At 39.4% G+C, this 70,655-nt stretch overlaps 5 protein-coding genes and 2 long non-coding RNA genes across 15 annotated transcripts; 3 read left to right on the top strand and 4 right to left on the bottom strand.

Annotated features, from left to right (window-relative positions):
• Positions 1-2,176: 2,176 nt before the first annotated feature.
• Positions 2,177-2,921, bottom strand: LOC120287779. Its single transcript, XR_005546055.1, has 2 exons — positions 2,591-2,921; positions 2,177-2,494 (listed from the first exon to the last, which is right to left on the bottom strand). It is a non-coding gene; the product is annotated as an uncharacterized LOC120287779 (long non-coding RNA).
• Positions 2,922-39,126: 36,205 nt separating this feature from the next.
• LOC104415581 (40S ribosomal protein S21-2) lies at positions 39,127-40,880 on the top strand. 2 transcript variants are annotated; one of them, XM_010026915.3, is made up of 4 exons: positions 39,127-39,219; positions 39,707-39,800; positions 39,896-40,028; positions 40,532-40,880. In XM_010026915.3, exons 2-4 carry the CDS (start codon positions 39,751-39,753, stop codon positions 40,592-40,594), a joined length of 246 nt encoding a protein of 81 aa, XP_010025217.1. In that variant the 5' UTR covers positions 39,127-39,219; positions 39,707-39,750; the 3' UTR covers positions 40,595-40,880. The 2 variants fall into 2 exon arrangements, with proteins under 2 accessions (XP_010025217.1, XP_010025218.1); XM_010026916.3 differs by having other exon boundaries at positions 39,203-39,239.
• A 2,437-nt stretch (positions 40,881-43,317) lies between these two features.
• On the bottom strand, positions 43,318-45,706 carry LOC104415580 (heavy metal-associated isoprenylated plant protein 36). Of its 2 annotated transcripts, XM_039299206.1 has the most exons (4): positions 45,500-45,706; positions 45,314-45,389; positions 44,566-44,881; positions 43,318-44,526 (listed from the first exon to the last, which is right to left on the bottom strand). In XM_039299206.1, the coding sequence occupies exons 1-4, from the start codon at positions 45,569-45,571 to the stop codon at positions 43,743-43,745; spliced, it is 1,248 nt and encodes a 415-aa protein (XP_039155140.1). In that variant the 5' UTR covers positions 45,572-45,706; the 3' UTR covers positions 43,318-43,742. The 2 variants fall into 2 exon arrangements, with proteins under 2 accessions (XP_039155140.1, XP_010025216.2); XM_010026914.3 differs by having other exon boundaries at positions 43,318-44,881; positions 45,500-45,704.
• Positions 45,707-45,955: 249 nt separating this feature from the next.
• Positions 45,956-47,193, top strand: LOC104446521 (pre-mRNA-splicing factor cwc22-like). Its single transcript, XM_039301059.1, has 3 exons — positions 45,956-46,678; positions 46,825-46,948; positions 47,155-47,193. The coding sequence occupies exons 1-2, from the start codon at positions 45,978-45,980 to the stop codon at positions 46,850-46,852; spliced, it is 729 nt and encodes a 242-aa protein (XP_039156993.1). The 5' UTR covers positions 45,956-45,977; the 3' UTR covers positions 46,853-46,948; positions 47,155-47,193.
• Positions 47,192-48,731, top strand: LOC120287736. The gene is made up of 3 exons (XR_005546006.1): positions 47,192-47,315; positions 47,398-47,471; positions 47,959-48,731. It is a non-coding gene; the product is annotated as an uncharacterized LOC120287736 (long non-coding RNA).
• Positions 48,732-49,503: 772 nt separating this feature from the next.
• LOC104444631 (histidine kinase 3-like) lies at positions 49,504-54,277 on the bottom strand. Of its 7 annotated transcripts, none has more exons than XR_005546003.1 (10): positions 53,735-54,277; positions 53,404-53,533; positions 53,084-53,291; positions 52,902-52,966; positions 52,666-52,724; positions 52,417-52,562; positions 52,056-52,215; positions 50,890-51,805; positions 50,346-50,712; positions 49,504-50,170 (listed from the first exon to the last, which is right to left on the bottom strand). XR_005546003.1 is itself a non-coding variant. In XM_010058347.3 (3 exons), the coding sequence occupies exons 1-2, from the start codon at positions 51,366-51,368 to the stop codon at positions 50,688-50,690; spliced, it is 504 nt and encodes a 167-aa protein (XP_010056649.3). In that variant the 5' UTR covers positions 51,369-52,001; the 3' UTR covers positions 49,504-50,170; positions 50,346-50,687. The 7 variants fall into 7 exon arrangements, 1 of the variants encoding a protein (XP_010056649.3); XR_005546002.1 differs by having other exon boundaries at positions 50,346-50,763; positions 52,431-52,562; XR_005546004.1 differs by having other exon boundaries at positions 52,431-52,562; positions 52,902-52,985; positions 53,735-54,276.
• A 7,683-nt stretch (positions 54,278-61,960) lies between these two features.
• Positions 61,961-67,541, bottom strand: LOC104429946 (respiratory burst oxidase homolog protein B). The gene is given in 14 exon segments (XM_010042739.3): positions 61,961-62,268; positions 62,407-62,921; positions 63,064-63,137; positions 63,322-63,424; positions 63,536-63,651; positions 63,782-63,877; positions 63,978-64,093; positions 64,096-64,363; positions 64,505-64,939; positions 65,107-65,220; positions 65,331-65,379; positions 65,493-65,652; positions 65,873-66,441; positions 67,421-67,541. Coding segments are annotated over 13 exon segments (2,667 nt in total). The 5' UTR covers positions 66,384-66,441; positions 67,421-67,541; the 3' UTR covers positions 61,961-62,158.
• Positions 67,542-70,655: the final 3,114 nt, after the last annotated feature.

Raw genomic sequence — 70,655 nt, 5'->3', positions numbered from 1 at the left:
AATAATACTGGGCTATGCGATCCAGGATTCAGTGGTTAAGGTGGGGTGATAAAAACATGAAATTTTTTCATGCTACTACTCTTCAAAGAAGACAAAGAAATCGAATTAGCATGTTGCAAGATGTTCATCAGAATTGGATCCGCGACCCTCAGACTTTACAGGATATGGCTCTCAATTTCTTCTCAAGATTATATATTACAGTTGGATATAGGGATTTTGCACCCATCCTTGAACAATGTCCAAGGGCAGTTACCACAAAAATGAACAACCGGTTGCTGGAACTGGTTACATTAGAGGAGATTCGCCAGGCGACTTTTCAATTGGGACCTACTAAAGCTCCAGGCCTTGACGGTTTCACTGGCTTATTCTATCAAACTCATTGGGAGATCATTAAAGAATATCTTTTTATCCTTGTACATAACTTTTTTCGGTCAGGACTGATGGCTGGTAATTTGAACCAAACCTTTATAGTCTTGATTCCCAAGACACCTCACCCAAAGAGACTGGACCAATACAGACCAATAAGTCTCTGCAACTTTGCATATAAAGTGATATCAAAGGTAATCGCCAACCACCTAAAACCTTGGCTTCCAAATCTGTCTTCTATAGAATAGTTGGCTTTTGTTAGCAGATGATAGATTCAAGACAATATTTTAATCGTCCAAGAAGTGCTACATCAATTTAAGATTCGAAGGAAGACTAGAAAATTTGGCGCAATCCTCAAGACCGACATGCAGAAAGCATACGACAGAGTGGAATGGGATTTCCTTAATGATTATCTTCTCAAGATGGGCTTCCATCCCAAGGTGAGTGCAATGGGTAATGCAATGCATTATCACAACCACTTATAGTGTGAAATTCAATGGCGAACAGCTTCCTTTTTTCACCTCGACCCAAGGCCTCAAACAAAGTGACCCTTTATCTCCATACATCTTTATATTATTAGCAAATGTATTGTCCAGCCTCATCACTCAAGGAATTAGTATAGGACACATTAAAGGAATCAGACTAAATAGATGGTGTCTCACACTGTCCCATTTATTCTTCGTTGATGATGCATTATTCTTCCTAAAGGGGAATATTAAGGAATGTCAGAATCTCGAAAATATTTTAAATCAGTATTGTATGGCCACGAGACAGGCCTTGAATCGCAATAAATTTGGCCTAATTTTCAACAAGCACTGTCCTGTAAGGTTGCAGGAAAATATGTCGATGGAGCTCAGAATTCCTATGCTACAAAGGTATGGTAAATATTTGGGAATACCATCTGACTGGGGTCATTCCAAAAAAAGAGATGTTCTCGTGGATTTTAGGAAGAGTTCATGCTAAACTAGAGGGATGGAAATAAAAGCTACTTTCAAAAGGAGGTAAGGAAATTATCATCAAGTCAATGATTCAAGCACTTCCAACATATGCCATGTCGATCTTTAAGCTTCATTTGTCTCTTTGTAAAGCTATTGAAAAGAGTATAGCCAGATTCTGGTGGAGGAATGATCAGAATAGAGCAGCAAGTATACATTAGCAGAAATGGGATATCCTTCAAAGAAGCAAAGATAATGGAGGTTTAGGATTTCGCGACCTTATTCAATTCAACATAGCCATGCTTGGAAAACAAGGGTGGTGATTACTACAACAACCTCAGGCCTTATGGAGTCAACTTTTTAAGGGTCTGTACTATCACTCAAAAGAATTTCAATTTGCTAATCGTGGAACTCGGCCATCTTAGGGATGGCAGAGTATTCTTATGGGCAGAGAAACTATTCTACCACATGTTAGATGGTCAGTAGGTAATGGAGGCAGCATCAGAATTAGAGAGGATCGGTAGTTACCCAAAGGAATTCTTGGTGGACCTGCAACAATAGAGGAACCAAAACTTGTGGCCGATCTTATAGATCCTATCCACAACAATTGGAACACATCTCTGCTCCACAGTTTTCTGGATGAACAGGTCATAGTTGAGATTCTAACCATTCCAGTTAGACCTCGCTATACTAAAGACAAATTAATCTGGACAGCCACGAAAGATGGCCGACATTCAGTAAAGAGCAGTTATCATATATTAACAAATATCGCAGAATCACAAAGCATCGTCATCTCATGAGACTCCAAGAATTCTATGGCAAAGAATTTGGGGAATGAAAACAGCACCTAAAATCCGCATTTTTCTTTGGTCGGCTTGTCAAAATACTCTTCTCTCCAGAGCCAACTTGTTTCACAGACATATTATTGTAGATCCATTATGCAAGTTATGTAATCAGCAAACCCCAGAAACCTTAGAGCACCTATTTCTATCTTGTTCAAGCACTAGAAATATATGGACTCATTCGCAGATCAAGATTGATTTACAGCCTCACATGATACATCGATTAGATGATTATAGCAAACCACTCACCAACTCTAGAATTTCTAGCCAACGTTCTCTAGCAGATCTGGCGACAGCGCAATGCCTTCATCTTTCGCAATCAACCTCTGGACCCGACCCAAGCAGTGGAAGCTACAATTACACAAAATCATCTTCATCAGATATGTGATTCAACCTACTTCAGCAAATCAAGAACAACTCTGAACCCACAACAACTTTGGAGACCACCTGATTTGGGCACCTTAAAATGCAATATCGACACATCATATCAACCAACCAGCACAAAAGGATCGATGGCTGTGATCTGTCGAGACCATCAAGGACGTCTTACTGATGTATACTCCATAAGCTTTCCAGCTGCATATGCTTTGGTAGTGGAGATTCAAGCCCTGACCTTCACGCTCCAACATATATTGCGACAAGATCTCCATCAGGCACCGATTGTGATCGAATCTGACTGCAGCAACGTCGTCGACACCGTCATGGGAAGGAGATCACCGCCATGGGAACTCCGAGCTCTCTTCGCGGAGGCAGCCACAATGCTTCCTCTTTTCCCTAATCTGAGTGTGCAATTCTGTAGGCGAGAGGCCAACACAGTAGCCAACTGGGCCATAAAGGCCTAGCGATTACATAAGTCGGCCCATCATTGGAACATATCTCCACCTTATCTTTTTCTTGACCTCGTTTATGTGGACACCTTAGCGTCTGGTTGTAAGTTTCCGACTTAATGAATACAATATTTCCTTTCGAAAAAAAAAAATAGCTTGACTAGAATCACAGGTGCAAGTTTCTCTGGAAGTGGATTGTCTTTGATGAATTTTTCAAATTGTGTGAACTAGCATATTGATTTGGCACTTACTTAGCAATTTCTACCTACATTAGGAATAAAAAATTTTAAATTAGGATCAGAAGTTGAGTAAGGACTTTATAATTGTAAGATAAAATATGAGTACCAAACATGAACAATCATATAGGGACCATTTCGTAATATCTTTTGCATAATTATTTTTTTCATTCCACATTAATGCCACTTGTATACCTCTAGCGTTGAGTTCTCATATTTCGTTGATAATTGGCCAATCATTTAAATTTGTAAGGATCCGGGCCTTCCATTACGTAATATTGTCCGCTTTGAGCCTTCGACCCTCACAGCTTTAAAACGTGTTACACAGATTAGAGAACCCAAGTCTTATAAACTAGCCCAAGACTCCCCCCTAAGTGATGTGGGACAGGAGACGTGCCCCCCTGCACACGTCCGGGGACTGAGGCGCGGACGCACCGCCATCCCTCCTCCCCGCACACCGCCGCCTGAGCCGTCACACTCTCCCCCCTTGGGAGCACAGCACTCTCGCTGTGGCCCCACACGCCGTCGAGAGTTGGCTCTGACAAAATTTGTAAGGACCCAGGCTTTCAACTATGTAATATTGTCCGCTTTGGGACTTCAGCCCTCACGGCTTTAAAATACATTACATAGATTAGAGAACCCACGCCTTATAAACTAGCCCAGGACTCCCCCCTAAGCGATGTGGGATAGGAGACGCACCCCTCCCTACACACGTCCGGGGACTGAGGCACGGACGAACCACCATCCCTCCTCCCTGCACACCACCGCCTGGGCCGTCACACTCTCACCCCCTTAAGAGCACAGCGCTCTCGCTGTGGCCCCACATGCGGTCGGGAGTCGGCTCTGATACCATTTGTAAGGACCTAGGCCTTCCACTAACAATGAGTCCTCATAGTTTTGTTCCTCTCAATGCAGCCCATACTACCTTAAGAAAACGCGTATTGTGAGGGCCAAAGGCGCGGATGCACTGCCATCCCTCTCCCAAGCCAACATCTTGTCCTCTTTGGGCCCCACACTGGCACGAACGTACTGCCATCCCAGTCGGGTCACCCACAAGGTTTTGTTCTCAGCACAACAGAAGCATGTGTGTAACACGTTTTAAAGCCGTGAGGTCTGAAAGCCCAAAGCGAACAATATTACACAGTAGAAGGCGTAGGTCCTTACAAATTATGGACCCTATCTATCGCAAGATACAATATGATGACCAAAATTGAATAGTGAAATAGTACAAGGATTGTTTTTGTTATTTTTCCTTTTTATATTTTCAATACTTTTATCTAGATAAAGTATACTGGAGGTGCCAAAACTTGACACAAATAGATACTTTGGTGCCAAAAGTTTCAATAGGTATACTTAAGTATCACTTCTTCTTTTTTAAATTGAGACATTTATGTGCTAATTCTAGCAAAAGTAGTCTGAAATCTAGCATAGCATTATTCTCAAAATAAATTATTTTATGTGGCTCACCAGAGTTGCCTAGACAACATTGTTTTGTCAAAAATTGATCTTTAATGGAAATATTAATTAAAAAAAAACAGTTAGCGTTCAATGAGGGTTGTCAGCCCTTGCCCTACCTTCCTAGTGACGGCGGCGTGGCGGCGGCGAGGGCTTCCTTTGTGATGTCCCGAAATTTGACCCATATTTTGAAATATATGAAATAGTTATTTCATCGACGCGCTTATGGTTATTTTACTCTGAATTGATCACTCATGAGTTAACTAATCTATTAAGTGAGGCCGTAAAGGGTTATAAACGCAAAAGACTAAAGAATTTGATCAGAAATCGACCACTCAATCATAAGGATCGACAAGAGTCAATACTACACTACTATAAATCAATTAGCGAATGAATATAAGCCGATTCGATGGAAGTATGTAGTCGATTTGTGGGTGATTCCGCATGATTACGATATTCGTATTGAACAACAATAAACCGATTTTCTATTAATATTATATTCAGGATACGTAATTGAACCCTTGCAATTACATGACAACTGAGGGTTGTCTACAATTCGAAAATGCACAAACGTGGGTTGAAAATTATCGACCACAAGTCAAACGCGTGAGAACCCCTAAAAGCTACCAGATAGATTAGGTTGTACTAAAGTCGCGTTCGATCGATTTTTAACCACGAAATTTAATTGGATTTCAGGTATCGAACTTTCGAGGGTTTCACGATTTAATTATTGAACGTTGTCTCATCATTCGTCAAATTATCAACGAGTCCAAAATTTTTCAAAAAAATGAATTATCAGACAAAAAAAAAAAGGGAAAAGAAATTTGGATGAAGAAGCAAATTGGAATTTTGCTACCCAAAAAGGTTTATTTTTAAGAAATTAGAATTAATAAGATATTTGGGGGATAATAATAGGCTTAAAAGACTTTAGGGTTAAGGGGATTGAATGTGATGATGAGTTTCGGGATAATATCTTAGAATCCTTTTTGTTTTCTTTATTTTTCTTCTCTCTCCTTCTCTCTTCTTCCTTTCCCCCACGCCACTTTCTGTTCCCCCACCAGCAGAACAGCCCCTCCCTTTTCCTTTATTTCCACCTTCTCTTCTCTATTTCTCTCTTCCCACGCCTTTTCTTTTCCCCCACCAGTAGAACAGCCCCTTTTCCTTCCTTCTCTCCTGCCAACGTTCATCTCCACCATCACGCCAACCCCATCTTCCCTTCCTCTTTTTCTGGTTTTTTTACTTCATTTTGCTGTCTTCATCATCCCACCGCCACCATCGTCACATTGACCCCATCACCACCACCTTGGCCGCACCACCATCACCGCCGTAAAGCCGCCATCCACTCCCACCATCCTTGCCGCTGTTGCTTCACCATCACCACCACCGTCCATCCAAGTTAACCCCGAGGCCACCATCAAGCTGAACCACCCTAGGTGGCCATGGGCTTGAGGAGCCGCCACCACCACCATCAAGCCTCCGTTCGAGCCACGATATGCCGTCGCCAAAAACCCGTGAGTTAATTTCGTAATCGTGGATTAGGGCGTTAATTGAGTTGATGGGGTGGTTAATTTAATACTAATGGCGATTAGTGTTAGTTAATCTTAGTTTAAGGATAGTTTAGATTAAATTTAATTACAATTAGTGTAAATAATTTTGATTAGTTTAATTAATCGTGTTTAGATTAATTAATTGAGTTTAGCTTTATTAATCGTGATTTATTTAATTAATCACAATTAGCGTAATTAGTGATGCATTAATCGTTAAGTAGAATTTTATGCTCATTTTCTTGGATGAGATTGTGCATGATTTCGATTGTTTGCACTTGCAATGCCGTGTTATTGATTACTCTATGATAAGTTTCTCTTATTATTACAAAAGAAGGTTTTACGAGGCAATTAAATGGCAAAGTTTGAGGTGTCGGGTTTGAACGCCAAATTTTACGTGATAAATAAAACAATGGAGTTTTAAAATAGAAGTGTACAAAGTTTGATGGATTGATTTCAAATACGCGACCACGTACGAATATTTTACTAGGATTTTAAAATATGAAAAATTGCCCAAATTTATTATTTGAAAAGGAAATATTGTGTTCTTGGCTAATTAACAACAATAAAAGTTCTTAACCAAAAAAAAAAAAAAAAAAAAAAAAAAAAACAACAATAAAAGTTGGCTCGATTGATGGTGTGCTTGAGTGGTCATTTAATCGAACCCATCACCCAACGAGAGTTGGGGTGATATTCGATTTTATCGGATGCCCACGAGGGTCCGGATGCCAAGTCGCAGTTGAGGCCAGACTGAAGCTCCTTTATGGCATACCGTCTAGGCGGGGATTCTAGATGATGCCATGCCTGATGGGGCGGGACAATGCCCGATCATGCTGAAAGACCGCCTACTCTTGTGTTGGTCGTGGCCCGAGGGGTCGTAATAATTGGAACACGTGTGTTGGCAATGCACATGAGATTTTTAGTATGTGTTCTGATTGTTATTTATGCATGTTACACTATTATTGCCATGCGAGATGTGCTAATATGCAGGGGAGTGCTAAGGCGAGGTAAGTTTATGTGTGGTGCGTGTTTAGGTTGCCTTCGAGCCGAATTCGCGTCCTAATCAAGGCTTAGGGATTTAACTCGCTAAGATTTTATCTCACCCCGTTATTGTCAAACATTTTCAGGTTCGTAGTATGGAGTGTAGCCCCATACATTTTGGGGTCCCTTGGGACATGAACGTGGAGACTACTCTATATCCGATCCCTGGGACCAACCAAACTTGCGAGCTGGTGATCACAACAGTATGGGTAGACAAGGGGTTTGTACATGCAGTACCCCACAATTTCAAGGTGTGGTTTATTAGGGAGGCGAACGGTGATCGGATTGGTCCACTTCATGGTTTTGATGGACTACCCTTCGGAAATGTGGGAGGGCAAGTTTGTGACCCCATGGATATTAACATCCGTAATGGTGTCGTTGTGAATCCAGATTCCAATCTGAGTGGGCCCAAGGAGCCGTACCCCCCTGACTACATGCCCGACTTTGAGCCTGGATACTAGGGCAGTGTTTGGAACTTGTATAGCTAAAAGTTAACCCTGACCTTCTAACCACTTTTGCTTGTGGGTCACATAGGAGTTTCCTTTTTGGTTGTAGGCTTGTACATATGAAACTCCTTGGGTTAACCAGTTGATAAATAAATCGTTGTTTTTGGGAAATCGTTTGTTGTGTTTTACTATCCCTATTTTGTTGATTGACTGGGTGTTTAATTTAATTCGCTTCTACATGCGTTTAATCGAAAGATAAAAAGAATTAGTCGGCGACGCGTCCTAGGACGTCGCATTTTTAATCGACTGTCGAGGGAAGTGTGCATACTCAGGGTTCGGAGCATGACATCCTTAGCCCTCGCCGAACGCTTGGTGTTGGTTTTTTTTAAATGTAATTTAATATTTATATTAAAATTCAATTTTTGGGTTACAGCAGTGTCAAAATGACGTCGTTTTGCATCTATTTCATTGAAGAAATGCCACGTCAAATTTGGCTGGAGTTTCTCACCATTAGCCCTTAATGTTCCATTTTCTCTTTGATTTTGGCACTTAAGTATACATTTTGAAATTTTTGGTAATAAAGTGTTCCTCTGGGCCTAGTTTTGGTACTTAAGGTGTTCGCATTTCCTTTTATGTTTTCTTTTTCTCGATGATGATTATTTATTATATATTCAATGTAAAACATTAGTCTATTCATTAATAGTAAACTCACAAGTCAATTAGTTTTCCATTTCAATTCAGGATACTGAGACTACTTTGTAAAATATGAGTTGCACTGATGTGATGATTTGTAAGTAAATATTTCAATAAATCTCTCAAGGTATTTTTTTTTTTAATTGCCGGCACCCAAAAAAGTCATAACCCTAGGTTCAAATTTTGTCTTCCTATCTCAAAGATTAATTTTGCCAAACGAATTTTACCAAGGTATATATAAGTATGACATGTGCTCAGGGATGGTATACATGTCCCTGATTGCTCCTAACATTAAGCAATATCTCCTCCACAGAATCAAGATGTTGGTTAATTATTCTAGCAAATTGAGCCCTATGCTCTGCTCCGTATCTAGGAATTAAAACCAACAAACTACTTGTTAAACGGCAGTCTTTCGCAAAAGCTGAAATTATTAGGACAGGTGTCCATGGCTGAAATATTAACAACATTTTATCAAGTATTTCCAAAATCGAAATATATTTTGCATATAATTGAAACTCTTCAAGTACTACAGAATACAATGGTTTTCTAATTCGAGTCTAAAATGGACATCGCACGCATTTCTTAATTCTACTAACTACATATATTCACATGAACACGTAAAGAACTGCAACATTTGAATTCAAAAATAATTTTAGTGCGTGGTATGATACCGTACTTCTTGTGTAATATGGCTTTCTCGCCGGAGTATATGCTGTTTGTGCATTGCAGCAGGGATGAAGCTAGCTTGTCTTCACAGTGGGTAGATTAATATGACGATGTTAATTGATCGGAATTGAATTAATTCTATTTTATCAATTTCAGCTATAATAAATGAACGAAATTGTGACAAATTATGTCATCTTCTAAGCATGATTCAAATGCAAGACCCAAAAATAAAAAACATAAAATAAGTTATCGTGGATCAAGGATGGCAAAAAATAAATCTACGGTGCGGGCAAAGGTCAAATAACAAGAAAAACAAACTAATATTGCTTACGATAATACGTAACAACTAAGAGGAAAAAGGAAGTCAGCGTAGACAAAGTTTTGTCCACCCTGACGATTCCGAGCACTTGCAGGAGAGTGATCACCTACTAATCCACGATTAATTAGGTTAATGAAGATTCGTCTTTGGATACAATGTATTCTACAAATAATTTTATTGCAAGTCTAGACATAAGGAACTATAGTTTAATTCTCTTCCTAAAGATAGGATCCTATGAAGAGGTAACCCAATTGTAATTCTCTTCATTAGGATCCTACGTAGGGAATTACGCAACAATTGTAATTCTCTTCATTAGGATCCTATGTAGGGAATTACAATGTGAATTACAATGTGTAATTCTCTACATAGGATCCCTCTGCATAGGATGCTATCTTGAGGAAGAGAATTAAAAAATAGTTCCGTGTGCAAGCCCATACTTCTCCCCCCAGTGTAGTCATTCAAAAAACTCAGAGGAAGAGAGGGCAACCCCTCGGTCTACAAATATGTTTGCTCAACTCGCAGCCTCGCGGCAAATTTTATTTCAGACAAGGAAGGAAGAGAGTAATCACTCAAAATTCGAAGGTTAATGGCAAACAACAATCCAGCCAACGACGATAATAGCAGGTAAGCATTTACGGTGAATTGCAGCATCTCCTCGCTACTGTAGTCCAGCCCTCTTCAATACGTTGGAGGACAGCGAGTAAACTCATGCAGTTTTAAGTTCCTTCCCTAAAAATGAACTTCCTATCTCCGATCATTTCCCCATTATGTGTTCCATTACTTGAAAGTTGTTTTATTTGGAAGAAATATATACTCTACACAGATCAAGTGAACTCATCCTTTCCAATGATGCCTTGGGAAACCATCGACTAGTTTTTTTCTTTATTTTGTGAATTGACCCATGTGTTTTTCTTCTTTTTTTCTTTTTTTTTCTTTTTTGATAACTGAGGGACTACCAGAGATCACCCTTCGGGGATCACATGACCATGTGTTTATTCTTGATCCTCATTATTTGAGCATTTGTGAAAGACCGGTTGTCTAACAAGTAATTTGCTAATTTTAATTCCAAGATATGGAGCGGAGTATGTAGCTCAAATTGTTGCAGAATATAACCAACAGCTTGATTTCTTGATGGAGGCCTTGCTTCAACTCATCGAAGATGGGCAAGGCTCTTTAGGTCTGGCCAACGTTACCAGTGCATCTGTCATGATACTTATTTGTGCAGTAATCAAGATCGTTCGGCAAAAATTACTCTCCTACATGGGAAGGCAAGAAATTAACACAAGGTTCCAACTTGCATACGCTTTGATCGCTCTAGCTCTTGGATGTGTTGTGTGCAGTGTATTGATGTACATTCTACTCGATGAAATACCTTGGTTGGTTGAGGTTCCCTGGGTCCTACTATTAGTAATACTATTTGCATTCGTTATGAATTAAAGGATTGATTGGTGAATTGTGATAGTTTCCATGTATCTAATATAGTGATTTGTATTTTATATTTGGTTTTGCTTTGTAACCTTCCAATGCGGACATGAACTTCATGGTGTATTGTTACCTTGAACACTTTTTACATCACAAAGTATAATAAATTATGATGATGATGATGATGATTGCAATCCTTCTTGGTGCAATTTGAAATTGAGAAATGATGAAATTGGAGGAATAGGGCAATTTTAATTTTTGGCGTTAGGGAGGAAATAATTTAGAGTATATAAAAAAGAATCACATCATCCTCATTCACTATTCTTACGTTTTTGGTATAGTCATTGCAAGTTTAATATAATTTATAGACTATTCCTCATTAACGAATTTGGAAATCTCTATGCAACAAAATTTAATCTAAGGTAGTTAATTGGTGGCTTACAAGTTCTAAGTACAGTAAGATGGACAAGTACAAGCTTTGATTCATCACCTCCGATAAGATAATTAACCCTATTATCGAAGCTCCAATTTGATCACTACATTATGCCTTTTAAACTCATATACCAAAATTAAATTACTTGGTAATTTCATGCATACATTACTTGGTGACGTCACAAGGTACTCATGCCTGGTGCATGGCCAAATATCAACGACCATGTGTGCATAACTTCATCGGACGAATTAAGCTGATTGTTCTTTAAGTTCTTGAATCCACGCAGAAAGTGGCTTTTTTTCCTACTATAAATGAAAAAAATGCATGCTTGTGGAGAAAAAAATTAAATGCGGGGGAGTGTTAAACATAAAAGTATTCAAATGATTATAAGATTTAAATTTAATGTTAATTTTTAAGAAATTTAGACGTTAATATCTTTAACGTGCATTACATGAACATCTCATCGGACTTTTTTTTTATACATTAGAGATTAACAGGCACTCACTCTATGAAAAAATCGGTTAAATTCCTCTTTTCTAGCGTGTTCCAATGCAACAAGGAATTCGTGGCTGAACCTGGCCGCCGCATCGAGAATTGGATCTCTTAAAGGTCATAGGCTAATGTGAACTTAGAGGACTAAAATATCCGTTTGACTTAAACTATGAACTGACAAATATACAAAAAGATGAGCAATGACACTTTACATTCAAAGGAATCTGCATTGAATCTGTGCACCAATTACTCTAAACACATAAAATAGGTCTGGCTTAAAGGTAATCGGTTGACAGGTAGATCTTGACAACTTAAGTCGGTGAAAGGAAAGCTGGAGGTCAACATTCATCTATACTGATCGATGTTACTTCCTATTCATGTTTCAAAACAGCACAATAGTCAAGTGCTAAACATGAGCTTCGAACTTGGAATTCCTATGCTAATCCAGTAGATAAATGCGGCAAAGGAAAAGAAAGTCATGAATGGTGTGAGATATAGTCCTTTGATTGGGAAAATCTCATATAAGAACCCAAAGTAAGCCTATTTTCTCAAATAAGGATCCGAAGTAGCCGTTGTCCCAAATAAGGACTCGACGTGACTAGCAAGTCTCAAATAAAGACATGAACCAGCCGGCTGGCGATCGTGTGACATTTCCAGTGGTCAGAATATGGGCAATTTTGTCCACAAAAAATATAGATAAAAATTAGCAAACCCTAAAAACAAAAACCTCCCAAACTCTTCACGTTCTTTTGACCTAAAAAAAATTCTTCACATTCTCACGTTTTTCTTCTTCTGCTCTTCATCTTCTCCGTTCTTTGTCCTCTCTTGCTTGGAGCACTGAAATTTTCTGTTAATGGAAAACGAATTGAAACGCAACAAGAAACCCCTACCTTCATTTCTTCACTTCTTCTTCTTTTGTTTTCTGTCTTCGTTTCTTTCCAATGAATAAGACAAATGTCGAGTAAAGCCACATTTTCATTATTGAGACACTCATGTGTAACACGAGAGCCTCGATTCTTCATTATCTTTTCCTAGGTTCGCAATACACTTTGATTCACACTCCCGTTCAACTGAGGTTAGTTTCGTTCAAATTGGTGCAATTGATCATTCGTTTGTTCAAAGTGGTTGTAACTTGTCGAAGCAACATGTCAATAAGGCGCGGGCATGTGGTGGAATATCACACAGGTGGCAACAAGGATGGTAATGGTAGGACGAATTCTTTTGTTTTATGGAGTTCTTTTTGCTTGTTTTGTTAATGCCTCTTTTGTCCGAAAAAATGCATATGAGTTGTGTCCACTATGGATTTTTAATTAGATATTACTGTCGTTGGGATCATACATGTTGTGATTGTGGTCCCTGTTTTGCAATTTTTTAATACTCTCTTTTTGTTTTATTCTGATTTATATTTTGTCGTTGATGGTCAGAGCTCACAACCTGTCATGGAATTTAAAAGCCCACATAGATTCTCACAGGGAAAGTAGATAGACATTTAAAAAAAAAGAAGAAGCTATAATTACTCTAATATGGGTTCTCTGATGGAAAGTATTTAGAGGAGGAAATTTGGTGGAAGCACATTGAGACAAAATCAATTTGAGTCTATGTGCGCATGATTTTACAGTCAGGGCGTGGGGGCATCTTGTTTCCAATAATTTTTGTGTGCACTAGTTATTAGGAACTGGAGGTGTCTTGTTTTCTACAGTTTTTGTGCACTATAATGGACGTAACTTCTAAAGTAGCAATTTGTTAGATTACTTGTTAGAAGTTCTTCTTCCCAAGTTATTAATATGAAGACTATTTATAATCTTTGTCTCAAGACGCATCGTGGATCCTACTAGTTATCATTCCACAATTACTTAGTAAATTTGCAATTAAGTCTTCTTGATACAATTGTGTTTCAACCTTGTTTGTTGAACAAGAAAGAGAGAATCCAGAAAAAAGTTGAGTCGACCAAACTTAGTAGTCGTTTCCATAATTTTCAAGCCGATAACATATGAGCCTAAGAAATGCTATGAATGGGATCGGTTTTCTTTTGCTTATGGTATAAATCTCTAAGTTTGGTTCTCAGGCCACCATGGTTGGCTCGCCTAAGGAGAAAGTTATGGCAACATCGAAAACATTTTAACTCCATAATGCACAATATTTTGACAAATGGTATCCAACAAAAGTGTGGTATATAGTCACTAGTGTGCCTAGTTTTCTTTCATTAATCAAAGCATGGTACAATTTTATTGCAATTGTTTACTATTTTAGTTTTGTTTTTTCCCGGTGTACGTTTTGCATGGAAATATATTGACTTTATTTTTGCTTCATTTTGCACTAGTTGAGGAATCTGAAGAACTAAACTATTCAATGTATGATGGTGGGTATGATGGCGTTGCTAGAGAAGATGGGTTCGCCTTTGTTGATCTTGACGAGTTATACATAAGAAATGTAAGTTGTGCTAACAGTGATGGTTCAATGGAGAGGGATATGGAGGTTGGAGACATCAGTTAGTACGTAGATGTGTTAGCTAACAATGTAGATTTCTTGAATATGAATGGCGAAAATGAGTATATACATCCCGAGTTTAATGCTGAGGTTGATATGGAAAATCATGTCTTCAAATTAGGAATGTGCTTTAGTAATGCTAAGGAGTTTAGAAAAGCCGTTAGGAACCATGCCATAAGAAATGGGAGAAATGTGAGGTTTGTTAAGAATACACCTAATAAATTGATGGCAGTGTGTTCTGATAGTTGTGATTGGCTTATATATGCTTCCAAAGTGCAAAGGGAGCATACTTTACAAGTCAAAACCTTTAACCCCATACATACATGTAATAGAGCTCTACATGTTCCTCAAATAAGCACCAAATGTTTAGCAAACAAGTATTGTGATAGGTTGAGAAACAATCCTACATGGCCAGGTGCTTCAATGAAAAAAACAATAGAGTCTGAGAATATTTTAAAGTTGTCAAGGACAATGGTTTATAGAGCTAGGGCAACATCAATGAGTATGATCACTGGGAATGAGGAAGAGCAATTTCGGATGCTCGGGAGCTATTGTCAAGCACTTCTTAATGCCAACCCGGGATCCACGTGTATAATCAAAACCAAGCAATATCAAGACCAATGCAAGTTTAAGGCAGTCTATATTTGTCTAGATGCATTAAGAAGGGGCTTTGTAGAAGGATGTGGGCGATTTGTGGGTTTTGATGGTTGCCATTTGTCATCAGACGACAAGGGTATACTTCTAGCAGGAGTGGGCATAGATGGCAACAATCAAATGTATCTCTTTGCATGGGCAGTTGTCAAACAAGAAACATACAAGACATGGCATTGGTTTATAAGTTTGATTGCATAAGACTTGGGGATTACCGACCTTGAAAATTCAAAGTACTGGACTTTCTTGTGTGACAAACAAAAGGGATTGGTGCAAGCACTAGCAAATCTAATGAAAGAGTTGAAGGAAATTAATAAGAAAGCTTATGAATGGTTGTCTCAAAGGCCTCCGATGCAATGGAGCAAGTCCTATTTCAAGACAAGCTCAAAATGTGATATTTTCTTGAACAATTGGTGTGAAAGTTTCAACAAAAGCATCATTCACGCAAGGGACAAACCTATCATCACAATGCTTGAAGCTATAAGAGTGCAGCTCATGGAAAGAATTCATAAGCAAAGAGATGAGATGGATAAGTACACTGGTGTGATATGTCCTAATATCCAAAAGATATTAGATCTTCAAAAACAATTTTCAGAATCATGGATTCCTAGTTGGAATGGGGAGGATGAATTTGAATTGAGTGGCCCATGTGATGACAAGAGAGTTGTTAATATTAGACATAGATCTTGTAGTTATAGAAAATGGGACATTAGTGGAATCCCTTGTTGTCATGCTGTGGTAGCTCTTATATACATGAGAGAAGAGCCTGAAAATGGGGTTCACACAAGTCTTAGTAAGGGAACATTCATGCAAACTTATAATCATGTTGTGCATGTTGTAGATTCTATGGACACATTGCCTACTAGAGAACCATTACTCCCACCAGTGCCCAAGCAAGTTGGCAGAAAGAAGAAACAAAGAACTAAATCAATGAATGAAACAACTAATAAAAATTTGAAGACAAGAAAGAAGAAAGTCGTGCAAGAGCCCGGGGGAACAAAGTTGAAGAGACAAAGTACTACAATCACTTGTGGGAAATGTGGCAACATAGGCCATAACAGGTATCATTGCAATAATCCATCCATATTATCGATGGCAATGGCAACAACAACAATAGCATCAGCATCTTCAGCCCCTTTTAGCCCTATCAAAATCACAACCTGAGATAGTTGAATTTATTGCTTCAACTTTTGGTAACATCTCAAGCTCGTTGACATCTATAGGAAGGACAAAGATGCAGGTATCCATTTTCCCTTGACTTTGTCCTAGAAGTGTTCTTATTTGCACTTTACTTCTTTTGACTAATTAATTTATTTTTTGATTTAGTCGTAGGTAAAGAGGAGGATGTAAGGATCTCAACTTGAAAGTGGTGGAAGACGAGCAATTTTTTTTAGAGAAACACAAGACCAACAACACAATTTCTCTTCTTGTTAGTTGATGTGGATGAGTCTATTTTGGTCTATTAGGGAGCATTTTAAAGTATAAATATGTATATGTCTACTTCATTAGGAAGACTTCTTTTGTGGGATATTTCTTTTTTCCATCATACAGGCCGTGTTTCATGGTCTTCAAGGAGGACCACACATCTTGTAGTCCCGTTGTTGATGTATCTAAGTTTTATGTTCCTAATATCTATGATGTTTTTACCCTTTGCTGCATATCTATCAATTTGATAGAATTATGGAATCTGTTGATATCATTTGACTCCATTTAGTGTGCTGGAAGCACGACTTCCTTGTTGCTTGAACTTTGGCTAAACTAGGTTCCCAAGCTCAAATTGAAGTAATACCCCTGGCTATGTTTTTCCAAGTTAGAAATACCATTATGTTCTTAGAGAATTAGTCAAAGCTCATCAGTCCATGGATGCGAGTTTCTCTGCCCACTGAACTTGATCTATCAATGGCCATTTAGACATCACGTCCCAATGCCTTAGACAACATAATTTTGTACCATTTTCATTTTTTCGTACATCCCTTGCATCATGTATGAAATCAAAGCCTTGCATGATAATCATTTAATTGTAGAATATAGACTATGTCACTAGACTAGGCTGTTTCGAGGAATCTTTTGATATTAATGCTTCATCAACTTATTATATAATACTCATCACCATAGCAGAAATAAACTTCTTTGTCTATTGAAGCCCAAGGAAATGTAGGTGTATAACTTGAGTTTCTCAGTTAACATGTTCTCATGGTGCAATAAAGAAAGAGAGAATTTCAAATTTCCATCTTGACAATATCCTTTTTGGTTTCAGATAGGGAGATCACGATACAGACTTTCTTGACATCGAAATTTGTATCTATAGCAGCACTTCTACATCATAATTGATTTTGTACCACACTAATCCATGATTTGTCCCTCAGTTCTTGCACTTCATTGCTATTTTCTCGAACTCGATTGTAGGAAATTGCTTTGCATACTCCTTGACATCGTGGCGAAGTTTAGGACCCGATTGTAGCAATCTTTTATTGAAAGTGAGGGGAAGACTGCATTGTGGCTAGGAAGTCCTTCAACTTTGTTCCTGCTAGACAAAAAATTTTAACATCCAATAAAGAAAGCATGAACAAAAAAGAGGAAGCAGTAGAGAAAAAGCATTAAGCATGCTTGAATGCATGAGGTGATTTGAACCATCTATAATTGGTAGAGAAAAAAAAACGAATTTGGTAGAATTATTCACCTTTGGTTACAACCTTGATTTTCACTACCCAACTAACGACATCATCAAAGAACTCAGCTACTTCCACAAAGTCCTCTTCAACAAGAAAGGAACAAGATGGACAAATTCATAAGTAACCAACATAAAAACCCCGAACCTGAAAGCACAATCTAATCCTTAAGAAGCCTCTACCATTAGGAGCCATGGCAGATACATCTCCTATAACACAGCAATATGAATAGATTCCGTCACCTTTTCAACTATAGAACCATCAATTCCCTGCAAAGATTTGAAAGCAAAAAAGAGGGATAAATTGATTCCTAATTTTGATGGGTAAACGGTAGTACAATTAAAGTGCCTACATTGCCTACAAGTAAAAGGTAGATGAACTATAAGATTTGCAAAAGTTCTTCGAGGTATATCTAGCAGGCTCATAGAAAGAGAGAATGTGAAGTTTTTGCATTACATTTTTCTTCAAGTTCACTAAAACCGAATGATTTTCAGTCCCCCCATAAACAAGTTCAATAAAAAAAGGAAACAAAGGTAAGAAAGTAATAAAAGTATTCCACAAACATCTCAATCTCGAGCACAATTCGAATCCACTTCCACAGACCCAACCAAGAGACAGAGAACATCTCCATCTTGAGTACCCACATGTTGGGCACAATTCGAATCCACTTCCATGAACCCAACCATGAGACAGAGAACATCTCCATCTCAAGTACCCACATCTCGAGCACAATTCGAATCCACTTCCACGGGCCCAACTAAGAGGGAGGGAGGGAGGGAGGGAGGGAGGCACGTACCTTTGGAACTTAGGGAGCTAGGGATCTTGCTCCATTAATAGAGAATTTGGGTTTTCCAAATGAGAGGGGACAAAGAACGTAAAAGATGAAGAGTAGAAGAAGAAGAACGTGAAGAGTTTGGGGTTTTGTTTTTAGGGTTTCTTAATTTCTATCTATATTTTTGGGACAAAATTGCCCATATTCCGACCATCGGAAATGTCACACGCTCGTTGGCCGGCGAGTTCAGGTCTTTATTTGAAACTTGTTAGCCACTTCGAGTTCTTATTTGGAACAACGATCACTTTAAGTCCTCATTTGAGAAAGTAGGCTCACTTTGAGTCCTTATTTGAGATTTTCCCTCCTTTGATTCTGTATATTTCTCATGATCAAAATTTTGGTTGATTGTTATTGATATTGTAATATTCTATTACTATAAATAATTGTCATGTGAAGCCTATAAATAGTCTCATGTTCTATTCATCATAACATTTTGAAATTCGACAATTCTACTTTTCGCTTTATTTTTAAATTCAAGAATTAAATTGAACAACAAAAATTATCGAGACAAAATTGGATAACGAGTGAAATTTCAAAAAATTAGCGATTTCATTAACCAAAAAAAAAAAAAACAGTATGGTAGGGACAAGTTTCCTCGATGTCTTAACTCTTCTTGGCTCGGGAAAATTACCAAAAAAGTCCTAAACCTATTGCAATTGTGTCAATTCAGTCCTAAACTTTTTTTTTTTTTGCCAATTTAGTTCTAAACCTTTTGTTTTTGTTCCAAGTCAGTCCATCCGGCCATGCATAGTCGGAAAAATCTAATGTGGCATTCTAGTCGGCGCCGGTTGGCGTTGCCGAGCGCCGACATGGCACCGAAGAGCAAAACGTCGTCGTTTTGCTTTAAAAAAAATAAAAGCCAAAGAGAAAAGGCAGAAGAGAAAAGTCATGCGGCTGCTCCTTGCTTCTTTCCAAAATCATCTAAAAAACCCTAGTGAGATCTCCTTCGAAATTCTTGTAGATTTTGAGTTGATTTGATCTCATATTGCGATTTCCTCAATATCCTTCGTGAATCAAGCCCCTTTTTGGCCAACGCCATTGTTTGTCGCTTCTTGCTCGAATCGAGAAGACCTGAAGACCCAAATACCTGATTCAGCCACAACTTGACCCAATTCGTTCGTTGCTACAATTGAGAAGACGAGAGACCCGAAGACCCGAAGACTCAATTCGCCCACAACTTGACCCGATTCGTTCATCCACAGCAAACACAAGCAAGTGAGGTGGTCCCAATTTGATTGTGTTGTCGGCAAGTGGTGAGCTACATGGTGGGTGGTTGTGAAGTCAATCAAAATCTGTCAAAAGGTATATTGTCGTGGTCCTAAACTATGATTTGTCTCCAGTTTGTCTTTGTCGTGTTCCCAAATTATTTTGTCTCTATGATTGTCTTTGTTGTATTCCCAAATTATCTTATTTCTTCACATGCGTTGAACAAACCAACCGTTTGGTTTTAAACTGAAAGTAGATCAGTGATTCTAAGTAAATTAACTTCAAAGTTTAAGCATAGAAGTACACTCTTCAGCCGCCTAAACAATGAAACTATTGTCAAAAATCCCGAAAAGCTAAAAGACGATATCCATGGAAGTGATGGTAGGAAAGAATTGAGATAATATGAAGTAACATTCTAAAATTAAAGCCTTGTGAGCCATGCTGCTTGTAATACATTGACCTGTTATATCTATATACAAAGAACCTAGCATCATGGTCTTTTTCTCCTTCATTAGTTGCAAAAAAAACAAGATCACATCTACTATGGGAGAAAATTTTCTTTTATTAGCCCTAAGATTTTGGCATCGGCTTCAAGTAGCTATACAAACCAAATATCTTACTTGAAAGCAAACTAATTTTATGCCACTATTCACCTTGAATTCTCGTATCATAGGTACTAGATATTAATTGAACTAGTTAATTCCTGTAAATTAGAGAGAAATTTCACTTGTAATTATGAGATGGGAAGGATTTCACATTTATGCTCAAGTCAAACTCTTTATATTTATTTAGCACTTTTGGCCATTCATGTTAAAATCTCCATTATGTGGCTTCTTACAACATATATTGTGTTCTTTTGTATAGGGTTGAGATGAGCGACAAGTTGGCATGGGCTTGCCTTTTCCATGGTGGAAATTTTTAGCGTCACCCAATGCTTGAATATGTTGGGGGTAAGATTGATTTGGTAAAAATTGATATCAGTTCAAGGAGCTATGAAAGCTTCATTAGAGATATTGAGAATGGGGTAAATTGTAAATTTGAAAAACTTTACTTTAAGTTTCCTGGAAAGTCTCTAGAAGATGGGTTGAGATATATATGGAATGAGAGCAATGTCATTGATTTACTTTTCAGTTATTTGCATCGTGACTTAATTGAGATATATGGAGAAAATTTTGCAATCGATGAGGTAGTTGAGGGTGATGGTCAAGGGGTTGGTGTGGGTGTGGGTGAGGGTGAGGGTGAGAGTGCTAGTCCAAGTGAGGGTTTTGGTCACGGGGTGGTGAGGGTGAGTATGCTTGCCCAAGTGAGAGTATTGGTCAAGGGATTAGTGTGGGTGCTTGCAATGATATTGGTTTAGCAAATGAGGCAATTATTGAGCACGAGGATGACTTAGATCCTAATGACTTAGTTGATGAAGGTAATTTTATTGACATAGAGGGGGATATTCTGGATGACGACAATGATGATGAGACAAATTTTCTTGGCGATGTAAGATTTTGGACTGATAATGATGATATTGATAATGAAGAGCTTCTAGAAGCAAGGCATAATATAATTGAGTTTCGTGGGAGGGTTACAAAGAATCTGATTATAGGGGAACCATCCACAGCATTAGTATCATCTCAACCATTAGATGTGAATAGTAGAGTTGATGTTGAAGCTGGTTACGAGACGGAGTATTATGATATAGATGCCTATGACAGTTTGGGGTCTGATGTAGAGGGAGAAGATGATTTTACTAAAAAGAGAAGTAGGTTTCCAAGATATAATCATAATTGTGTTGTGCATGTGTTTACTGTGGCTATGACATTTGATAGTAGTAGCCAATTCAAAGATGCTTTGAAAAAGTACTCGTGACTGAACGTAGAGAGATAAAATTCATAAAGAATGATAAGAAAATTGTTAGAGCAAAATGTGTTAATGAGAGTTGTCCTTGGAAGATTTCTGGCTCTGTTGATGCTCGTTCCGGATCATTTCATATCAAGACCTTACATTCAGAGCATACTTGTAGCATTTGCTTCAAAAATAAGAGGGTGACAAGTTCTTGGTTGGCAAATCATTATCTTCCTACAATAAAAGTAATGCCAACTATTAAAACTATTGCTTTCAAGGAATTAATCAAGGAACAGTTGGGTTTAGATGTAAGCATAGCTCAATGTACGAAGGCTAAGTTGTTTGCTTATAAAGTGTTGATGGGAAACTATAAGAAAGAATATGCAAAACTGTGGAATTATGCAGAGGAGCTTAGGGAGAAAAATCCTGAGAGTACTATTACATTAAAGGTTGAAAAGCCAGATATGCACTCCAAGGCATTGTTTGAATGAATGTATATTTGCTTTGCTACTTGTCAGAAAGGGTTCCTTAGTGGATGTAGGCAAGTTGTGGGGTTAGATGGTTGTTTCTTGAAAGGAATTTGTCAATGTCAGATCTTATGTGCTATTGAAAGTGATGTAAATGATCAGATGTTCCCAATTGCTTGGGCGGTTGTCAAAGTTGAGAGTAGCGACACCTGGACGTGGTTCTTAAGAAATTTGATGTATGATATTAATATTTTTGACACATATGAACGAGGTTGGGTCATAATTAGCGACAAACAAAAGGTGAGTTCTTTAATTAATTTTTATTTGTTATACTTCTTACATAGCCACATTTATAAGATATGTTTTACATTATAATCATCTTTTGCAGGGCCTTATAGGAGTTGTGGCTGATTTACTCCCTGCAGCTAAGCATAGGATGTGTGCTAGACACATCTATGCTAATTGGGGCAAAAAATATAAGGGAATACAAATGCAAAGACTATTTTAGCAGTGTGCTAAGAGAAATACAAGGACGGAGTATGATGAACACTCTCAGGTATTGAAGAAAATTAGTCCTTGTGCATATCATGATCTAGTGCAAACAGAGCCAAAACACTAGTATAAGGCTTTCTTTAATACTGATGTGAAATGTGATATTGTTGACAATAACTTATGCGAAGCATTCAATGGAAAAATTATACATGCTAGGTGTAAGTCCATATATAGTATGTTGGAGGAAATGCATATAATGATAATGACAAGGATGCATAGACAGAGGGATGCATGTGCTAAGTGGAAAAGAAATTGTAGTCCAAGAATCATAAAAAAAAAAACTAGAAGAAAATAGAATTGGTGCAACATACTGTCAAGTGATATGGAATGGTGATGCTGGATATGAGGTAATGGATAAATGTGATAAATATGCAGTGGATGTATTCAAGAGAGATTGCTCTTGTAGAAAATGGCAACTTACTGACATCTCTTGTCCTCATGCAATTTTTGCTATAAATCATAGGCAAGAGGATGCATATAATTATATTGATGAATGTTATAAGAAGGCCAAGTTCTTAGCTGCATATGAAAACATGATGATGCCGATTCGAGAAGAGAGATTTTGGAAAAAGACTCATAGGGAGTCGTCTGAACCACTTCCATCCCGGATGAAGTGCGGTAGACGTAAACAGAAAAGATCAAGAGAAGAAGGTGAGGTGACAAGTGGAACTAAGATGTCAAGGATAGGAATGAAGATGATATGTCGAACTTGCTTGAAGATGGGACACAATAGTTCAACTTGTCCAATTAAAAAGATTAGGTCTACATCTTCCCAAACACAATTTTCAAGACAAAAAAATCCGGTTAGTACTTCTATTTCTATTATGTCATGTTTGTTTTGTCAATAATACTTTAAAAGAATATATTCTTTGTAGGTTCAGAGACGTACAAATAAAAATGCAAGTGGCAGTGCTGGTGGCTCTACAAGTATGGATCCTCCTACTAATGTCAAGAGCACAAGCGTTAGGAGTTATTCGAAGAGACAAAAGTGACAACATTTGGGAATATCTTTTGTGATAATGGGTTCAGTGAAGTGGTTTTGATCAATTTGTTCTTTTCATTGATGATGGCATCAATGAAGTAGGGTTGTGGATGTATCTTTTTTATTTGTCTTATATGGCCATTTGTATAACGGTTGGGATTACTGAGATGATGTGTTTTTGAACCATCTTATTATAGTAAAATGGGTTTATTCATCTATTTTTTACTTGAATAATCTATAGCTAGTGTTTGTTTGTGAAGTAATGACATTGTGCATGCTATCATTTGCTCTTTTATACTTAATGGATAAGTACTTTTCTAGGATGTGGCGCAATTGTGAGCGCCCCACATAAAAGTCCATTTCAATTTAAAAGAAAAAACGAAACCATTCTCCCGAGAAAACAAAAAACTTGTAGCTGAGCATAGACGAACTTATTTCCAAAAGTTATAAAGAAAAAAAAAACAGTTGGCCAAGTTTATTTAAAAAAGGGTTGTTGGGCAAGAAATAGAAAAAAAGAATAAAGAGTCGGGTTTGGATGCCAAATTTTATTTGCTTAATAAAACAATGAGGTTTTAAACTAGATGCGTGCAAAGTTTGATGGAATAATTTTGAATACGGGAGCACATACGAATTTATTTCCGAAAGCTTTAAAGAAAAAAAAAGTTGTCCAAGTTTATTTCAAAAAAAGTTGTTGGGCAAGAAATAAAAAAAAAATGAGGTGTCGGGTTTGGATGTCAAATTTTATTTTTCCAATAAGAAAATGAGGTTTTAAATTAGGTGCATGCAAAGTTTGATGGAATAATTTTGAGTACGGGAGCACATACGAATTTATTTCCGAGAGTTTTTAAGGAAAAAAAAAAAAAAACAGTTGGCCAAGTTTATTTCTAAAAGGGTTGTTGGGCAAGAAATAAAAAAAAAAAAAATGAAGTGTCGAGTTTGGATGCCAAATTTTATTTGCTCAATAAAATAATGAGGTTTTAAACTATGTGCGTGCAAAGTTTGATGGAATAATTTTGAGTACGGGAGCACGTACGAATTTATTTCCAAAAGCTTTAAAGAAAAAAAAAAGTTGGCCAAGTTTATTTCAAAAATGGTTGTTGGGCAAGGAAAAAAAAAAAGAGGTGTCGGGTTTGGATGCCAAATTTTATTTTCCTAATAAGACAATGGGGTTTTAAATTAGGTGCGTGCATAGTTTGATGAAATAATTTTGAGTACGGGAGCACGTACAAATTTATTTCTGAAAGCTTTAAAGAAAAAAAAAGTTGACTAAATTTATTTCAAAAATGGTTGTTGGGGAAAAAAAAAAAAATGTGGTGTCGGGTTTGGATGCAAGAATTTATTTTCTCAATAAGATAATGGGGTTTTAAACTAGGTGTGTGCAAAATTTGATGGAATAATTTTGAGTACGGGAGCACATACGAATTTATTTCCAAAAGCTTTAAAGAAAAAACAAAGTTGGCCAGGTTTATTTCAAAAAGGGTTGTTGGGCATGAAATTAAAAAAAAAAAAATAAGTGTCGGGTTTGGACGCAAAAATTTATTTTCTCAATAAGATAATTAGGTTTTAAACTAGGTGCGTGCAAAGTTTGATGGAATAATTTTGAGTACAGGAGCACATACGAATTTATTTCCGAAAACTTTAAAGAAAAAAAAAAGTTGGCCAAGTTTATTTCAAAAAAGGTTGTTGCACAAGAAATAAAAAAAAATGTGGTGTCGGGTTTGGATGCCAAATTTTATTTTCCCAATAAAATAATGAGGTTTTAAACTAGGTGTGTGCAAAGTTTGATGGAATAATTTTGAGTACGGAGCACATACGAATTTATTTCCAAAAGCTTTAAAGAAAAAAAAATAACATTTGGCCGAGTTTATTTTTAAAATGATTGTTAGGCAAGAAATAGCAAAAAAAAAATGAAGTTTCGGGTTTGGATGCCAAATTTTATTTGCTCAATAAAACAATAAGGTTTTAAACTAGGTACGTGTAGAGTTTGATGGAATAATTTTGAGTACAGGAGCACGTACGAATTTATTTCCGAAAGTTTTAAAGAAAAAAAAAAGTTGGCCAAATTTATTTCAAAAATGGTTGTTGGGCAATAAATAAATAAAAAATGAGGTGTCGGGTTTGGATGCCAAATTTTATTTTCGCAATAAGACAATAAGGTTTTAAACTAGGTGCGCACAAAGTTTGATGGAATAATTTTGAGTACGGAAGCACGTACAAATTTATTTCCGAAAGCTTTAAAGAAAAAAAAAACATTTGGCCAAGTTTATTTCTAAAATGATTGTTAGGCAAGAAATAGAAAAAAAAAATGAAGTTTCGGGTTTGGATGCCAAATTTTATTTGCTCAATAAAACAATGAGGTTTTAAACTAAGTGCGTGCAAAGTTTGATGGAATAATTTTGAGTACGGGCACGTACGAATTTATTTCCAAAAAGTTTTAAAGAAAAAAAAAGTTGGCCAAGTTTATTTCAAAAGGGTTGTTGGGCAATAAAAAAAAAAAAAATGAGGTGTCAGGTTTGGATGCCAAATTTTATTTTCGCAATAAGACAATGAGGTTTTAAACTAGGTGCGCGCAAAGTTTGATGGAATAATTTTGAGTACATGAGCACATACGAATTTATTTCCGAAAGCTTTAAAAAAAAAAAAAGTTTGCCACGTTTATTTCAAGAAGGGTTGTTGGGCAAGAAATTAAAAAAAATGATGGGTCAGGTTTAGATGCCAAATTTTATTTTCCCAATAAGACAATGAGGTTAAACTAGGTGCGTGCAAAGTTTGATGGAATAATTTTGAGTACGGGAGCACGTAGGAATTTATTTCCGAAAGCTTTAAAGAAAAAAAGTTGGCCAAGTTTATTTCAAAAGGGTTGTTAGGCAAGAAATAAAAAAAAAAATGAGGTGTCAGGTTTGAACGCAAAAATTTATTTTCTCAATAAGATAATGAGGTTTTAAACTAGGTGCGTGCAAAGTTTGATGGAATAATTTTGAGTACGGGAGCATATGAATTTATTTCTGAAAGTTTAAAGAAAAAAAAAATTGGCCAGGTTTATTTCAAAAGGGTTGTTGGACAAGAAATAAAAAAAAAATGAGATGTCAGGTTTTGACGCAAAAATTTATTTTCTCAATAAGATAATGAGGTTTTAAACTATGTGCGTGCAAAGTTTGATGGAATAATTTTGAGTACGAGAGCACATACGAATTTATTTCCTAAACCTTTAAAGAAAAAAAAAAAGTTGGCCAAGTTTATTTCAAAAAGAATTATTGGGCAAGAAATAAAAAAAAAATGAGGTATCGGGTTTGGATGCCAAATTTTATTTTCCCAATAAAACAAGGGTTAATACCTTGAAAAACCCCAAACTGGTACACTTGTGACAAATTTACCCCGATTATTATAAAACCATAAACTTGTACATTTATGACAAATTTACCCAAAACTAATTTCTTCAACTGCAAAAAACCCCAAAATGATAAATTTGTGACAAATATACCCTTTGCTAAATTGGATTAATACCACAAAAAAATCACAAAAATTGTAAACTGTGACAAACAGAGCATAAAATCCTAAATTGGTATACTGGTCAACTGTCACGTGTCATTTAAGTAAATAATTTTAAAATAAAATTTAATAAAAACTAACATAGGGTAAATTTGTCACAAGTATAATTGTTTGGGGTAAATTTGTCAAAAGTATACCAGTTTATGGTTATGAATGGACCTAGACTTAGAACCAGGGAAGAAGAGTGAGTTTTCTACAAGTATGCATCCCACATGGGCGAACAACCCCATTCAAGCCCTTGGGGACAGCCTTTTAGCAGAAAACCACTCGCCCTTTAGTTGAGCCTAGAGACACTCGAGAGATGCCGGGATGGAAACGTTCCTAACCTACCCAAGCTGCATTTCTTGAAGGATCCTACCAGGCTGGAGAAGAAGAGGGAGTTTAGAAGGCCATAGAGAGATTTTCACAAAGCACACACTTTACTTCAGGGGACTCTGCCCAAAACATTACACCCTCTATGCCTTATATAGGCAATAAGAGGTCACAAAGACACACAGGGACCAAGCTCACGGGTCCGGGTACAAACAGGGCACCGAAAGGGAATTATTCGCACACTATGAGCATTAGCTGTGCGTGAATGGTACATTCCTAGCCTAGTGCTACGGTAAAATTGAATAGTGATTTGCTTTACGTGAAATGTACGGACTCAACGGTCTCGTCCGTCACGAGCATTGTAGCTACACACTGAGTCATCCGAGCTGTCTTCTAGGAGATGTGCCTCATACTTCTGTTCGAGGGCTTCAAGGTCTTCTGGTGAGAGGATTTGGTTCAATCTTCGTGATGAGGATGCTTGTTCAAGAGCCCAATGTGATGTTTCTTCTTCAGCCCGGTTGTATTTTCATCTTCTTGCGGAGTCGGGAATTCTTGGCTGAGGCCAATTGGATGGCTCGCATAGAAAGATGTATCCATGCTTTGGAATTGTTCGTAGGGATCTGGGACGAGAGGTCCTCCAAAGCGTGCATAGGGGTCTGGGTGGGTGGACAATGTCATCTTCACTTGTCATTTCAGGCTCTTGGGACGATGAGGCTTGTCTGTATTGTCCGAGTGCTTCCTTAGCTTCTGGTGCTAGGTCATAATGATCCCACGTAGTGGTGCATTATTCCATATATCTTCGGGAATGGTCTTGTTTTCTGGCACGGGATTCTTTGGAGTTCTCGATATTCATTTTCACGAGTCGAACAGATCTAGGATAAGATCACGTAAATCCGAGCTTCTCGATTGTTCAAGTTAGGTTTATAGGATGTGGTTCCTATTTCTAGTGGTGCATCGAGAATACTACCATTATTTCTGCAAAAAATTCCAGGACGTCGAAAAAACAGGATGGTGTGGACTTCGGGGTTTGGCGTCGTCGATCTCGGTTCTCTTTCTAAGTCTTGTTTCCAACATGTAGGAGGATAGAACCAATTTAGAAATTCTAAAAGATTTCTATCACATTCCTTTTCAATGTTTCTTCCGAGCAAGAATATCCTTGTGAGGTTAGCAACGAATCTTCTGGTTGGGATTTCAAAAGATATTAGATACTTATTGGTTAAGTACCATAATAACGTTTTGAGTTGTTCAGGAAAATCATCTTCCTTCCAGATAAGAGGATGTATGAACGGATAATTCATATTTAACCCAAAAGGATAAAGAATCGAACCTCCATTGAATCTGAATAGGTCTGCGTGGCTTTGCCACATGAGGTTCTCCAGGTTCTCAGCGAGGCTGTCGTGCTGGATTTGCTGAATAATCTCCTGGGGATATTTCCAGCTTTGCGAATCTTTGATGTTCTCAATTTTGTATTTTACTCCATGGTTGAGCAAATGGAAAGCAGGCCGTTTGATATACATGTTGATCTCGGCTGGTGCCTTTAGCCTTGATAAAAGTCAGCAAGTACATTCTTCTTTCCAGGGAATATGCTTTGTTTCAAAGGAGTATTTTGAAAACCATTCAGCCCATCTAAGCGGTTGGGAATTTGGAATCTGTTTTTGTTTAAACTTGGTCATCGAGGGAAAGATGCCATGTCTAATTCCACCGGGAAGTGGTGGCCGATGAGATGAAACTCAAATTTTTTTATTCCATTTTTGACTGCTAGGATTTCTTTGAAAGTGGAATGGTAATGCATTTCAGCTTGAGAAAACTTCCCACTTTTATGGGCACATAGGAGTCTCTTACCATCAATTTCTTCAAAAAACAGACCTTGCCAGTATTCATCACTAGCGTCAATTTGAAGAATTCTCTTTCTGTTGATGGTATTTGTAATTGCGGGAGATTCTGCATAATCTCTTTGAGCTCAGCAACTGCTTTGGTCTGAGCCTTTCCCCAAGGTAGGGAATTTTTCTTCAGCATGGATTGCAAAGGAATCAGAAGCTTTGCAATATTTGGGACAAACACCCTGAGATAGTTAATTATCCCAAGGAATTCTTTGGACTGCTTTGTTGTGAAGTTATCCTGCGGAAACTTTAGTAATTCTTGGGCGATATGTGGCCCTGGGTAGTATGTTCCTTTGTTAAGGGGCATACCAAGAAATTCAATTTCTGTCTGGGCAATATTCATCTTTCTTTGCGAAAGCATAATACCATGCTTTTTTACGATTTCTCGCAAACTGCTCAAGGAGTTGATGCAGTGGTGGATTGCTCATCGGGGTAGAGCGCGGAATATCGTCAATATATACAGCTGCACTTGATAGAATTGGTTGGAAGATGCGGCACATGGCCTTTTGGAAAAGGGATGGTGCTACCTTTAGGCCAAAAGGAAGAACTTTCCATTGGAAGTGCTGGTTCGGAATACAGAATCCTGTTTTGGATCTATCTTCAGGATGGATGCCCAATTGCCAAAATCCGGCTTTGAGGTCGAATTTGGAATAGATGTGGGCCTTGGTTAGACCACTAAAGAGTGAATCTCTAGATGGTAAAGGGAACTTATCATCTTGGAGGAAAAGATTAAGAGGTTGATAATTGATCACTAATCTCATTTTTCCTCTGTTTTGCTCGGCTCGCTTATTGACATAAAAGGCTTCACAAGCCCATTGTGAGTCGGAAACTTCAATAAGGCATTGTTGCAAAAGTTCCGAGCATTCCCTTTGAGCTAAAATCAAATGGTCTGGTTTCATTCCCATGTGGCTCGCCTTGGTTGGATTTATGTCTTCATTTTTTTTTAAAGGAAGACGAACAAAGAACTCGGGGTTTTTCCATAAAGGATGAGAGCACTTTTGAGCAAATTCTGCATGGGATTAAACAAGATTCTAACAACTTCTGCATAATCGGATCTAGTAGACTCATTTCAATGGAAAACAGCCTACGAATATTAACAAACTCAGAGAATTAATCTTTATATCTAAGACCTTTTCCATGAATGATACGAAGTTGAGAGATTTGAGTCATGATGTCCCACCCAATTATCAGATCTTTATTGGGAAGGTTAGATCCAAAAATCTTTGCAGTTATGGAACACTGCGGGAAGAACTGGACAGTTATAGGAGTGGTTCTGACATTTGTGGAGAAAGTATCTCCTGAAGCAGAATTGAAGTATCGGATGTAAGGAGTCCAGAATTCTTCAGGTAGAACTTTTGTGTCTAGAATGGAACAACTTGCTCCTGTGTCAATAAGAGCAATGACGTTGATAGGTTTGGCAAACTTCGAGGTGAGGATTTTAACGGGAAATGGGGACGGTGAGTATGACTTGAGAATATGTCGGGATTTGGCTGCGAAGATGTGGGAGATATGTGAAAAATATCTTGATTCGAGCCGGACTCGTGTCACTAGAAGTTTGGTAAAAAGGAATAGCACAAAGAGTTTGTTCGGTTGGTTCATCATCGAGAGAATAAAGATTCAATATCATCATTTTCAAGTGAAAACCATGTTTCATTCTCTATTAGATGAATCTGACCTTTTTTCGCCTGAGGACAATTTTTGGCAAAATGTCCTTTCTTGTTGCAAATGTAGCAACGACTTGGCTTCTTATGGCTTGTGCTATCCTTTCTTTTGCGTAGGTATCTCCATTTCTTCTTTTTTCCGGAAATGCTTGGAGCCATGTTTGGATTTCTTAATTGAATATTTCTTGTAGTGCTTTTTCTTCCGGGAATACTGGCCACAAGTACCATCACAATCTTGTTTGGAGCATTTGATCTTTAGGTTCTGAGAGGAACAAGCTCCTTCAAGACGCCTGTCATCTGTGATGTATGTTCGGACCATCCGACGCTTTAAGCATAATTCTTCAAGACATAGATGGACTTCTTGCTGAATTTCTCCCAGAGGAACGTCCTGTATTCTTCTTTGTTTTCCAAAGAAAGATCTTTCAACCATCTGTGATAGCTCTTTGGGGATAGAAGTAAGGAAGACATGCTTTAAATTTGGATCTGCTCCAATTTGGTAAAAGAGCTGAAGCATTAATCGATAATGCTTATCAAGATGCTTTTTGAAGGGAGCAGCATCTTCTTCGAAAAATTCTCTTCTTTTCAACTCTTTGAGATCTCCTGGGGTTCCCACAAAGACATGATATAAATAAGTAAGGGCATGGCTGAAATTGGGTGACATTAGGAACGTGATTTGGTCTTGTTCCGTGAGTGACTGCCACCAGAATTTAAGGCTCCCTGTGAATCTTGTAACAAAGTTGTAAAGGACATCATTCATATCATGGTTGGTAATGGATTGTGTACTCAACCAAGTATGAAACTCTTCAAGTCTTTCTGGCCATTTGGATAAGGAATATCATCAATGGAGAAGAATTGTTTTGATGCCATAGACACATGCACGGTGGAATCGTTTCGGTGGGATTACTTGTCTGTCCAAATTACGGATCGGCATAGTTTGATTCCATTTCATAGTCATAGTCTGGAGGAGTGTCTGCCATAAATATTTGTGAGGTTGGTGGAACAATAGGGGAAGAATCAACTGTATGATATGGGAAGGATGAAAAAGAGGAAAGGGATGATGAGTCTGATGTAGTAGAAGAAGTTTGCTCAGCTAGTATAATCTGTTTTTCTGGGATAACAGGATCAGGCTCAGGCTGTTGGGTATTAGGATCAACTTCTTGCTTACCCAAATCCTTTAAAAAGGATTCTAGTGGATTTGATAACATCATCTGGTCTGGCTTCTCTCTTATAACAATTGAGCTTGATTCTGTTTTTTGTTTCCCTTTTCCCTTCTGCAGGGCTTTGAGACGATTTCGTATCTCTGCCATATCTGGTTCTCTTCTGGAGGTATCTTCTGGAATATTAGCAAAAACAGATACTTATGGTGCTGGAGGTACGTACCCAGTTCGAACAGGAGGTGCTAGTGGATCAAAAGGTCTAAACCTTCATTCTTCAAGAATCTGAATTTGCTTCTTGAGCTTCTCTATCTCTGGTTTTGGACTTTCAAGATAGTGGTACCCAAGATGTTGTCCTGATTCCAAGGCATGAAGCCTTTTCTGGAACTCAGAAAGTATCTTCTTGGTACTCTCATCATATCTTCGGAGATCTTGTTGCACATTTCCGATTTTGGAATCAATAGCCTTAAAGGCATTGTTTTGTGCTAACAGAGTCTCTGATTGCCCGGTTTAGAACGGCTTCAAGCGGGGGTTTTCTTTTGCCTCCCATGTTCATCTACATCGGTGGGGTAGGGATTTTGGGAACATGGCGGTATACGCCATGTGGGTCAATAAACTCTTACGAAGCGAGGAACGAGTTTAGAACTTTCCTTGACAAGAGGAGGAAAGTCGGTTTCTGGAACATAGCAATAGAAGAAGTAGATGGTGCTTCTTCTGGAACTTCGAGGGGGTAAGAGTGCTTCTTAGCCCACTTAAGGATTGGCTTATAAAATGGAGAGAGAACTTGTTTTTTCTGGGGAGGAGCTGGTGGTGGTGTTTTTGGTGGATCTGGTGAGGCCTGTGATGTAGTACTAGACTCTTGTGGTCGCGGTGGTGCATAAGAAACCATGAATTGGTATTTGTCACATTCACCAAGAGTATCAACGGAGGAATCTCCGTCCAAGTACCTTTGGAACATTTTGTCTTTTGGCCTTTTTCGTCGAGGTGAGGGTCTTGCAAAAGGATCTACCTCGTCGGGGGAATTTGTACAATAAGAGCATTGACAAAAAGGGTCCCAAAAACAATGACCATAATTGTCTTTATAGTAATGAACAGGATGTCCATTACCATCAAAATGTTTGACATGCTTCTTTGGATCTGGCTCGGAAATAGATTGAGGGACACATGGTTCAATCATAAAGAGGGTTTGGAAGATAGAAGGACTTTCTTCCTTTTCCTTGCCAAATTTGATGGAAACAGTTCCATCTTTTTTCCTTACGAACTCTGAGTCCGTAGACTGGAAAGGTTTGTTGTGCTGATGTAGCTTTTCGTAGTTGGTAATCCAAGTCTCTGGAAGGAGCTTGGCCAACATATCCTTTGGAATCTGTCTAGGAACATGGATACGGGGCCTTTCATTACGCATGGAGATGAACAAGGCATCTTCATTACCATTGTTGAAGTTGAGGTCAAGTGCATGGTTTTGCACTCGATAAACCATCTGGTAATGTAGTGTCGCAGCTACAGAGTCAGCGGTTTGGGGGCTCCAAAAGTTGGACTTGGACTTTCATAAAAGAAAGTAACTGAGGATCCGAAAGAGCGATGTTGAAGTTGGGATATAGTGTGACAAAGACTGTTCCTGCATTCAAGGTAGTTTGAACAATACCAATGCAAGCATGCTGGTATTGTAGAAACCTGGTGTCTAGCAAAGCTATTCTTGCCACAACTGGCAAACCCTTTCGACCGTGGAAGGTCAGAGCAAGACGAACAGCTCCATAATGGACATGAATGTATCCTTGTTGAGCCCATTGTCAGGAAATTCTGGAGGGATCACGGAGAGTAACAAAATATTCATTTTCGGTAAACGAATAGGATCTTTGGTCGAATTTGGAGGACTGAACGTACTCCTTTACTTGCTTTGGGGTTTGGTGAATAAGTTGGCGGATGGAGCGAATAGGTGAAAATGATGAGGTTGGTTTTGCGAAAGCAGAATAAGGGTTCATGAGAGGGAGGTGGGTTTCAGAAATCTTGGTTTCATCACTAAGAGAGACTTCATAAAGATAGTCTATCTTAGAAGCATTAGAGATACGAAACTCAGGAGGGGTTGAGGATGAAGACGAAGGTGTAAGGGATCTTGGTGCTTCGAGGATTTCGGTTACAGACATGATGAGAGGAGATCTTCTCAGCACTGGATTCACCTGTCAAGCGCATGGAATGGATAACATTAAAAACGAAACCATGGCTCTGATACCATGAATGGACCTAGACTTAGAACCAGGGAAGGAGAGTGAGTTTTCTACAATAGTTTTTGGTAAATTTGTCACAAGTGTACCAGTTTGGGGTTTTTCAGGGTATTAACCCATAAAACAATGAGGTTTTAAACTAAGTGCGTGTAAAGTTTGATGGAATAATTTTGAGTACATGAGCACATACAAATTTATTTCCGAAAGCTTTAAAGAAAAAAAAAAGAATAAGAAAAACAAGACTACAAGTGAAAAGGTATTGAATATGCCTCTGTAAGCTCTGGTCAACAACTTATTATGCATTCACTCGCAAATCACAAGATCATTTGCTACAAATACAAAGCATGAATTGCAATAAATAAACATAATAACAAATTGGGTGTGGCAGATCTAATGGCGATAGATACAACCCTAACTATGCTCCAAGAGAAAACCATAATGTATATGTGCTTCCTCACTTGCTCAATAACTGGCTCCTTCAATGGACAATGTGTCTCATTACAATTCCAAATCTAATTCTCCATCTAGAACCGAGTGGAAGTTACTCTAAGGGTAGGCAAAACTCTCACAAAGGAGTCTACTAAAGAACTGTCCTTTTCATGCTTGACTCGGTGATCTTACATCAACAAGGCTAAGGTAAATTAATCCACTATCACCTGTTTCTTGGTGCAATTTGCGTACGTACCATCTTTGGGTGCAATGACGATACCCAACAGAGTGACGAAATTCTCGAATCTCTTTAGAACCACTTCATTTTGCCTACAACAAACGTTCATCCTCCTCATAAATCAAATACGGTGCCTTGCCTACCTCTCTCGACAGCAACTTCACAGCCCCCTTCAAAACATGATGCTCCCAGCCTTGAACATCTATTTTGACGAGAATAACCGGTTCTGACTCTGGTATCACTTCGTCTAGTGGGATGGACCTTACTTGAAGTTCTATTTCTTCATTGGACTTGAATGCCAACTTGGCACCGGCTGATGAGACAGCACTTTGTTGTCGAGCCGGCCAACCAATGAAAACATCGGTCGGCGTGGACATGATCGGCACAACAAAAAGCATAGTCAGATACCAACAATAAAAAAATAATTGTGCTCTCAATCTTCTTATAAGAATGACTGCATCAGTATCGGAATTCAAAACATGATCAGATCATATGACATCTGGGATTAGAAGGAGCTAATGCAGATTGAATTCAAAACATGATCAGATCATATGACTTATGTGCTCATGGATGATATATACAAAATCCCTCCAAGTATAATATAAAATCCACAACATAGGCAGACCAAAATTGTTGCAATTGCAATGAGATTTAGGTAATCCAAACGAGCTTTGGAAAATCTGAACGAGAAGTATATTAGGAACTCCATATACCTAACAAACTTTGTCAATCGAACCAAAGGCAGCAACTCGAAGTAATATATTCTTCCCAAATGAGCCAAAAGCAGCAACTCAAAGCAATATATTCTTCCCAAATGAGCCAAAAGAAGCAACAATACCAAAAATTCTAGGCGAGACAGAGACATTCTACGCGAGACCATCTACAAACTCATGTCAGCAATTTGCCCAGCCATCCAGTTCAACAACCACAAATGTCAACGAAATTTAAAATAAAATTCAAGTGAAATCAAGACAACATAAATATAAAGCATTGCAATTTCAAGAAGACAATCAAGGCGTTCAGTGAGCGTCAAGCAAGCAGGCAAATCTAAGCAAGCGTCGAATGTAGGCGTCGGCGAGCATCGAACGAAGATGTTGGGTGAGTCGAGCGTCGACGGAGGCATTGGGCTGACACACACATCGGATGGAGACGTCAAGCAAGCGTCGGCCAAAAGGATTGGATAGAGGCTTGAACAGAGGCGTTGGGCAAGCGTTAGGCGAAGGGTTGGACGGAGGCGTCGAGCGGGCGTTGGGCGAGCGGAGGCCAAAGGGTTTCGACGGAGGTGTTGAACGGAGGCATCCACCAAGAATCAATGTCGAGGCACCATGAATCAAGGGAAGATCCTCTCAATTTAGGGTTCCACGCTTGATTTTGGGAAAGAACCCACCAACCCCACGCCCTTTTCTCTTCACACCCTTTTCTCTTCTGCCTTTTCTCTTTGGCTTTTTTTTTTTTAAAGCAAAACGACGACGTTTTGCTCTCTAGTGCCATGCCGGCGTTGGCAACGCCGACCCGGTGTTGACTAGAATTCCACATCAGATTTTTCCGACTATGCATGGCCGGATGGACTGAACTGGAACAAAAACAAAAGGTTTAGGACTAAAATGGCCAAAAAAAAAGTTTATGACTGAATTGGCACAATTCGAATCCACTTCCACGAACCCAACCATGAGACAGAGAACATCTCCATCTCAAGTACCCACATCTCGAGCACAATTCGAATCCACTTCCACGGGCCCAACTAAGAGAGAGAGAGAGAGAAAGGGAGGGAGGGAGGGAGGGCACGTACCTTTGGAACTTAGGGAGCTAGGGATCTTGCTCCATTAATAGAGAATTTGGGTTTTCCAAATGAGAGGGGACAAAGAACGTAAAAGATGAAGAGTAGAAGAAGAAGAACGTGAAGAGTTTGGGGGTTTTGTTTTTAGGGTTTCTTAATTTCTATCTATATTTTTTTGGGACAAAATTGCCCATATTCCGACCATCGGAAATGTCACACGCTCGTTGGCCGACGAGTTCATGTCTTTATTTGAAACTTGTTAGCCACTTCGAGTCCTTATTTGGAACAACGATCACTTTAAGTCCTCATTTAAGAAAGTAGGCTCACTTTGAGTCCTTATTTGAGATTTTCCCTCCTTTGATTCTGTATATTTCTCATGATCAAAATTTTGGTTGATTGTTATTGATATTGTAATATTCTATTACTATAAATAATTGTCATGTGAAGCCTATAAATAGTCTCATGTTCTATTCATCATAACATTTTGAAATTCGACAATTCTACTTTTCGATTTATTTTTAAATTCAAGAATTAAATTGAACAACAAAAATTATCGAGACAAAATTGGATAACGAGTGAAATTTCAAAAAATTAGCGATTTCATTAACCAAAAAAAACAGTATGGTAGGGACAAGTTTCCTCGATGTCTTAACTCTTCTTGGCTCATTTAAGGAGTCGCTTTGATTCTCCAGCATCCACTTTCATCACGGAGACTCGCTTACCCCTAAAAACCATGGGGAAAAAAGAAGAAAGAAGAAGAGGAGGAGGAGAAAAACAATGAGTAGGATTGCTTATTTCCAAGTTGAATATTTGATTGGCATCGTGTTTAGAGGGGTCAGGATGCTTCCTAACTTACAAAAAAACGATAAACAAGATATGTTTCGAGGGGTCAAAGTACTGTCCACACTGACGATTCCGGGGCACAATCGGATGGCTCTTTATGACACTTATTTGTTAAATCCTCTTAGACTATTTGACTAATTCTCTTCCTAAGGAGATGGGGGACTGTCCCCAAGAGATGATCTCCCGTTGGTCTCCAAATATGTTCTGCTCAACTCGCAGCCTCACAGCAAGTTTTACTTCAGACAAGGAAGGAAGAGAGTAATCAGTAGGTCGATGGCAACAATCCAAAGGTAAGTACAGACGGAACGCCTCTTCACTTGTTGATTTCAATCCTGAAAAAGAAACTTCATATCTCTGATCATTTAACCTATGTGTTCCATTACCGAACGCTATTTTGTCGGAAACAATTAGTACTCTACATAGATAAGGTGAACTCGTCCTTCCCAATGTTGCATTCAGAAATCATCGTCCGGCATTTTGTTTACTTTGTTAATTGATCTATGTGTTTATTCATGATCGTCGTTCTTTGAGCTTTTGTGAAAGGTTGGTTGTCTAACAATACTTTGTTGATTTTAATTTCAAGAAATGGAGCAGAGCACATGGCTAAAACTTCTGTGGAATATAATCAATAGCCTAGTGGAGGCCTTCTTCAACTCATCAGGAAAAGGCATGGCTATTCCAAGTCTAGTCAATATTGCCGGTCCACCTATCATTATGCTTATTTGTCCAGCAATCAATATTGATATGATTTAAAACAAACTCAACAATCTCTATGCAACAAAATTCAAACTGAAGTAGCTAATTGAACAACTCACAAGTTTTGAGTAACTTGTTCAACCAAACTATACACATATATCGAGCAAGACAAGTACAAGCTTGATTCACCATGCCTGCCTGCCCGATAAGATAATCGACCGCATTAACAAAGGTCCAATTTAATCACTATCATTATGCTTTTGAGACTAGTTTACCAAAATTACTTGGTTACTTCATTCATACATTACTTGATATTGTCACAAGTTACCCATGCCTGGTGCATGATCAAACAACGACAACCAAGTCTCCATGATAAGCATTTTACTACACCAAATGATGGTATCAGAGAATCAAACCGATCAAGACTTAGATTTTTAAATTCACGCAAAAAAAAAAATCGTTACCATAAAAGGAGTACACACATGCATATGGAATTTTTTTTTTTTGAATGTATAGTACAGTTAATTAGAAAAAAAAATTAATCTAGCAAAAAAAAAAATTAAATGATCGTAAAAATCAAATTCAATGTTAGTAGGATACTTAACGCATTATATTTTAAATATTTTTGCGTTCCAAATTTGACCATTTTGTCGTGCTATGTCACTATGATATATTTGAAAAAGAAAAAAGATATAAGCTTTACATGAAGTGTTCTATAAAATTTTGAAATCCTCATTGGATTTATTTTCTGTACGGTAGAGATTAAGTGGCACCCAATCCATGGAAAATCAATTAAATTCGTTTCATAGCTTGGGCCACTGATATATTTATTTTAACATGGGTTGAATAATTCTCAATGTTCCCGTCCAGCAGCGATTTCGGGCCTGGACCGGCCCGCAATGCTGCGGATCGGATCCGTTTCGGGTCGGGTCATAATGCGACCCTCGAGGACTAGGGTTTAAGCTCTGACCCGTATAAAATCCCCAACTCGCGTTCCACCTTGTCGCTTCTCTCACCGCCCGCCGCTGCCGCCGCTGCTTTCGATCCTCCTCGGCCTGAATTCCGGTAATTCTGCATCCCTCCGCGTACGTAGTTTACCTCGAGATCGGCGATGCTTTTGTGTGGCTTTTCCTTTTGCTCGCGACCGATTCGACGATCGATTTTGTAGAAAGATTGCTGCTTTTGATTCGTATTCCCTGTGCCTTGAACTCTGAATTGATCGTTGCTTTGAGAAAATTTTGGAAAAATGGAGGCCAAATTGCAGGGCTCAAGACTTCAGTTGATTGGGCTGGTTCTTGCCGAATTGCTGGTGACAGTGATTAAGAGTTAGCTTGAACCCGTTTTTTGTTTCTTTAGGAATTTTTGCTTTGATTCGTGTTTTGGCTTTGAAATGTTGTAATTTGAGTCTCCGGGTGACCCTTGTTTAGAAATTCTCCATATGGGGTATGTGTTAGCCTTTCATTTTGGCATTCGAAGCATTAGCCTTGGAAACTTCAATGTTTCGCAAGATGGAGTTTGCAATCGATGTTGGTTTTTTGACTTGTCTAATTAGGTGATTGAGCAAAGGATTTAAGGGTATCGAAACAGTCATTCAAGATGCAGAACGAGGAGGGTCAAAATATGGATCTTTACATCCCCAGGAAGTGGTATACCATCAGTCCCTTTCTAAATTTGCAACGGCCATCTACTTTTTTTGTTGAATTTTTCATTGACGCCTTTCCTTTTAACACCTCCATCGCAGCTCTGCCACAAATAGGCTCATTACATCTAAGGATCATGCCTCCGTGCAGATCAACGTGGGGCACTTGGGCCCTGATGGAGTCTACACCAACCAATTCACCACATTCGCCCTCTGCGGTTTCACCCGAGCACAGGTATGTCTTGCCACTCTGCTGTTAGAGCTACTCTCTGTTTGTTATTGTTAACTGTACTTTGTTTTCAATTCTTCTTCGTGCCAGCAGTAAGCAAGGCACTGACAGTTTTTATGCTGCTGTTGATTTGTATCTTCTTGACATTGTTCTTGCGTATTGGTTTTGCAATCAAAATGTTGAGATTGTTTGGTTCTTGTCTTTATAAAATGTTTTATAATTTTCCCTCTTTCTTGGTCTTGAAGAGGATATAACTAGTAGAAATCCAAATTTGTTGCACTTTAGTAATTGGAGCTTCAGTTTCTTATATCCAAGTGGATATCCCAGCTGAGCCTATAGTACCTAATAAAAATATTAACTCTTGATCAATTCTTGCTCGATCTCTATGACAGGCTTTTATGTGCACCACACTGCACTTTGTTCTTGTAATGAATTTCTCCATTTTTTGAAATCTAGGCTTGTTAATTGGTCTTGTCCTCATTCTCATGTGCACACCATCTATTTTGCAGGGTGATGCTGATGGTGCCATTGATAGGCTCTGGCAAAAGAAGAGGGCTGAAATTCGACAATAAACCATTATGTAGTTGGTTGTTGAATTGGCTGGCTCTTTTTGCCATGAAATATTGCAGTTGAAAGTACATTTGTTTTGTAGTGGCTTTAATTTAGGTGAATTTACATTTGCTCTTATTAAGCTGTTTTCTTTTGCGTATTTACAGTTGGATGAACTTCGTTAGTAGTTTTGTGGAAGTGTTTTGCAATTTGGATTGCTAATGATTTCTTTTAAGGAAGAACCATGACTCGAGGTACTTGAACTCAAGTGTTTGGCCTTTTTGCATCACGGTAACCTTCTTCCTTGCAGTTGGTATCTATCTTGCTTGTAAGTAGTTGCTGATTGGAGCTATTTTAATGATCATCGGCCTAGCAGACTTGCCACAAAGAGATGGTACAATCAATATTCATCATGCTCATTTGGCATCTCCATGAAGGCGATTACATTATTTTGCCTTTTCTGTTGACCACAGAAGTTGCTTCTATCGTTTTTTTTTATTCCTTCTTGCTTAGCATATTCGCATTGAAGTTGATGCTCTGCATACATACATACATCTCCATGGATCGAATCTTCTGTCCTCATGATGATGTGAAAGCGTTAATTGTGTCTTAGGATTTCAAATGTAAATGAGGACCTTTTCTTGAACCACGGCAAATGTTCAAAGATTAGTTTAGGACTTACAGAGTATGGTAAAGGGTTCGAATCGAACCGTGCCAATTTATTTTCCCCTCTTGATTTTAGACCTTCGCTTGAGTAGACTTTAAATGGCTGTCAAAAAAAAAACCATTTGTTACTGTGAAAATTTACATAAAAGCACGAATTTGCATGGACTTGAGCAATACTTAATATCATCCTCCATCCTCTGTTGTTCTTCTACGGCTGCTGAAAAGGTCTCAAAGTGTCACCCACGATGCTTGTCCATGAAGATGGAAGGAATCAGATGCTTATCATTCTTATTTTCTCTAGAAAGATGCCCATCATTCATAAAAAGAGGGAATAAGCACTTTGTACCACAAAATCATTGTTTTGGATTGCCTTTCACTGAAAAGAAAACTTAGGCTCATGTCTTCTTCTTCACATCCTCCGGTAAAGAAGTGTTTCCAATCCCTGATATCCGCTCCTCCTCAAAACTACTGGCTGTCTTATCACAAATTATCATCTAGATCTCAGTTTTTTACATTTATGATTTATATATTTCAGAAAAATTGAATGATTTATAAAATATTTTTCTAAAAAATGAATGATTGTATCACTTATAAAAATGAAAGAACAAAATCGTTTTCATTGTCCATAAAAAAATTTAAATATAAATTATTGTCGATAACAAAAAAAAAACTTTTAATTAGCTAATTATTTGAAGCGGCATTGGTGATTATATTTAGAAAGATAATATTAAATCAATCATTTTTCGAGAAACAAATAAAACTTCAGAAATCTTGCAAATGCATAAAAATTTGCCAATGTCACGATGTGTGTTCACATATTATGCATCAGCTTTTGATAGTCAGCTTTTGATAGTGGCAATGACGAGAGAGAGTGGACCAAAAGAAAAATTTTACGGCCATAGATTCAGCATGTGTGATTGCTCGCAAAAGATTATGTTTGTACATATTTATATGGCCAGATCATGCTAGAACAAGAATCTAGGCAGATGCCTTTAAGATATGAAACAGGAGCACCCGGAATGTCAATTGACAAGCCTTTCTTCCAGTGGATTTCAGAATAAGCCTCCACCCAAAAAGGGCTTTTCTAAACAATTTGAAAAGACGGTGGCTAAAGGCAAAGCCATCCGTGACCAATGAGCATTTATCCAAGTTCCTGATCTAATTCATGATCAAGTTATTCGTCAAGGACGAACCGCATAATCACACTGCACCCTTTGAAATTTGGTGATGGCATCTGAAATATCTTCAATATATAATGACAAGTCCGTACCGCTCAAAGATCGCTTGCATCAGGTCAAATGAAGCTTGTGATCGACATTAATAGATTTTAACAACAGCTTGCGATTCGAATGAAAAAGAGAAATTTGGGAAAATCTAAAGTGGAAAGTGGGTGGACCCCGAATCCAAGCGCGACTGAACGATACGAACATATTCTGTAACAATAATGATGACGTGCAGGCAATGCAATGCAATGAATTCTCTGAAATTATCTGCTTTGTACATCGAAGGACGAGAAACAAAAGAGGGGGGACAAAAGCAAAAATCCTTAAAAGGAGAGAACCCCGTTCCGCACGATTAAAGAAATCACCCCAAGTTTTTAACTTTGCTCAAGCATGAATTCATCATTACCCCCACGTTTTCTTCCTTCTTGGTAAGCATGACCACCTTCTTTTTAGCTTTAGTTCTAAAATGATCTGCTGAGTAATCATAGCCTCCAAGAATCATCAACAAAAAGACAGTTTCATACATTAGAATTGAGGCAAGGACAAGTCAGGACTTTACAGGTTTTCGTGCTCCAAATGTCTCATGGACTTCCCTATTTGGAGATCAGTCAAATGGGTTCTTTACACATCAGAAAAGTAGAAATTGGGTTGCCTTCAAAAGTGAGAGAGAAAGGGTCCCTAAATCTCATCTAAGATGGTTCTTTCTCGACCACGACATTGGTCAAAAGGGTATATTATTAGACTAGGGCTCTTTAGTCATTAATTTGCAGCCATCCAAAAATCTCATGACTAGGACCCTCCTAGCACTCCATGCAATGCCCGAACATCAATTTCAAAGGAAAAAAAAAGAAAGAAAATTGCCAAATCTATCAATCTATTCCCAAAGCAGAAATGGGGGAGTGACAAGGATGGCCTAAAAAGAACTAAACATTGAAGAGGGCTAATAAATCCATCCAACCAACCAAACCTTGAAAGATCCAAAAGAACTAAAACGAATCTGAACTCTAAACTGTGGGCCCCTCGCCATAAGAAAGATTTACTCATTTCAACCCCAAAAGTTTTGAGTCCACTTCTACTTTCAACCCACTTACATACATGGTCCTTCCTCCCGTGCCTACAAGGCTACATGCATTGCAAAAGCAACACTCCATAAACTTATACATAGCAGCATAAGTTCTTGCTTGTCCAGATTACCCATCACCACATCATATATATATATATATATAAATATATATATATAGATACCTTTCAAATGATTCCACCTTTCACTAGATTATGGTGATCACATGACGGAGCAGGCATTGGGATTCTCGTCGCTGAACAGCTCGAAGGTATCGCACCGACGCCGAGAGGAGCACGGGTTGAGTTCGGCCGGCGCCCGCTCGACCTCCAGCCCTGGATCGTGCACATACTCGTAGGCGTACGATGGCTGCTGCTGGGCATAGTACGCCGCCTCGCAGCTGGCGGTCGTCGGATACGCCGTGTGGTAACTCACGGCGTGCACGGTAGGGGTGTAGTAGTGCTGCGGGTATTGGTAGCCGTGATGGTGTGGAGGGCTGTGATTTCCCGGATGGAACATGGGACCTGGACCCATTTGACCATGACCCGGTTGCCCATGACACGGTTGAACATGACCCTGTTGCCCATGACCCTGTTGCCCATGACCCGGTTGCCCATGACCCGGTTGCCCATGACCCGGTTGAACATGACCCGGTTGCCCATGACCCGGTTGAACATGACCCGGTTGCCCATGACCCATTTGACCTTGAACCATGTGACCTTGAACCTGAACTTGAACTTGGCCGTGCTTGGGCGATCCGGTGCCTGCGGCCGCACCGCCAGGATGTTGGCCACCCCCATTGGCAATGGGGTTATTACTGTGGCCTTTATTCCCTTTCTTTTTCTTCTTCTTCTTACCGCCGCCGCCGCCGCCGCCGCCCCCGCCCCCGCCGGTTGCCGCCGCCGCAACACCCTCGTGTGCAAGAGCTGGATTCTCGGCCGCCGCTGTCTGTGACTGGTTAGTGGTCGGAAAGTTCACCACCGCACGCCTCCCCTCAGGCATCATCTCCTGCACTTGGACGGCGACGCTATTCTTAAACGGTGTCCCCCCACCGTGGCCAGCACCACCGCCTTCACTGATCTTGCAGATTCCACCAGCATTTTCTTGGCCCTTTGTCAAGTGGCCTTCTCCTACTTCAACTCCACCGCCGGAACCATAACCATCGTGTTCAGCTTCTTCGATGATTTCCGGATCGCTCGGTTTCTCTTTGTTTTTTGACTTGCCGTGCCTTTTGCCTTTTGAAAACCACAACTCTGCATGCTTGCCCGCCTTTTCTAGTTTCTTGATCAAGGTGCCTGCATCGACGTTGCCGATCACGGTCACTTTGTGTTGCTTCAGGTCGACCTCTGTATAGTAAACGCCTGAAGAAACCAGTGGGAAGATGGGAAAGACAGCATTAAAGGAAGGATTTTGTAACAGAAAACGAAACGAAACTGCGCGAGGATGAGGAAGTGATGCAAATTAAGAGAAAAAGAGAGAACAAAGTAGAAGAGAGATAGGAGGAAAGTGAAGATACCAAGAGTCAGAGAACTAGGAAAAGGATGGATTTTTCAGGTGAGAGAACTGAAAATGGAAAAGCCAAGAGAAGTGAGAACTGGAGTAACGATCTCAAAAGAAAGCAGCAAGCCCCAAATCAGAAAAATAAGCGCAACTCCACCATTACCCTTTTGCCGAAACTAGCACAAGCCCAAAATTTGAAAACACGAGAACCAAAAAACCGCAACTTCGAAGGGTGAACGGAAAGTTACGAACTCATCTAAAGAACCCTTGAGGGTTTCTAGAAGAGCGGTCACCTTCAATGCACTGAAGGACCTTCTTGACTTTTCTCTTGCAGCCTTCGCAGTGGACGGAAACTCTCAAGACCAATGTCTGAACAAAACAAGAGAACAGCATTTCACGAAAACTCGCCAGAAACAGAAACAAGAAAAACTGCACAACAGAACAGAACCAGGAACAGACACGGAGACGCGAGAACAAACCTTGTACTGGAGAAGGGGCTCTGCAAGTCCTTCCACGTCTCTTATTTCGTGCCCGCACTCCGGGTTTGCCATGAAAAAGAAGGACGCAGAGAAGGGAAGAGCGGACGGTTTGCTCCGAGAGAAAGGCCGCACGGAGTGGAGGAGCGTGCGTGCGAGAACTTTAAGGAGCCATAAAGAGCGAGAGCGAGAGCGTGTGAAACGGGGTCTAATTAAGAGGGGTCTCGAGATTGGGGGTGACAAATGGCAACTGCAAATTGCTGATGGAGTGTGGCAGGAATTTAGAGAGAAGGGAACGCCTGTCCACCTGTCAAGCATTTATGCTGCCCTCTCTCTTTTTGGAGAAAATATTAGGTGCGCCGGGCGCTCCACGTCACCGTGCGCCCCGCCCAATCAGGATACGACATGTGTCGACACGTGGAGCCGGGTCCCACTTTTATTTTTAGTCAAATTTTTGCCTCGTCCTTCTCTCTCTTCATTAATGGCCGCGTCCTTCTCCCACCCTTTGCATTTGAAGTGCCCTTTCTCTTCTGTCTTCTCCCGCGCGAAGTCTCTCTCACAAAAATCTTTCTCCGCCTCCTTCGACACCGACGATCAGCACCGGCCGAGCGCCCTCCTCGTCCGGCGGTACTCGATCTCCGCCGCCGCCACCGCCGCCTCCTCGCCGCCCTCGCAGCTCCCGCTGGCCTCCAAGATCCAAAGCGGCTTCGAGCAGCGGATGTCGTTGTCGACCTCCGCCTCCTTCGACGCCAACGACCAGCACCGGCCGAGCGCCCCCTCATCCGGCGGTACTCGATCTCCGCCGCCGCCTCCTCGCCGCCCTTGCAGCTCTCGCTGGTCTCAAGGTCTAGAGCGGCTTCGAGCCGCGGAAGTCGTCGTCGACCTCCGCCTCCTTCGACGCCGACGACCAGCACCGGCCGAGGGCCCCCTCGTCCGGCGGTACTCGATCTCCGCCGCCGCCGCCTCCTCGCCGCCCTCGCAGCTCCCGCTGGCCTCCAAGGTCCAGAGCGGCTTCGAGCCGCGGAAGTCGTCGTCGACCTCCGCCTCCTTTGACGCCGACGACCAGCACCGGCAGAGCGCCCCCTCGTGCGGCGGTACTCGATCTCCGCCTCCGCCACCTCCTCGCCGCCCTCGCAACTCCCGCTGGCCTCCAAGGTCCAGCGGCTCGCGGACAATGTCCAGGTTTTTCCAAAACGCTCCGATCGTCTCGCGCTCTGTTTTGGCTCCCGATTGAGTTGGGGGATTTGCCTGTTTCGAATTTTTGCTTCTTGCTTCGGTCGATTCCCTCTCTGTTTCCGAGCTCTGAGAAGAGCAATTTCCGGATGCAGCTTGCGAGGCAGGATTACTTGGAGCTGAGACAAGAGGCGAGCGAACTGCAGGAGTATTCCAACGCGAAGCTCGATCGAGTCACGCACTACCTCGGCGTTCTCGCCGACAAGACGCGAAAACTAGGTGAGGCGGCGTGGCGTCTGTTGTGCGGGCGGTGCGGCGTCTGTTGTGCGTTTGACTATCTTTACCTGGGACTATTTTCTTTGGTTTTTGGTAGTTTGTGATGGACTCATGATCATCATCAACATAATTTCAGTTAAGTTTTGCTTACTAGGAGGTCTTTCCATATTACAGAAATGTCCCTAATTGCCTTCTTGTGCAATATGCAGAGTAATTATGATAGAAAAGCATCACCTTTTCTGGCGAAAAAGAATTACTTAGAATTTATACAAAGGAGAAAAGTTGGAGGGAGCGACTCTTGAAAAATGGCATTGTAAAATCATCTCCAATGCCACCACGGACACATCCTGAATGCGTGGGGACTGAGGAGGTACTCGACCTTTCATGTTTAACTCTTTCTTTCTAATGACTTTGTCAATATGATGCTAGTTGATGAATTGGTTTTTTTGTAGGATCCTAAGTGCATTATATGTCAGCAATATCAGTTGTATGTGATTGTAGGCCATCTGCTTTTGTTTGTCTTGAGGTATGTGGAAACTGTGTTCTGGTTTATTATCTTGTCAAATTAGTTGATTTGTAGTGCAAATACAAGCCTGGTACATGTGCCATGCAATGTCAAAAACATTTGCCCCTGAAGGGGATCTTGAACTCATGGAACTTGGATTATTCCACCTAGCCGGGCACAATGAGTGAAAGCATTCATGACAAGGGCCTCTGTCTTAATGAAATACATCCTTAAAGTCATAATGTTAAAAAGCGTATGATACGATTGAATTTGCAAGGAAAAATCTGTTTACTGGTTCTAATTTTGATTTGTCACATTATTGCTGGTGATATATACTTTCCTGTCTTTGATCCGACATGGCACCGTAAATAACATCTTCTTTGGTTGGGTTCATATTCAAAGAAATGGATCACCCAATCATATGAAGTGTTTCTTCTTCATCATCATTTTTGGGCTTAAAGCCAGAATTGGTAATTCTCGATCTCATCATCAGACCCCTTTTGTGCAGCACTGGCAACACATCTGTGAATGCAAACCCAGCAAACATTGCCTCCTTGACCGTCATACATTAGCAGAGTTAAGTGACTTGCTGCTCACTGTTGATAAATACAATGGTGAGGAGACTCAAAGGAGTGAGGTGCTCCAGCAAAGATCTTTCTCCAGCGAAACAATGTCGATAAATTTAGTATTTACTCCATTCTGCATAATTTTGTTATTTCTGTTGATAATGGTGAACTTCTTAAAATATATCATAGTTTCTATAGATGATGGTGAACTTCTTAAAATATATCATAGTTAATTGCCAATATTATGGTAGTGCAGGTTTTGGCCGCTGTCATCAAGGCAAGTGCTTCCAGAGAGCATAAGATTCTTGCGGAAATTAGAGATGTTGTTTTTACGTTTATTCGTAAAATGGAATCGAAGAGAGTTATGGATACCATGCTCGTCTCACATGTCAGGATATTGTATATTCAGTCTTTGCTTGCTAGATCACCAGAGCTGTAGTCTATCAAGGTAACAATTTTGGATATCTCCTCTAGGCTTCAAAATTTGCAAGAGCTAGCTTATGGGGCAAATGAACCGCACAATCAAGAACAAGATTGATGTTTTCGTAGGTTATTTGAGTTTTACCATTTTTAGTTCGGGGTTGTTCAGTTTGAGCGTCACTTTAGGGACCATTATCGAATAAGTTTTGACAATCTGAATGAGAGAATTCAAAGGTGAGGATTTGGATATTGATGCTAACTTGACAAAGGTTCATCTTGTGAGATTTCTTGGCCATCTCCAAGAGCGACTTCTCTCTCTTTTAAATTCTCTCGAATCGAATAAGTTCCTCTTTTTTGACATCCAACATGAAAGTTGTGGAGGATGACTCGGCCAAAGGTTTGTGTACTTCGGAATGAGCTTTTGCGCCAGAAGACCGCCCAACTTGTTCCATATGGTTTATAATGGTTTCGACCATGTCCTAACGAACGATCCTCACACCAAAAACAATCACAAAGGCTAGAGTCGGTGAAGAGCTAGTTTGGCTGCAAATCGCAGGCTCCTCCTATCATAAAGGAACAATTGCCTATTCACATGCATCCGAAGCAGAAAATATTGTATAGACCCTTTTTATACATGAGCTACAAATAAACCACGTATAAACATCTTGTTTTAAAGCACCACATAGATAAAGAAAACGGCTGGCTAATGATTTTACAAAACTCTCTAGCCTTTGAACATGGAGGGGGGAAGAGAACTTAGCGGACACTGCAACATCATTTGCTAAGAGGAGTCACCTTCATTACTCATAATAACCTTGTGTATATGTACATCAAGATAATAGTGAGCACACAACCATCTAACATTAAATTTGTGCCCATCAAATTTGAGCACGCAACCATCTAACAATCTCTAAAGCTACATGCATGTGTTACGGGCCGATCGATTAGGATCGTGACCGCACGGCGACTCAGGCTATTTTGATTCACCCAAGCCAAGTCTTGCTCGATCAAACACTCGCTCACACACTCGGATCGTAGAAAGAGAAAACTTCTAGAGAGAGGAGCTCTGAAAAGAAATGAACTTTTATAAACTAAAATAGCTAGATAGATACAAATGAGGGGGAGGGCACCCCTCTTATACTCGAGGCCCTCTAATTACATCCGTTGATCTAAATCTGATCTGACGAGATTGCACCGGCTCAACTACCGACACTGATGGTGGCTACTCACCACCAACATAAATGATAGCCATCAACTACTAACATAAATGCTAACTACCGTCTTCCGACATAAATAACATAAGAGACTTCTAGAATCAAACGTAATGACGGTGTCGCCCGCCCTTGGAAACTTCGGGGAGAAGACTTGATGGGAATCCGAGTGAAAGTAGGAGGTCCAGGGGTGAGTCGCGATCGTCCTCTAGAAACCTCTGGGATGGGCTCACTTTTGGCCCGTGACACATGTACACACTATTAGGGTCTAGTCTATAGATATGCACCTATGTCGAAGAGATTCCTGCACCATTTCCAAGCAGCCATCAATCCAGAGTTCAATTGGCGAACTTCAGATCGCCTAATTACCAATCGTCATCTTGCAAACGGTTCAGATCAGTTGTACAAAAAAAATACTTGAAGTGGTTTTAAACCAATATGCCACTCGTAGGGAAATCAATGAAAATTCAACTCCAGCAGGTGACCTTAGCTTCTTTATGTATATGCTCCCGTGACAAGACACCTGAGAAATCCAAAATGTGCAAGAAATCAACGGAAGGTGTCCGAAGAAAATCCCTTTGGTTTCACATGAGATATATCAGCGAATTTCAATTGCATCTATCAAAAGGAAATCCAACTGCTCTAAAAGCAAGAGAATCAAGAAATGTGTAGCTAAGGAGAGGCCAGAGAAAACTCACTCTTGTTAAAGAATTCAAAAGTTCACCGGTAAGGCTGCCAAAGTGCCTAAACAACCAAGACTTCTGCTCACCAAAACAATTAGCCATCTATGGTGGCCTCTCTACAAGTTTCGATTCAGTGATGACCAGGAAAAGGAGCGAAACTTCTCTAAAAAGTTGTTCCGCTTCAAAGGGCTTTGAAACATATCCGTCCATTCCATACTTTGTGCATTCTTCATGAGTAGCGTGAATCACATCTGCAGTCATGGCCAAGATCAATAGGTGGAAATTCGAGATATTTTCACGTGGCTCTGAGGATGACTGTCCCGGTAGGAATTCCTTGCTCGGACTTTGTTCCATCTGTCAAATTCTTTTTGTAGCTTCAAATCTGATCAAAGGAATTATAGAACCATTAGATGCACGTATCCATTATCACCACCTAGTTGACATAGAAAAGGTTATCCAAATCCATTACATAAGACACATACAAATCTCTGAAAGAATATACACTTTCTATACAACATTTGATGAAAAAAATAAGTGCCTGAGCAGGAAAACGCCATACCCATCCATTCCTGGCATCTGGATATCCATGAAGCAGGCATCAAAATCATGCAGTGGTCTGAGCAAAGCAATTGCTTTTTCCCCACTGTCCGTACAAACCACATCACCTCCATATTTCCTCAAAGCTCCCTCGGCCACTCTGAGATTTACTTTGTTGTCATCCACGACTAGGATTTTTCTGCCACGGAGAAGGTTGCGGAGAGACAGACTCGGAGACTCCCCATTGGAGCAACTTATTCGGTTTTCAACTCCCATGACGCGCTGTAAAGACGCCACCAGCATACTAGCCCTTAGAGGCTTCATGATCACAGATGGACCAGTAGCATCTGTAGTCGCACCACTCATCCCACTAGAGCTGATAGAATTAGATAGAAGAAACAACCGTGGAGACACCCGTGGCTTCATGTCCCTCAATTTATCCAGAAAGATTGCCGACAAACCAGAGTCCTTGTCCCAAATTTCCCATTCCAAGAGCACCATATCTATTCTGCAATTCCCACTTTGTATGGTGTGGAAGCACTGGTTCAAGTCTGCAACTACCTCAACATGAATACCAAGCCTCTGGATATGATACTTTCATACATTGGCACGGACAGGTCTTGTGTCAACTACCACTGCTTTGATACCATGAAATTCTGAGGTGCCAGAGTCACCTTGTCCTTTCACTTGCTGGCCCTTGCACTCTTTTGAGGTAGAACAGGCATCATTGAAAACTGCAGTAAAGGTAAACGTGGATCCCACCTGGGGTATGCTTACAAATCCAATCTCCCCATTCATGAGGCCAACCAGACATTTGCTTATGCTTAGCCCAATACCTGTGCCCCCATGTGTTCGAGAAATTGATGGGCGCACTTGCATGAAAGGAGTGAAAACACGGGATTGCGCCTCTGGAGGAATACCTATCCCTGTATCCTCCACTGAAATAATGAGATTGATTGGATTAGAGAAGAGCTGTTGAAACAAATTATTATAGTAAGAGAAGAGAGCACACAAAGAACAGAGGAATTCCCTATCTTGATCGATTTCTGTGCTTCCATTAGAGAGTAACCAATTGAACTATAGTCCCTCAGCAACTAACTAACAAATAGCCCAACTTCTTAACCAAACAGTTAATTAACATAAAACATGTATGGATGTGAGACTAGAGATTTAGGTGTTAGCAAGAACCTTCAATTTATCGACTTCAAGCAACAAACTTGGTGATCCCCTATTCGTGTGAGCAGACCCCAAAAATGGTTCCGAATTCTTCAACCAAGACTTAGACATTGTAATTGTCGAGATGATATGAGGTAAAGAAGGCAAGATCACATGAATGTCCTCCGAACTCCTGGCATATAAGAAGTCAAAAATCACTTTCAACAAAAATTATTGCTAGCACCTTATATGCATTTATATTAATATTTAATAGCCTGCATCCATTCCCACCACCTGGTCTCACAAATGGGTCCACATGATGCACACGCATAACAGCGAGCGAGCGAGCGAGCGAGAGAGAGAGAGAGAGAGAGAGAGAGAGAGAGAGAGAGACCTCAGAAGAGAGACCTCAGAACTTCCTCATATTCAGGCAGCTGAGCCTCCAGAGCTAGAATCTGCACTGCACTTTCTTCCCAACGTGTAGCAGCATCAACAAGCCCAGAAATATAGACAAACAAGTTTTCGCCTTCAATCTGTAGTCTGGCAACATAGAGTCCAACTGAACTTTAAAAGAGGTAGAAGTAGTGTATATCAAGTAGTTTTGACAATAAAATTTGAGAACCACAACCGAGAATACATTTACCCGACAGCTTCAATCAATAGTTGCTGAAGGAAGTTCAAGGTCCTTTAATCTGAACGAGCCTGAAATATATTCAGGATTAAGGGCATTCAACATTCAAAGAATTGATAAAGCACAAACCTAAAAAAACCCCATTGAGGATTAAATACTATCAGCTATAGTAGAAAATACTGGAGGATAGAACAGAAGAACACAGAGAAGCACGACATTTGGTGAACCAGCAGAGTTCATTACATCACCTGTAGAGCCTTTGCCCTGCAACAAGCCTTCTTCAGCTCAAGCTCAACAAGAGGCAATTCTCTAACTGGAAATGGAAACAAACACTAAGGAACATGATGTATTAAGCATATTGCCATCACAACAGCAGTAATGATAACTTTCCCCTCCCCCCAAACAAGCAAAACTGCTAGGAAATTCAGACCTTGAATTTTCAGAGACACTGCATCTTTTAGTATGTTGGTCAACTCCTCTACGACATTGTCTTGATCAACTCTTTCGCCAATGTTCACCCGCAAACGGTTGAAGCGGGATATCCAAGAACTAGCTTGCATATGATATTCCCTCAGAAGTTTGAACTCTGGGAAATTGACAGTGAAACTGTCCATTTCTTGAAGAACCATCTCAATACTCTGTTGGGGTCAGGATGTTCCAAAATTAAGAGATCCAGATAAATAGATAGTCCCATTCATTCAGCACAGGAAAACAGAAGACAATTAAATACTAGACACCTGCTGAGCTAACCTCTAAACATATGGGACCTTTCAGAATTTCAGCACATTGATCTCGGTACGTTTCAGTTTTTCCTAGTAGCTCCAGTAGCATTTCAGTGCCCACGCCATCAGAGAAAAATGCATTGCAAGGTTTTGTTTAACTGTTTATCCCCACACCCAAGATGTGAAAGTGTCATGACACATCAGTGATGTACAAGGTTTTGCCCTAGCTATCTAACATGTCTTGGCTCTTGAGGTGCAGATCAAGCTAAAAATGCATTGCAATACATGATAGAAAATGTTGCAAGCTTTTTTCTATTTTTATAAATGAACCACACGCACAATTGTGTAAACTCGCCTACCTGCCTTGCAGCTCGGAGGCCACTGGACTGGTGGGCTTTCGGGTGTCTGCACTTGCTGAAGAAGGCAAGGAGAAGACGATTACAGCTTGGGACCTAGCCAAGACCCGTGGAGAAAGTGGCAACGGCGCGGCCGAGCTCGGACGCGCCCGGTGAGCTTTTGGGTGTCCGCGATCACCGAGGAGGCACAGGCGGAGAAGGTCATAGCTTGGGATGCAGCCACGACCGACGGGGCTCTTCGGAGCGGGTAGCTCCTGGCGGTGACAGCGGAGGCGATCGAGCTTGGAGGCAAGCAGCGGGCTTTTGGTGTCCACGCTCGCTGAAGAGGCCAAGGCGGACATGGTCGGGACCCAACCACGACCGGCGGGGTTCTTGGGAGCGAGTGGCTCTTGACGGCAACGGCAGAGGTGGCCAAGCTTGGAGGCGACCGGCAGAGGTGGCCAAGCTCGAAGGCGACCGGCTGGATTTTGAGCGTACGCGGTCGTCGAAGAGGCCGAGGCAGAAATGGTCAAAGCTTGGGACCAACCACGCCCGGCGAGGCTCTTCGGAGCGAGTGGCTCCTGGCGACGACGGCGGAGGCGGCCGAGCTCGGAGGCGACCAGCGGGCTTTTTGTGTCCGCGCTCACCTTAGAGGCCGAGGCGAAGATGGTTAGAGTTCGGGACCCAGCCACGACCGGAAGGGTTCTTCAGAGCGAGTGGCTCTCGACGGCGACGGTAGAGGCAGCCAAGCTTGGAGGCAACCGGCGAGCGTTTGGTTGAGAGAGATGGCGTTGCAGCTCTCATGGAGAAAATGCAGAGACAAAAAATTTTGAAAGAGAAACGGAGGGGAAGGGACGCACGCTTGCGTGCAAATGGGAGAAAAGGACGCGGCAAAAATTTGGCTAAAAACAAAAGCGGACCCGGCTCCAGGTGGAGCCACGTGTCGACACGTGTCGAATCCTGATTGGGCGGGCGCACGGTGACGTGGAGCGCCCGGCGCACCTAATATTTTCTCCTCTTTTTGGGTAAAAATCGATTAGCGGTACACCCGCTTTATCGAAAATGAGGAACACATCGTATCTCTCTTTAAAAGCAGCTTCCAACCGGGGGTTCTCGGTTCTCCATAGTTAAGTGGTCAGATGATAAAATGATCTTGTCGCCATGTAAAATAAGATTGTAGTCGATATTGGCCATTCATTTTTAACCTGTTGCTTATATTATACGTAGTCAGCATAGACAAGTGATTCTCATGTGTGGTAAATTATTTCGTGTGTAGTAAAAACACTAGGTCATTGTAAAAACATCATGTTTCTACTAACGTCTCCTTTTTCATGTTATTGACAAAATCTTTTAATTAGTAGTCAAACTAAATAAGGGTTAATGAGTACACTACAAAAGCCAAAAGAAATAAGATAAATAAAATAAAAATAGTACATCTTTAAAAGGAAGCGAGAAAAGAATAGCTTTTAAAATTGGAAAAGAAAAGGTGATTGGAGTAGTGCTCATCAAGAAAAATTTCCTCATTAGTTTTGATGATTCACAAAACTTCCTATAATCGTTCTTTGATTATGATGATAAGATTTTCCAAGTGGAAACTATGATGAGTATCATCAAATGTTACTCATCAGACTCGAGAATGTAATGAAGATTCTATCCCTTATATTCAATCTCGACAGAATAAGGATAGTGTTCAGACTTTGTGCTAACGGCTAGAAAATTGGTGTAAATTTCCTACTAAATATATCTTGATTGTTCGAAAGGAACTTGTCTAAATCAATCTTAGTGCATATGGAATGTTCAATCTACCAATGGAACAATCATATTGAAGATGGAAAGTTCTCCATAGGAAACATCCAACTTATGGAAACCCAATCTACAGTATAGGTGGTTCTTTATCAGATCCAAAAGCGATTAGATCTTTCTAAAGATTCAAGTCCAACAAGTTGATCGAATGAATGATCCTTGGAGAAGATCCAACAATCAACTTGGACGGCTAAGGAGTATAAAAAGGCATTGTGTCGCTAAAGAACACAAGAGAGTATTTCTAGTTTCCAAAGTTCACAAAGTCTTATCCCAAATATTTGCGTCTTACTAAGCTTAATAGTATAATCTGTTAGAGATGGTGAGTGTGAGAATGGTAGATTTTTCACATGAACTTGAGTAGCACTTACTTAATATTTGTAACCTCTAATTGATTCATATTAATGGAATTTAGTCGATAGACTGTGGGAGAGTGGATGTAGACTTATCAAAATCAAACCAATATAATTTTGTTTTGTGCAATTTTCTCTATCCCTAAACTTCTATTTTTATTTTTGTGATAGATTATTGCATTTCGATAAGATCTGAACATAGCACGGCTTCTCATTAGACGTTATTCTATTGCAATATCATTTTAACTTGTTTAAATTCCATTTTATCACCTATTCACCTTCTCTAGGTGATCAATCTAGTCCTACCAGTGACATGGTCAAGCAACTCCTATCATGTTGGGAAGGGAGTCATGACCTTTTCTATTCATCAACAAGGGGTCTGGCTAATGGTGATGAGCAATGGCTATCTATCACTAGCCACCTCCCTCTTTCTCTCTACATAAAAATAATATCATATTAATTTTATAAAGATCATTAGAGCAATATTAATTAGAAATAAAAATTTTATTGATAACAAAAAAAATTTGATACGGGAAAAAAATTGATTGCCGATGGCATTTTCCCATTTGAAATTACTTTCTAAAAATGAGAAAATTTACCTTGACAAAGGTGAAATACCGTGAATTAGATCAAACTACTTACAATAACTAGGATTTATACCACAAAAATCCTTAAATCATACCTACTGTGACATAATTATTCCAAAATTCTATTATCACAAATACCTTAAATTTGCCAATTGTAATTAAATATCTTGAATGAAACTATAATAAAGGACATATATTTGGGGTTTTTCATGAAAAACACAATAAAAGAGTTGGGAGTATTTGTGTCACAATGGATAAATTAAAGGTTTTTTGAGGTACAAAAAATTGAGGTATTTATATCATGATAGGCATAATTTAGATTATTATTATTTTTCTGTGGTATTTGACCTAATGAGTAATGACTATACTTACTACACAAGAACTTTCGTTTTCCTTTTGAAAAATGAAGTTTTAATAAAATATTGATGCTGCTTTACTTTTGACCGTTGCGACATACTAGTTACTGCACAAAAGCTTTGACCTGATAACTGAAGTGAATGACCTTACCGAGCGGTGATGTCACCTAACCATAGAATCTCCCCAATATTGACTGTCTTCAGGTAAAATTCTCTCCATGTTATCTTAAAATTTGACTTCTACTTTTTTTTTTTTACTCTTTGCTATATATATAAATATTTGCAAATTTATTAAACATAGAAACGTTTACACATAAAACTATAAATGATTTGTTGCCATAACTAATTTAGGAAATTGTTTCACTAACTTTAAAAGTTCAAAGGAAAAGTTATAAGTTGAAGTTATAAATTGTGTCATGTCATGCTAATAGTACAAAAGCTCGACTACAGAGCACATATAGAGTAATGTGACATACTCTTTTTCAGAATTCCATATTTATCACTTTTTTTTGTTGAAAGAAATTTCCATTCATTGGTAAAATAATATAAGAAAGGAAATCTCAAAAGTCACAATAACAAAATAAGCCCATAAAACTCCAAAACAAACCAAAACTAGAAATCAAGGCATATCGGTAGAGTATGATTGGTAGAAATAATCATATGCTCGTCCTTCAAGAACAAATCTGTGATTACATTCCCCGCCAAATCACACAATATCATGAATGATAAGCACACACGCATAATCTTCATTTGTAGTTATGGCTTTACTTTTCTGCGATGTGTAGAGGTTTAGCATCTCTACACCATCACCGTACATAATCAACATAAACATGTTAAGGAAGCTTAAATCTGACACTTGTGTGAGTAAGGCTTGTAGTCAATGTGAAGTGCCAAAAATTTGAACTAAAACACTTTGAACGCAGTATAAATTTGATACTAAAATTGATGTGAACATCATTGAAATTGTAGGCGGAATACTTGTTTAAAATCCAAAGTCTAGAATTATATTGGGAAGAAAAGTTTCCAAATATAAGATTGGGAGAGCAACGCTCCCAAATGTAATACTATATTAGAAGAGTAAGAAAAGAAACAAAAGGAAATAAAGGAAAAGCAATTGGGAGGGGATTCCCTCCCTTTTCCAAAAGTAGAAGAGACGAAGACGGGTTTGGAGAGGAGAAAGAGGAAGGGGAAGTATGAGAAAGAGGGGCTTGGAAGAGGAAAACACTTATTTATCACTTATGTAAATGCTTATTTTACGGCAAATTACTGCACCATAAAATTAGCTAGTATACTTATCACTTAATTTTTCTCCATAAGCTTTCTTAGCTCAAAGTATTGTATGCTCGTGCTTCCAAATTAATGACATGATAAGATATTATTTGTAATATTCAAAATGGTATTTACATACTTTTTCTAGTAGTACTATCTCATCTCCATGCACGTTCATTTTCTAGTGGGTTTAGAAACCCTCATTGGTGGTTTTCTTAGATAACAAAAAAATCAAACTCAACGAATACACATAAAAATATGGGAGTCAGAACCTTTATGATTACGTGGACCGAGTCATGAAGAGATTGTTTGTCCGTTAGATAATAAATGAAATAGAAAACCACTCTATTTTTTATTTTTGAATTTTTAATGAAATTGTTCTTTTTTTTTTTCCATGAAATCAATTCGAAAATGTGGTTTTGATGGTCTCGAGATATTTTCATATTCTCCTTGACCAGATTGGGGGCGGGGGGGCAATCTTGACAGAGGGCAACTTGAATTATCGAAATCTAAGTTGACATTCCTCTTATTCTCTTTTACTTTATGGGATAAAGGGTTTATGAACTTTTTACATTTGTGCAATCCAATTGAATTGCTTGACTATATATTTTCATTCAAGTTGGCCATTCCGTTCAAAATAATAAGCGTGAATGTTGACTCAACAAGTGAGTCGCTTTTTCAAGTGTAATTATATGCTTCATTTGAACCCTGCCGAATTGCAAGTCAGATTCATAAATTTAGATATAGTAATAGTCCTTAATTGAAGTGGACTTGGCAGCGGGCATCGACTCGGTCCCCTTTGCTTATTTCAACCTTCAATCAGTGGACAAAAGTGCTTTAATGAGTTTTTCTTTTTCTTTTTATCTGACGTTTGATATGCCCGAAGACATCACCCCTAACCAGCACGAACCTGACAAAACAGAATGTTAAACGAGAATCAAGATGACCAAAACATTCGGAACTGGTGCTATATTAATGAGTTCCTCGAGAGATTTAATAAGTATATCCGATGTGACTTTATCGAAAACTATCTCAAAGGCTCTTCTTAACAATCCAATTAAGGTTCTTAAAATTTTCGATACACATAACATGAAAAAAGTTAAAGTATCGACTCTACTCATTGTTCATATCATGACTGGACTCTTTATTAAGCCCTTAAGAGCCATCATGAACTAACATCAGGAGATTTACAAGTCCATAGCATATTCAGTAGTTCAACTCGAACTCCTAGCACATGCAAAAAAAGGTTGTTATATCTAAGTAGGTACTAAAAATAAAGATGGTTGTCTTTTAAAGAGAAAATTGACTATTATGATCCATAAACTTTAATTTAATATGTACTGTTATCCTAAACTATTTATTCATTCTATGTGGTCAAATCATTCTTAAATGTTTAATATAGTCTGTAAGCTTTTAATTTGTTTAATCTAGTTCCTTAGCTTTCCATAACAAAGACAAATAAATCCTTTTGTATTATTCTCGAGTTTTCATAATTACAACTACTACACATATTAACATCTTTTTATTTCAATCCTTTTCCAATATCAATAAACACATGCGTTAGCTTTTTATTAACCTTTTTTCTTTGTTTGGTCTATAATAGCATGATAGTTCAATTTAAGTAAATTTTGGCTTATGATCTTTATAATGGTAAAAGTAGAAATTCATTTAGAGTTGCACCGGGTTTATAGTTCTGCTAATTTAAGTTTAAGTGTTTTCATAAGGATATCTAGAAAACGTTATTATTTTATCTATAGATACTTGTACTTACATTATTCTAAATCTCATTCCTTATTTTTTAAGATTGATAAAACTTTCAATAATCTAAATCTTGTTCTTGAATTTTTTAGATTGTTAAAAATCTTCAATCTTTTAAGTTACATGTTTTTTCAAGAAATAAATAATAAGATTTAGATTAAAGTTAATACCATAAAAAAAACTCCAAATTAGTATACATGTAACAATACCCCCAAACAAATTTTTGAGTCATCAAAAACCTCAAAGTGGTCACTTGTAACCAATTTACCTCAAACTAATTTTTGAACCTTCAAACTGGTACACTTATGATAAAATTACTCAAAACTAATCGTAAACTTGTTAAATAAATTGATTTATTGTCATGTGTCATCCAACTTAACAATTTCATAGTAAAGTTTAATGGAAGCTAACTGATGGTAAATATATCAAGAGCGCACCCGTTTATGGTTTTTGATCATTTAAAAATTAGTCTATGGTAAATTTATCATAAGTGTATCAGTTTGAGATTTTTCGTGACGTTAATTCTATAAATTAATATGAGAACGAATATGTCTAGCTAAATTCCTTTTGAAAACACTTTCCAAAAAGTCTTAAACCTATTGTACAACTGTTAATTCAGTTATAAACCTTTCAATTATGTCAATTTAGTCAAAAATATTTTGATAACTTGTCGATTTAGTTTTAAACATTTTAATCGTGTCAATTTAGTTATACATCTTTTGGTGATTTGCCAATTTATTTCTTCCAATCAATTTTGGTTCAAAATCACTAACATATGACAGTCTAGGAAATGTCAGCCATCTTACGTGGCACGGTCGTGACTAACATGGATAATTTTTACATTCAATTTTATAATTTTTTTCTTTTTTTTTCCTTTACTTTCCTTTTTTTTTTTTTTTTCTTTTCTATTTTCTTTTCTCCTTTTTCCCTCTGCCACCATTGCCAAGCCTCGTTAATGGCTTTGCCGACCTCGGTGAGGATCACCCTCACTAGATTAGGAAAGGGTCGCCATTAACAAGGCTTGCCAATGATCACAGAGGAGAAAAACAGAAAAAGAAAATAAAAGAAGAGGAACAAGATTCATAAAATTAAAAAGATATGAAAAAAATATTTATGTCACATAAGATAGCTAACCACCGAGATTCGTCTCGGTGACCACCTTTCCAACATGGAAGGGGGGTGGGTTCAAATCCCCACATTCTCAAGGAGGGATGGGGTGGGGACGCGTAAGTTTCGAAGTGGGTTTCAACTTCCACGCCCGCAAGAGCGATCAAAAGTCGAGTGAGTGTAAAGTAGGAATAGAGTAGGACCGACAAAAAAAAAAAAAAAAAAACCATAAGATAGCTGGCACTAACTAAACCATTATGTGAGCAATTTCCAACCAAAATTGACTAGAATGACTAAATTGGCAATTTGTGAAAATGTTTAAGACTAAATTGACAAAATCGAAATGTTTATGACTAAATTTGCAAGTTTTTGAAATTTTAGGACAGCCAATAGGCTTAGCACTTTTTAGACAATTTTCCCGACATAAATTAGCGGATCAACTCAATACAAATTTTAATGAGGTTCTACTTTTATTTATTATACACACTAAAATGAAATTATCGTAATATTTGTGAAGAAAATATATAAAAAAAGTAATAATAAGATAGAATTTTTTTTTTGTTGATTTAGGAAAACGATTAGAATGAAATTATGATGTAAAATCTGAACAATATTGTAATTACGAAAAATTGCGAATAGTTTTGAAGAAATGATTTTTTGACTTTGTTGGAAAGATGATGGACTAGTTTGACTAAATTGGAAGCTTAGAAATTATATTGAACATTTGCGAATAGTTTAAGGACCAATTAAATGAATAAAAAATTTAAGGGTGATATGGCCCATTGAGCTAAGGTTTATGGATTGTCTGTGTTATTTCCGCTTTTTAAGAGTTACAAGCGTTATGTTGTTAATTGAATTCTCCAGCATTAAATTACTGTATCTACATATAGTTTGCATTGAAGGACGACTCTTATAGCTATTGAATATACGGGCCTCCTTTTTTAAGCTCTCGTATAATGCTTCCTCACAGTTCCGATAAAATCGGTGGTTGCGCTTGCTGCGCATAAGTATACTAGCATTTATACATAAAATAAACCTTTTCTTTTTCACATATTCATTTATACATGCACTAATATGATCTAAAGGTAACAAAAAAGGCAGGTGCTGGACCGACCCTTTTGGACGGTGTGAGATTGTAATTGATACATTTGGCATAGATAAGAATCTGTATTAATATCACATATATGACACATTCATAAAGTATATAAACCTAAAAAGCTAAAAGTTCTCTTTGTGGAAATAGAACTTGGTGGTGGTCTTGTGGGAGAAGTCCTGAGCCAACCTCCTCATCTCCCCAACCACCCCTTGTACGCCACAATAAAACACTCCTGTAGAAGAAAGGAAACATCTTGACATTAGTCGACTCACGACTAGATGCTGAAAATGTGATAATTAATCATTTATTGGAGTGAATTATGTCTATGCTTCCTGGAAAATATGTGCTAGACGTGCTTTAGGATGCTCACCAACTCTTTCGTCGGGGTGGTTGACCGCGACGTGCTTGAAGACGTTGCGCCAGTTGGGCCTCGCGAAGTGCGTCCGTACCCGGGTGCCCGACACGATGTCGACCCCGTTCTTGGCGTGGTTAAGGGACTGGAGCATCGCGATCAGGGCCGACCGGGCGTCGCCCTCCTCGTACACGCTGGTGCAGTAGTTGTGGAGCTCGATCACGCCGTCCCTGTCGTTCTCGGCCACCTCGTTCATCACGCCTCTGAACCACTCGAACGAGCCCTGCTCACGGGTGACCCAGTAGAAGTAGGCCCGCCGGGTCAGGAACGGCTTTCGCTTGTTGCTCTTCGCGCCGCTCTCTACGATGCCCTTTTCCATCTCTTTCTGCTGCTTGATGTTGTTGAGGACGTCCTTGACGATGCTGATCAATGGTGTCGCACCGATGCCAAGCCCGACTAGGAGAAGCACGTCGTAATTCTTGTAGTCTTGTGCTGGAGCACCATATGGACCGTCGATCAAGAGCCTCGGAATCCTAGTTGAAAATGATATCCAATTAGCTTGCCCATTCTACGAAAAACTGTATACGCTATGTTCGTGTTGCCTGAATCTGCTCATCTAGACTTCAAGCCTAGCGAGCCGAGCAGACCATGAGCTGCGCGAACAAGTCTAATTACCTGGGCACATTTTCTCCTGTTGCGATATCTGCTCTTAGAAGTCCACTTTGATCAATTGATGGAGGTTGACATGCCTACACACATTCAAAATGTGACTTTTCGTCATGTTTTTAAAAAGCATATACATCCATACGACAGCATGTCGTAATTAGACTGATGCGGACCTTACTTAAGTTCAGAAGATTTCTCACAATCGGTTGCCAATAGGCAGGACCAAGTATGTCGCAAAGTTACTTAGAAATAAACTCGAACAATCACCTTCGAGAATACAGATTTAAGCTGAGATGTCCAGTCGCCCACGGTGCGTATATGAAGGCTTAAGTAATCATCGCCGGGTGCTGAGGTGATCGAAAATGGATGCCTGATAATGTTCAATTGACCAGTTAGCCAAGTTCCTTTTCAATGATTAATACAAGTAATGTACAGAAGTAATCATTGTCCTCTGTCTTTTTTGTTAAAAAATAAAAGTTACCATTGGAATGGAGAAACAGCTGCACAGTTCACAAAAATGTATTGACCGCTTGTGTATCTGAAGCCTTGAGGCTTAGACATGTGCAGAGCCATGACATTTCCTGGATAAACTGCAACCTGAAACGCACCAGAATATGACCCCAACTCAGTTATTGTGATTGTGAATGCCTCGTTTAAAACATCAGTCTGGACAACTATTCTGCAGTGTTTCAAAACAGAACAACTCTTAATCGAATCCGAGCCTCACCTTGAAGATCCGCACGGTCTTGTACCCGGACCTGAGCGCACGGAGCAAGCGCTCGGACGCATATAATGTGACTGGTACTGCAAGATACATCCAGGTCTGCGCAAACGAGTTTGTAGACATAGTTAGAAATGTGATATTGGACAAACTGTAAAAATCTCATTAATTACCAAGCAATATGATGTAGATTATCACTCACCGTTCTCTTGTACCACTTCTTGGCTAAATACAAGAAGTAGCCGTGTATCACGAAGAGCACGTAGACGATCACAAAGAGGTGGTGCGAGTACCAAAAAGCATTGAACCCGGTGAGCTTTTGAGGGCCTTGGGGAGGTCCAGCCGGTTGCGGCGGAACCAGGGCTGGGCTAAGGTGTATGCTATGGTCATCAGCACCAGCATGGACACCCCGGTCCAGCCCTCAGTCCCTTTCACGAACCACCAGTAGTTATTGGGGCGCTTCTCGCCGAAGAACTGCTTCATTGGCTCGTATTCAGCATCGGTGGCGTGGAGCAGCCTAGGGAAGTCGCAGGTCAGATGGGCTCCGGCATGTAGACCAACCCCAACCGCAATGCCCCAAGCTATCACCTATTTAGGCCACATACATTTAACGCTTATAATTAGATTAAGTGCTTAGTGAAGTAAATTATGTTCTCTTTCAATTTTTCCTTCAATGCATATCCAAATACACTTTTCAACTAAATTTATGGCGGCATAATATGTTCATACCTTGTGGAAATTGATGTTGTCATTGAAGGGAACAATCACACCCAACCTGGTTCTACTCCTCAGCCAAGTGACTGTGTTTCTGCAAACTGGAAGCAAAATCAGGGCCATGTTGAACTTGGTAGTCTCAGCTCCACCTTTAGCTGTGGTCACACAGTAGCCCATCACATCAAACACAGCTCTGTGCTTGTACTGGATGAACTTCCAAGTGAACAGGCCTGCACAGATTGAGATCCATAGGCCCATGACCCAAATCCTCTTCCAATTGTCCTCAATGAAGTAGGCCAGTGCCTTGTAGTATCTCTTGATGGGGTTGTGCTCTCTGGTTGGGACCAGCTTCTGGCTCAGCATCTGGCTCAGGACCCGGCTCTCGGACCCGGCGTGGGCCAACCTTGATTGGATCGGGGCTTGCAAGAGGAGTGTCTCCAGGTTGTGTAGCTAAAACAGGAGTTCAGCAGATGCTCTTCTCAGGTACTTGACTCAATTTAGACTTTTAAATCAAGGCAATATCTTAGATAAGTAATTGAATATTAGTAAGCACGGTACGTGGGTCATGTGGTCAACAATCATTTAAAAAAGTCGAAGGTTTGGATCTGAACATGTACCTCAATGTATCCCAGATTACTAGGATCCAACTCTTCCATGATCAAGGCTGCATATTCCTCAGCTTGTTCTTGGATCTTTGACAGCTTATTCGCTGAAGCGCTTAGTGCAATTATCTGATGTTGACAATGATATGATCAAAATTAGTAACTTATTAATTATTCTCTCACATTGAATCATTTCTCATCATCATCATCATCATATTCTTTTCTTGACCATCTCTTACCTCTTTCACCTCTTCCTCGGTGATCCGACCATCTGCATTTTTGTCTACCCTGCATCATTAAATAACTTCTCAGTGGATTTGTCTGAATAAGTCCCAAGTAAACCTGATTTTTAGTTGATTCAAAGTGAAAGCTATTATAGTGAAATGGGCAAGTGAACTTACATATCGAAGAAGGTTTGCAACCTCGCATCGAAGCTTTGATCTGCTATCTGTTCCCAGAATTCCCGTAGCTCAGGCTTGCTTACCGCAGACGATGTTATGCCTCTCCGTCGTGCCAGCGCGTCAAATAGCTCGCTGGCAAACTCACTGGATTCATTCATCCCTAAACAGATGCAACGATCCTTGTCAGTCCGCTGCTCTAATTTAATGCAAGTTCACTAATTTCTAAGAAATGTATCGAAGGACTAAATGAGTTGACAGAATATTCTTGAGATGAAACAATGTAATAAATGCAGATCTTTCCGTTTGAAACAATTAACATTGTTTATATGAATTAAGTATTCGATTCTAGCATTTCTTTTTAGCAAAATCAGTTGACATACCTATACACTGGCCGAAGAGTGATTTCGGAAGAACTCCATTAAGAGCCAATTCATCGAACCTTGCTTCGACCTCAGACCAACCTTGATCGATCTCGACATTCTTGGTCATAAACTGGAGCCCTCGCAATGCCCGTGCAGCACCGGATCTAGTCCTATCGATCTGATTATTACGCCCTTTCGTCGAGGTGATTCGCCTGAGCTCTTGTGAGACTTGTCTGAGCCTGAACGACAGCTGTGCACCGAGCGACGAGGGCCGCAGCCCCAAGCGACTCGTGAACAATGCCGTCTCAGGATCTCCTCCTCCCTTGATGTCGTGAACCGAGACGCTATCCTCGCCGACATCTAGCGTGATCTCGACATAGCATTCCTCATCTTGGTCGTCCCTGAATCTTGCATTGCTTCTGATCTTGGTGCTCGTGCTACTCAAAGGGCCACTATAACCAAGTCTGGAGCTACAATTGCTTTCTGTGTCAGACCACTGAGCATGCTGGTGATGATCTTGGATCTCCATCGTTCCAAATTCAAACCCGATCGTCTGTGTGTCTCGTGCGAGCACTTGACAGAGACCACTGCAATTAATGAGCAAAAATTATGGAATTAGAAGAGATGTAATGGGGTTTATAAAGCAAGAAGTTATACAAGTTGGTCAGTTTCTCGGATCACACTGATTTTTTCTGGAAGGCCAGGGAAAATTTTGTAGCAAATGCATGACAACCAGGTTTGATACGTCTGTTTTTGCTTTCCAATGCCTTCTTTTGTCTATTCTCAGAATATCACATGTCCTTTTGTCTCTTGCTAGAGCTAGAGAAAAATTAACCAATTGAGCACTGAATTCCAACGGAAGGCAAGGCTAGAGGCAAAAAGAAATCTGACTTCGTAAATGTAAACACTATCGTCTAGTGAGCCTTGTGTCTTGGCCTGATGAATCGACGTGATCTAGAGGTTTTTTAAATGAAGTTCGTGAGCGATTCATGAACGGGCAAGCCTCAATCTTTCTTCGGAAGTTCTCGAGTTTTTGCAAATGCTCTCACGGGGCGGATGATACGATAATTGTATAGGATTGTAATAAATGCAGGTAGTTGGTAAGTGGAGAGATTTAATTTCCACCGTTAGATCAAGATGATATCTACGGCTATAATTAGTCTTATACCTAGATATATAGAGATTTGTTTCCTTCATTTATATCTCATTTATAAGTAAAATACATTTTGGAGCCTCTTTCTAGAGTTTTTCTCTTTAAGATAGACTTTGACTTGAAAAGAAATTCCTAAAAGAAATTCTTAAGGCCGCATGGGTTAGGAAAAGCTAGATTGATTAACCTGTGACATTTACATATGGAGCCCACGTAAAATGCAATAGTAATCCAATTGCAAGAGATGGGACATTTTAACTTTGACAACTTCCCATGTGCCAGCTCATTAATTTCTCAAACATAATTAGACAACAATACCGGAAACGAATGATAATGTAATAGAGAAGAAGCCAACTAGTAAAAATCTCAATGCAAGATGCGAAATTGAAGACCAAAAGCTCTGGTTGAAACCTTACCAGGAAAGGTTTTACCTTCGGAGGAGAACAAGAATGAGTTGGGAGATAATGTGCACTTGGATTCGGGACAAAAATGGAGAAAGTTAAAGAGAATGTTTTGAGTGTGCGATGGAGTTTTGCCTTATCCCACGCAGGTAGGGAGAAGGGTTTACATATATTTATGCAGAGGTGGCTAGGGCGTTTAGGTAGGTGCAGATGAAAGAAAAAGATTAAAAAATGAAGAAACCAGGGGCTAGAGTCCGTTGGTTTTTGAGCTTTGGTTGGAGACAGTTTATTTATGTTTGGAGGCACTTCTTCAACGTTCAAACTCAGCACCAACCAACTCAAAAACTTGTCCAACCTCCACCTGTCAAAAAGGTCAACATCGACCTTAATCTGCCAGCTTTATTCAGATTTCGAGAAGAACTGATTCTTCGCCAATCGATACTTTATGGCATGTTTTCAATATATAATAAACTATATCCAAAGCGACAATTAACATATTAGATCTTAAATCTATTATATGAATGTAAATTCAGTCCTGAATTTTTTAATTTAGTCAATTTAAATCTAAATATTTTGACAATTTACCAATGAAATACTTTTGGTTAATTTTGATTGGAAATTAGTAACGTTAACGTTGGTTGTCTTATGTGGCACGGTTATTATTAACGTAGATAATTTTTTATAATTTTTAATCTTTTCTTTTTCCTTCCTTCTTCCTTCGCAATTTGCTAGGTCTCAATGATGGCCGATAGCTGCCGAGCGAGGGTCAACCTCATCGGCCTCGGGTAAGGTTCATCCTTACCAGATCAAATGAGGGCGAGACTTCCATACGATAATTTTTAAAAATAAAAAATAAAAAAATTACAAAAATTGTCACATTAGCGATTTTTAACCAACGTATATTCTAAATTGTAATTGAATGACCCTATCGAGGAGGATGAGATGGACATAGGAGATCGAGATTGTTCTCTTCAATAATTGCGATCGATAACACTATCAAAAATACAAATTAAGCGCATCAACATGAGTGCTCAAACATCTCCCATCTATATACATAGAGACCCTCGCGAATTCGACTTCAGAAATCAATTCATTAATCGTTACCTTTTCTCATTCTATCACCTTAAAAGCGGAACAAAGAACACATCAAAAGAGAGAAGAACGTGGATGACATATGCCCGTTTGAGAACCATTTTTCGAAAGGCCTTTGAGCAAAAGCAAGTACTGTTTGACAATTTTTTTTTTTTTTGGAGATCTTGGAAGATACAGTTGCCGGTGATCGGTTCTCGGTCTAGTCCGATTTCACTTGGGAACCAAAAATTAGACTGGGAGGACTAGTTTCCATTTTTGGGGATTGGGAACCGGATTGGACCAACCGATTTGATTTGGTCCGATTCCACCCTCGGAACCAAGAACCATATAGAAAATTACCATTTTCATTTTCAAGGAACCGGGAACCAGATTGACGCCCCTAGAAATCGGACCAAATCAACCGATCCTGTCCGAGCGGTCCGATATGCTCACCCCTAATTTTAAAGCCTCTAAAGGCCTTCAACTTAGTGCAAATTCAAAGATACTTGACGTGTTTTTTAAAATGGGAATATATTTTTTTCTTTCTAATTTTGCCCTCGTTAAACTTTCATAATTTTGAAAATGTCCTCACCTCACGTGAGAGTGTAGGCCACAGGCAAGGGGCTAGTGAGGCCAAAGCTGACTATCGACAATCTAGTCTGGTGCCGGCCAACCTTGCCTAAGGTCCGCGGTCGCGCACGGGCTGCGAAGCAAGGCCATGTCATTTGTTTAAGTTAAAGTTCTCCTAATCTAGTCAGGCCACCCCACATCCGTTCCACCGAGTTGCATGCACGAGTCGCCGTATCTTTATCCCAAGATTCTTGTAACTATACTCTTCCCATGGTTTTAAGAAAACCTCACGGAACCACGTTTTGCGACGTCTGACCTTGTCATATATGTAATAAATTTATACCGTCGTTTCTTACCTAGACTAGGAATTTCCACGACAATGCACTTGTCTTGTCTGACCGCTTGCGCATTTACGCGTCCGATGACCTTATTAAAAGGATAAAGGCGTTGCCCAAAACAAAAAAAAAAAAAAAAAAAAAAAAACAAAAGAAGAAGAAGAAGAAGCAGCAGCGGCAGAATAGTCGTAAGTCGTAACTTGTGAATTGCTCGGCTCCGATTTATCATGGGTAGGTTCTAATATTATAATCATAGGACAAAGGCGTTGCCAAAAACAGAAGAAGAAGAAGAAGAAGAAGAAGAAGCTGCGGCAGAATAGAGCTGCTCGGCTCCGATTAATCATGGGTAGGTTCTAATATTATAATCATCGATTATAATGATGATGTATCATGTAGCATGCTAATATGAATTGTGACTGAGCACATCTACATACCTAATCACCCGGTCCGGCAGTTCCGATATACAAAGATTGTAATTCGGGTCTATTAGAACAATCGATTGGACACACCACCACTAGAAACTTCAAGCGGTTGATTTAGAGACGGCTATATTTATAAATGACTCATTTGGTTCTACGCATGAGTACTCATATCTCAGGAGTCGGGCCGTACTCGATAAAATCATCTAGCAAACTGGAAAGAAAGAAAAAGGCAAAAGAGCTTGCAGGTAAGAAGACTAATCATTTGCGAAGAAGGTGACGATGAGGACTTTTAGGGATCAATTGGGTAGGTTAACATTGATTACTTGCTTGCTTAGCCCCCAAAACTTATCCGCTATTAGTACGATGGGGGCTAATAGCGGATGCTCAAGTCAACACCACTTGAAATAATCATCATCATCATCTTAGGTGGAATCGGATGACCTCAAAAGACCTTTTAACGAGGACCAACTTGTTGCTTAACGATTATCACGTGTATTCCAAGGGAGGAACAACTTGCCGCCTAGCGATTGTTTCTTTTTTTCGCTCTCGTGCATGCACGAATAATTACTATTTCAATCACGGGAAAAGTACCAAAAAATTCTTAAACTTATTACATTGTTACTAATTCAATTTTAAACTTTTCAATTATGATAGTTTAATCTTAAATTTTTCTACATTTATACCAATTCAGTTTATCCAATCAATTTATGTCAGAAAAGTACGAGCAACAATGGGCCACACAAGCGAGACTCAATGAGGCCGTCCTAGCTTAGGTAAGCAACCTTGCCCAATCTAGCGAAATATTAATGTTAAAATATTTATGACTAAATTGACCAAATTAAAAGGTTTATG

This window comes from Eucalyptus grandis, chromosome 8 (genome assembly GCF_016545825.1).
Source record: "Eucalyptus grandis isolate ANBG69807.140 chromosome 8, ASM1654582v1, whole genome shotgun sequence".
Classification (NCBI taxonomy): Eukaryota; Viridiplantae; Streptophyta; class Magnoliopsida; order Myrtales; family Myrtaceae; genus Eucalyptus; species Eucalyptus grandis.
This window is presented reverse-complemented; position numbering and strand designations above follow the sequence as displayed.

What these genes read in the sequence shown, in the direction of transcription:
- LOC104415581 (XM_010026915.3), top strand. Translation starts at nt 39,751, where the DNA reads ATGCAGAACGAGGAGGGTCAAAATATGGATCTTTACATCCCCAGGAAG. An exon ending in CTTTACATCCCCAGGAAGTG is followed by an intron (nt 39,801 to 39,895) that starts GTATACCATCAG and finishes CCTCCATCGCAG; the next exon opens with CTCTGCCACAAATAGGCTCA. An exon ending in GCGGTTTCACCCGAGCACAG is followed by an intron (nt 40,029 to 40,531) that starts GTATGTCTTGCC and finishes TCTATTTTGCAG; the next exon opens with GGTGATGCTGATGGTGCCAT.
- LOC104415580 (XM_010026914.3), bottom strand. Translation starts at nt 45,571, where the DNA reads ATGGCAAACCCGGAGTGCGGGCACGAAATAAGAGACGTGGAAGGACTT. An exon ending in AGCCCCTTCTCCAGTACAAG is followed by an intron (nt 45,390 to 45,499) that starts GTTTGTTCTCGC and finishes TGTTTTGTTCAG; the next exon opens with ACATTGGTCTTGAGAGTTTC. An exon ending in GGTCCTTCAGTGCATTGAAG is followed by an intron (nt 44,882 to 45,313) that starts GTGACCGCTCTT and finishes TGGTTTCTTCAG; the next exon opens with GCGTTTACTATACAGAGGTC.
- LOC104446521 (XM_039301059.1), top strand. Translation starts at nt 45,978, where the DNA reads ATGGCCGCGTCCTTCTCCCACCCTTTGCATTTGAAGTGCCCTTTCTCT. An exon ending in GGCTCGCGGACAATGTCCAG is followed by an intron (nt 46,679 to 46,824) that starts GTTTTTCCAAAA and finishes TTCCGGATGCAG; the next exon opens with CTTGCGAGGCAGGATTACTT.
- LOC104444631 (XM_010058347.3), bottom strand. Translation starts at nt 51,368, where the DNA reads ATGGTGCTCTTGGAATGGGAAATTTGGGACAAGGACTCTGGTTTGTCG. An exon ending in CAGATGCCAGGAATGGATGG is followed by an intron (nt 50,713 to 50,889) that starts GTATGGCGTTTT and finishes TCCTTTGATCAG; the next exon opens with ATTTGAAGCTACAAAAAGAA.